This window comes from Abramis brama (genome assembly GCF_963993115.1).
Source record: "Abramis brama genome assembly, chromosome: 3".
Lineage (NCBI taxonomy): Eukaryota > Metazoa > Chordata > Actinopteri > Cypriniformes > Leuciscidae > Abramis > Abramis brama.
This window is the reverse complement of record NC_139965.1, coordinates 57893472-57965560: the sequence shown is the minus strand read 5'-3', so window position 1 is coordinate 57965560 and position 72089 is coordinate 57893472. Positions and strand designations below refer to the sequence as shown.

The 72089-nt window shown below is 38.6% G+C and overlaps 1 protein-coding gene across 1 annotated transcript; it reads right to left on the bottom strand.

Annotated features, from left to right (window-relative positions):
* Positions 1-23500: 23500 nt before the first annotated feature.
* On the bottom strand, positions 23501-58042 carry mmp15b (matrix metallopeptidase 15b). The gene is made up of 10 exons (XM_084108910.1): positions 57196-58042; positions 47898-48046; positions 45612-45734; positions 45218-45525; positions 40728-40889; positions 38515-38741; positions 34202-34340; positions 30461-30611; positions 29051-29169; positions 23501-27853 (listed from the first exon to the last, which is right to left on the bottom strand). Exons 1-10 carry the CDS (start codon positions 57322-57324, stop codon positions 27372-27374), a joined length of 1989 nt encoding a protein of 662 aa, XP_083965036.1. The 5' UTR covers positions 57325-58042; the 3' UTR covers positions 23501-27371.
* Between the last annotated feature and the right edge of the window lie 14047 nt (positions 58043-72089).

The window sequence follows — 72089 nt, the reverse complement described above, 5'->3', positions numbered from 1 at the left end:
AGAAAATCCAGCTTCAGTGTCAGTGTGCATGACAAGCGTGCATTAGTGGGCTGAAGAGAATAAACAGGCCAATAAATTACACCAAACGCCCGTCGCAGACCGAGGAGAGGCGTCTCAGCCCCTTGGGATGCGTTTATGTGCTGTAAGAGATGTGTTTTGTGTATCCGTCAACAAAAAGTTGGCAAACATGTGAAAACTAATGTGAGTCAGCAAAAAAAAAAAAACTCATTATTATGCCGTCTAACAAGCATTTTCTCTCTTAATTTTACATGCTTTCCTGGACTACAGCAGGATAAGATATAAAGCAACAGCAGCAATGTGGGTTCAGACACAATGATGAGTTCATTACAAGGGGAAAAGTAGTTCTATGTCCTAACTAAGAACACTGTGATTGTTACGAGTTTAGAGATTATGCATACAGTGGCTGTGATCCAGAAACACATCCCACTTGATAAAGATCTTTTGTTGGCCCTGGATTAACATTCTTAGTCCTAACCCTTTCCCTGAAGTCTAATACCCTGACATTAACTACAGAACACTTAAAAATTACAGAGTAATGATGGGTTGCTAAGAATGTTGTTCAAGCCAAATTGACAAAGAACTAGCGACGATGAAAGCCGACTGTGTTGTTGCCTGCGTCTTGGTCAAAAAGTTGCGCTTGAATAAACAGCAAAGACTACAGCCGCTTATTTGTCAGCCGGCAGTAGTCTGTATTTGTCATTCAAAAATGGAAACCGAAAATAGGACTCAAGATATACAAACCATAAAGCAGCAATTGCTTATCTTTTTGATTATGACTCATGTTGATCAGTTAGTTGGTATTCACGTTCTTCATTTCAGATAGCCATGTCGTTATTAAAATTCAAGTTTAGTTGTCGCATGGTAGAGCTTCTGTGTTGTGTTGATCAATGATTATATGTGAATAAAGCCTAAATTTACTTTGGATTAAACCACTCGATTTCATATGGATTACTTTGTGATGCATGAACGTTTTGGCTGCATGAACTTTTAATGGTTGGACAAGAATGGTGAAAGAATATTAAAAATACCTCCCTTTTTTGTTCCAAAGATGAACGGACATCACATGTATGCATTTGGCAGACGCTTTTATCCAAAGCGACTTACATTGCATTTCAATGTATACATGTACATTCTTATCAGTTCTTGCTTTCCCTGGGAATCAAACCCATGACCTTGGTGTTGCAAGCACCAATGCTCTACTGTTTAAGCTACAGGAAAGTGGTTGGTTAATAACCACACCCACAGTGAAATCTCACTGGTCCAAAATTGTGCTCCACATGGCTTTATAAATAGATAAGCTGTGTATCTGATGCTATGTGCAGGATTTTCACTTTCAATGAGGCTATAAAAGGGAGAAATTAAGTGATTAAGGTATAAGTTCTTATTTCAGGTTTCCTCAAAAAATAAATGAATAAGGAAGTGATCATTTCACCAGCTGACCACATAGAACAAATCACTAGGTGGGTTCGACTTGATCGGTGTATGACGTTGAAGTACCGTGAGAGCGATTAAAGAGCAGACGGCTCTATATGCTTCTGAATCGCTCTTTGATGTCATGCACTGATTGGTCTGCGCAGGGCCACTTCAAGTCGAACACACCTAATGTATTCGCGTCTGCAACTCCCACACACTGATATTTGAACGGACAGCTCGACCAGCATATCTATGCCCCATCCTCTAATGGTCCACTGCTCTTCTCTCTGTTTATCATCAGCTGACTAAGGGGTTAAAGAGAGCTGGAGGATGTGGTCTTATCGCTTCCTAAAACCCTTTCATCTCACTCCCTTCCCTCCTCGGACTCTGTTTGAAGGACATTTGTTTTGTAGGGAAAGAGCCTTTTGAGGGAAAGAGCTGTTAACCCTCACATAGACTTGAACTCTACCTTAGGGACTTTAAAAAGCCTACTTGCCCTTTTCGTGTTGCACAAATAGAGATCAGGATGGTGCATATATCAAAGAAAAATGTGTGAATCTGTTCTGCATCATTGGCTTCTTTCGGTTTAAATCACATAAGAAGTCAACCAAGATTATACTGGACTAAAAGGATTTGGAAAGGCAAAGACAGAGACTGTGGCTTTGACTCCATGCCTCTTAAAGCTTTATTTTATTATTTTTTATAAAAAATAACTTGGGGAGGACTTGAATTAAGTCCTTGAATAAAGTGGTACACTTATAATTGTAGTCAATATGTAGTTTTAAATGATCATTTTGCACACTCTCTCTGACCCCAAAAATTAAACAGAGATTTTTTTTGTCTTCTATGTAAACTCTCTTATTACAAAACATGAAATTAGAAATAATTCTCTCCTGTGCTTATGTACATGGGCGGCAAGTTTGCTGTCGAGTCAAAAATTGTTGTCATCTGTCGTATATCAAGATGGGAAGGAAACATTTTTGTACCTTAGTTTCAATAAAGGGACATTTTGGACCAGGAGGAAGTTTTGAGTCATGAAAGTTACATTATTTTTACATAGTACTTTCACAATTTGATTTCTCATGATATGATCCTTAGCAAAATTTTAAAGCCACGTATTTTTACGCCCTAAAAATACCCTGGTTGTTTCAAGTGAAATCATTTCACCATGATTTTATCTGTCAAAATGATGTTTCCTTCAGGCTATGGCAGAGTCAAGTGAATCACAATAGCACACACACACACACACACACGGAGAAAGGAATGTGTGCAGTGTGCTGGTGTGAGAGCATCTCATCACCTGCATGAAAGCCCTATTCATTTAAAAGCAACACCAACAAAAGAGATGATCTAGTGTCTCACCCAAAGACACTAGATTTTCACATTTTCTCAGAAACATTCACTGTGCAAAATTAGAGTGTTGTGGGTGGTTGTCATGGCATTGCTGTGCAGTTTCTAGGGTGGTTGCTAGGTGGTTACTTACTGGATCAAGTCAATAGATCCCACCATCAACTCTATGATAGCCTGGTCCCAATATGTTTCAGGTGTCTCCTTCGTCTTATGGATTTTTCATCTGTTTTATAATCAACCAGACGAACATTAAAAGTCTAATCACTTAATAGTGATGTATGCATTAGCAAACACCATTAATAATGCAATATCATAGTCCCTCTGTCCTATTATATTGTTTTAGACTGGGCAGAAAGCATTATTGAAATAACATCTCTGGCCTGACTAAGAAATTATGTCCAGTGAAAAGTGCATTACATTAAATAGTATAAGGTCAAAAGACACATTTCATACCAAGGTACGCTTGAGTAATGAATAACAATAATAAAAAAAATAATAATAAAAATGATGAATGACATATTTCACATTTGGCTCCTGAAAACACTTTTTCTTGAATCTTGATATATCTCAACTCTTAAACTGTATATGTATCATACAGCATATGTACCATAAATACCAAATTACATCACTGTTTTAGGGTCACAGTTTCGGTACAGTTCAGTATGTGCAATGTTCAAGGGAAAAAGTACTACTGTCAAATAAAAATGAAGAAAATAAGAACAAATAGTCAAACTACCAGCTCAAATACATGCAAAAGATACAAATAAAATAAACAGAGCTTTTCATATTTTTCAGGTATCCAACAGTGCATATAATCTCAAAAAATCCAGCTTCAGCGTCAGTGTGCATGACAAGCGTGCATTAGTGGGCTGAAGAGAATAAACAGGCCGATAAATTACACCGAACGCCCGTCGCAGACCGAGGAGAGGCGTCTCAGCCCCTTGGGATGCGTTTATGTGCTGTAAGAGATGTGTTTTGTGTATTCGTCAACAAAAAGTGGGCAAACATGTGAAAACTAATGTGAGTCAGCAAAAAAAAAAAAAAACTCTATTAAAAACTCTATAATTATTATGCCGTCTAACAAGCATTTTCTCTCTTAATTTTACATGCTTTCCTGGACTACAGCAGGATAAGATATAAAGCAACAGCAGCAATGTGGGTTCAGACACAATGATGAGTTCATTACAAGGGGAAAAGTAGTTCTATGTCCTAACTAAGAACACTGTGATTATTATGAGTTTAGAGATTATGCATACAGTGGCTGTGATCCAGAAACACATCCCACTTGATAAAGATCTTTTGTTGGCCCTGGATCAACATTCTTAGTCCTAACCCTTTCCCTGAAGTCTAATACCCTGACATTAACTACAGAACACTTAAAAATTACAGAGTAATGATGGGTTGCTAAGAATGTTGTTCAAGCCAAATTGACAAAGAACTAGCGACGATGAAAGCCGACTGTGTTGTTGCCTGCGTCTTGGTCAAAAAGTTGCGCTTGAATAAACAGCAAAGACTACAGCCGCTTATTTGTCAGCCGACAGTAGTCTGTATTTGTCATTCAAAAATGGAAACCGAAAATAGGACTCAAGATATACAAACCATAAAGCAGCAATTGCTTATCTTTTTGATTATGACTCATGTTGATCAGTTAGTTGGTATTCACGTTCTTCATTTCAGATAGCCATGTCGTTATTAAAATTCAAGTTTAGTTGTCGCATGGTAGAGCTTCTGTGTTGTGTTGTTCAATGATTATATGTGAATAAAGCCTAAATTTACTTTGGATTAAACCACTCGATTTCATATGGATTACTTTGTGATGCATGAACGTTTTGGCTGCATGAACTTTTAATGGTTGGACAAGAATGGTGAAAGAATATTAAAAATACCTCCCTTTTTTGTTCCAAAGATGAACGGACATCACATGTATGCATTTGGCAGACGCTTTTATCCAAAGTGACTTACATTGCATTTCAATGTATACATGTACATTCTTATCAGTTCTTGCTTTCCCTGGGAATCAAACCCATGACCTTGGTGTTGCAAGCAAAATCAAAATATCAAAATTCTCAAGAATATAAATTTTTAACGTTAGTCGTTGTCTAGGACATCTCTCCTCTAGCTAACTTCCCTCTTCATGCTTCTCTCTCCTCCACTCCCCCCTTCATGTGCATGCGCACTAACCACTCAACCCCCACCCCTAAATCATTCTTGTCTGTTATTGGCTGGAACACTGTTTGTTATGTTTCGTGGTCCAGGCTGGGCCAGTTTGTTTTTCTTGCCTTTTGTGGAGCCTGGGCTGTCTACAGAGACCGCGTTTTTTTTTACAGTGTGTTCACGGGACAGGCAGCTAGCGGATAGTGAGGAGATGTTTGCTGTATGTGACAAAAAATGTTTTGGCCTAAAAAACGTGTGACATCGCTTAGAGCGCCTTTAAGATAAAATGCACGGATCCAGTACACTGATACTGTTGACATGCATTGTCTTTCTCGGCTGTTTACGTTCACTTAAGACATAACCTACTATGTTTGCTATACTTGCCAAGACAGGCATGTTGATATAATTTGTGTATGAATTTGGCGTAAATGACTGGTGATATTAGAGCATACAGCACTCGCATTGAACAAAGTTTTTGGAAGCTAGAATCCGTATCCATCGACAGAAACATACATTAGCCTAACTCTGTCTGTTATGTGTTGTTATTTTCAACAAACCATATATGTGACCCTGGATCACAAAACCAGTCACAAGTCGCACGCGTATATTTGTGGCAATAGCCAACAATACATTGTATGGGTCAAAATTATTGATTTTTCTTTTATACCAAAAATCATTAGGATATTAAGTAAAGATCATGATCGATGAAGATATTTTGTAAATTTCCTACCTTAAATATATCAAAAATGTATTTTTGTGAGTGGATGCAACACAATCTCGAACATAAATGGAAAAATTTAAAGCCAATTTTCTCAATATTTCGATTTTTTTGCACCCTCAGATTCCAGATTTTCAAATAGTTGTATCTCAGCCAAATATTGTCCTATCCTAACAAACCATACATAAATGGAAAGCTTATTTATTCAGCTTTCATATGATGTATACATCTCAATTTAAAAAAAAATACCCATAAGACCATGTTTTGTGGTCCAGGGTCACATATTATAGATGCGTATGCAGATTTGAGATGAACCACGGTGCAAGTACGGGAACGGTACGGCTTGATTTTTTTTTTGTTACAGAGAACTGTTACACTTCTAATATATAGGTATTTATACTTTATACATTAGTATTTATACCAAAACATAAATATGAATTAACAGATAGAAGTCAAAACTTAAGATAAAGTGTTTTCAGCAGCCAAATGTGAAAAACTAAACTACATGATGAAAAACAAAAGGAAAGGAGAATAATAGCACCTATGAGAATAACTTGTCTTTGTGCTGATCATCTCAGAACTTGAATTAAGTCCTGACTCTCAACTCTATTTCCCTAATTAACATGCCACGGAAGAAGAGGAAGTGTCTTTCCCCCGGGTCTCCATCTCTCTAGTGTTTCAGGTGTTTATGTGAGTGATCTTATCTGGGTGACAAGCCAATAAGAACCAGCATGATGATGGATGGAGTGCTGCAGTGAGCGAGCGGATGAGTGCAGCACAATGAAGCCCCGGCACAGAACAAGGGAAGTAGGGGAAGGAGGAATGACCTTTCATGATGGTCATCTAAGGAAAACGCATCTTTTTCTCTCTGTTTTGGCCTTCCGTCCACACTGAGACGGCACACTGAAAACGCTGTCCAAAGTGGCTAGATTTGAAAACGCTGTTTTTGTGTTGTAGTGTGGACTGTGAAAATGGAGGTATTGACGTAAGTTTAGTCATGTGACGCAAATAGTACCAATGTTTATACTGGTATTGTGCCTTTTATGTGCTATTCACTTTCACACTGTTGCTAAAATATGTTACTTTGCTAACTCTTCATATCACAGTCCTGCAAATATGATAAAAAATGTACTCACATTTGCTTTCCTGCAGCAATACATGAGAACAGTTGTGTTTTAGACCAACAACATTCGACCTGGACGCGTATCAGTGATGGCGAGATATTTTGCTAAATAAAATGATCCTGCCTGAAGAATTGCGTGATAACTTTATAATTTATTTTTTTCGTCTGTATCATCTCAGTGAGCTTTTGTGATGTTTCACGCATGCGCAGTAAGGTGAATTTAGTGTTTTCAGGCGTTTTTCAAAAGTTTCTCACACTGAAACATCAGGAAAACTCCTAAAAAAACGCTAGTGTGGACGGAGAGTTTTTAAACGAAAAGGCCGTTTTCAAATGTATCCAGATTAATGTAGATGTAGCCTAAAGCCCTATTCAGACGGGATTAACTTTACAAGGGTAGATGGAGTAATGTAATTTTACCACAGGACGTCTATTAATGGCCAATTCGCACGGGATAAGATATCCCAGTAAAACTAGCGGAAGTGGGAGGGGTAACTCGATTTGCGCATCGCCGTCTCCCTCCTGTCGTCATGTGTGTATTACGCTGCTTCCTGATATCACGTGCACAAACACATATAACCTATATTTATAAAACAGTTATGTCCGGTCGAACGATGTATTAATTAACTTCAGATTGGATTGTGTTGGTAATAGGCACTTACCTAACTCTAAAAGATGTTTCGTGCCTCTAACAAGTGCTTCGATCTTCTTTCTGATCTGAATGGTGTGTGGAAAACACTTGAGTTTTGCCACAGACTCGTCCCAGCGTCTAGAACACAACTTAATGCTTTTTCAAGCGTCTCCATACTTGAAAAACAGCGGAAAACTACTTTTAAACAGGAAATTACACAATATTTACGTACATGTTTACAGCGGGTCTATTCGCACGGGATTAGTGTTACCTGAGGTAATTTTTCCGGACCTTTTTACTGAAGGTAAAAGTCGCCGTAATCTTTACTGACATTGTCCGTGATGATTACTGAGATGGCACATTCGGACGGGACTAAAATCACAGAGAAGCTCTGGTAATAATTACTCTACCCCACCTCTCCATGTTAAACTAGTCCCGTCCGACTAGGGCTTAAGTGGGGTGTATCTAGAGTTTTGGAGAGTAGACAATCGGTCAAATCCTTCTATTCTCTGAGCTCAGATCGAATTCTGTGTCCCTGATTCCCCATCTCTAATATCCATTTGGAATCGAGGAGGAAATTTGATGGACTCCATATCCAGTAAGTCTTCCCAGGACTCATTTGGCTGCCTGACCCTTGAACACACCCTGAAATGATGGTATGGAGTCCAGATGCTGAGCCCCCTGGTGGGGTCTCCACTGCACAGCTGCCGGACCAGCCGACATCATGGGCCGGGAATGTCTGACTAATCGGAGAACAGGACCACGAGCAGATGTGCTGAGTCTACTAAGTAATCTAACATACGTTTGCACACTTATACAAGTGCACTCCTCCCAACACACATTTTAATAATATATCAGAACGATTTTTATCAGTCTGACGTTGCACAAAAGAGTGTAAATGTCTTAAGAGAAAAATCAGATTGATGCTCTGGTCTTACTTTCTCCTCCCTGCTGAAAGGTCTAGCTCAGGGATGTCAAACTGAGTCCACTGTCCTGCACAGTTTAGCAGTTTAACACACCTAAACCAGCTAATCAATGTTTTCAGGATTACTAGAAGCTTCCAGGCAGGTGTTTTGGAGCGACACTGTGCAGGACAGTGACCCTCCAGGAATTAAGCTTGACACCCATGGTCTAGCTTATGCTGGTCCTTAAAGTGGAAAGCTGAAGTGCATATAGGATGGAAACACATTTAACAAATACATTCCTGGATGCTCAACAAAAATCTCACGTGACTTTTCCTCAAAAGAGGATGTGATTGGATAACTGGACTAACCAGTGGACCAATCTCATTACACAGCATCTAAAATATTTCTGAAACGCCCAAAGTCTGTCATCAAAGTGGTTCAGTATTACCTCCCAGAACTGTCTATCTGTTCCCAAACATCAGGCATCCACCTCTGAACACAACAGCTGAGGCATTATTGTGTTAATGTAGGAAAAATTTAGTTTTAATTATGTAGGTTTGAATTGCAACTTTGTACAGAAACATTGTGGTGATGATTTACCTTGGATACGAGCAAGAGTGAGTGTAAAGTGTAAGGGCCAGTTCACACAAAACACATAAAAAATGCAAGAAGCAGGTCAGTGGAACGCAAAAAGCACAAGGTCTAGAGACACGTTTTTAAAAAGCTGAAGTTCTTTTAACTTGAGTGCATTGTTTTTAGAACACCGTCGCATGAGAGACGCTGCAAAACTGTCTTTTACCTTATTGTGAAGTTAATTTCCAGGTCATGGTTGACATTTACCGACAAGATTTTATCCACATTTTGGCCTGTTTTTTCCCAAGCCCTTCTAATGATTTTAGCATCAGCGTCTGTCTGATGTTGTTCAATCTATCCAGCAGGGAAGGCAGAAAGACACCTGTGCTGTTTACAGGCGGCTAGACGCCCTGCAGAGAGGTAAACAAAGCATTTACTTACAATGGGTAGAGTACTCACAGATGTGAACACCCAAGGCAAGGCAAGTATAATTATCACTATTCCCAATATTTAGGATTAGAGGGAGAGAGAAGTCTTAAAGAGATAGTTCACAAAAAAAAAGAAAATTCAGTCATAAATTACTTACCCTCATGTCGTTTTCAAACCCTTAAGACTTTCATTCATCTTCGGCACACAAATTAATATATTTTAATGCCCCGCCATTGAAAGTCTGCTATCCCAAAACTGTTCAAAATGTTCTTAAAGAGATTGTAAAATAAATCCATATGAATCGAGCGGTTTAACCCAATTCTTCTGAAGAGACACAATCGCTTTATATGACGAACAGATTTAATTTAGGCTTTTATACACTTATAAACACTGATCCACAAACATATAGATAACTCAAATATGGTTAAAGCTCAGTTGTACTTGCTTGATGCGCAAGAACAAATCTCATTGGTTCTTGCAGAAGCTCAAACATCACTGGTTCTTGCAAGTCTGAAACTCAAGCATGCTTGAGTTTCCGTTTACTAAATTTGAGTGCTCAATTTACGTTCAATGCACCAGACTTACAATTTACGCATGGTAAATAATAATAAAAGCTGAATAATTCCATAGACTTACATTGAAAAAAAATGTCATGCAAAACCACATTTTAGTTGGTATTTGTTTGCAAGTTATTAGGCCAGTTTTCTATGTTTCTTAGCACGTTTTATATTTTTAATAGCATGCATAGTGAGATGTACTAGAGTACACGGAGATTGTGGTGTTTTATAGTGTGGAGTCAGCATGACTGAACAGACACTGCAGGTATCCTGTCTGATTTGGCAATACGACAACTTTTGGTTCTTAAACACATGTCTTTTGATTCACACAATATGGCCTTTTGCTGATCTGATTCTATAAAGGATAAGAGCAGTCTATTAAAGTTTTTTCTTCTGAAAATGCAGACCGATCAAAAGGTTCTGTCTCTCAGGGCTATCTAGCTCCACGCTATAGTCATAAAGAGCGATCATATAAATCAAGACCATTTGTGAATATAATCTCTGAGTGCTTTGCATCTGCATCAATGGAGATGGAAATTCTATAAGCCCCAATGCACATGAAAATGTATGTGTGTGTTTGCAATGAAACATGCTTACTAGCATACTATTTAGTCAAGTCACATAGTGCGTTATACAATACAGTAATAAACTAACAGTAAAACAACAGTATTAATGGTGCAAAGTTCTTCAATTATGAAATTTCAGCTGTAAAGCAGCTCTAAAAAGACAATAGTGTCATTGTGCAGCTCAATTTAGTTCAATGTTGATTCAATTTATTCAATAACAGTGTCAATTTTGCAGTTCATCATGAAGTGAGCATAATCAGCCATAAGAAGCTCTAAAGGAGGAGATATTGTTGTTATTCAGCTCAAGTCAGTTCAGTGTCGATGTTGCAGAGTTCATCAATTTTGAATTATTATTATTGTGAAATGCCGTCCATATTACTTGCCCAGAGAGTTTACCACCGTGCTTATTGTCGCGGTGTACATTCCACCCGGCGCTAACATTAAAGAAGCGCTAAGTGAACTCTATGGGGCTATTAGTAACCTACAGACAACGCACCCTGATGGATTTTTCATTGTCGCCGGATATTTTAATCATGCAAATCTGAAATCACTGCTTCCAAAGTTTCATCAGCATGTCGATTTCGCAACCCGAGGGAAAAACATTTTGGACCTTGTTTACACCAATATTCGCGGTTCTTACAAGGCTGCACCCCACCCCCACATCGGCAGTTTGGATCACATTTCTGTTATGCTTTACCCAGCATATAGACCACTTCTGAAACATGCCAAACCAGTTCTGAAACAGGTGAGAACCTGGTCTGAGGGAGCCATCTCAGCACTTCAGGACTGCTTTGAGCACACAGACTGGAATATGTTTAGAGAGGCTGCTACATATCACAACATCACAGACTTGGAGGAATACACAGCATCGGTGACTGGCTATATTAGCAAATGCATAGACGATGTGACTTCCTTCAAGACCATCATCACACGCGCAAACCAGAAACCGTGGATGACGACTGAAGTGCGAAAACTAGAGATTCTGCCTTCAGGTCTGATGACAAGTTGGCCCTCCATACAGCAAGGGCCAATCTGTCCCGGGCCATTAGAGAAGCAAAGCGCAATTACGCAGAAAGTATCCACAGTCACTTCACAAACATCAAGGACACAAGGCGTATGTGGCAAGGCCATTATTCAGGCCATTACGGACTACAAAGCTAAACCACCTGTCTGTGTTGACGACATTTCACTCCCAGATACCCTGAATGATTTCTATGCACGATTTGAAGCACAAAACAACATTCCAGCAAGGAAGACCACTCCAACTTCTACCGATCACCCATTGCATCTATCTGTAGTAGACGTTAGGAATTCACTATCCCGAGTTAACCCACGGAAATCTGCAGGTCCTGACAACATACCTGGCAGGGTGCTCAGAGAATGTGCTGATCAGCTTGCAGATGTCCTCACGGACATCTTCAGTATTTCCCTGAGCCAGACAGTTATTCCTGTGGGCTTCAAGACAGCTACCATCATCCCTGTGCCAAAGAAATCATCTGTGTCCTGTTTGAATGACTACCGGCCTGTTGCACTTACACCTATCATCATGAAGTGCTTCGAGAGGCTAGTCATGAAACACATAAAGAACAATCTTCCCACCACACTGGACCCATTTCAGTACGCATATCGTCCCAACCGTTCAACAGAGGACGCCATATCTGCTACCATACATCTGGCTCTGACTCATCTACTGTAGATAAAAGAGGTAATTATGTAAGGATGCTGTTCATAGATTTTAGTTCAGCATTCAACACAATCATTCCACAACAACTGACAACAAAGCTGAGCCTTTTGGGCTTAAACACCTCCCTCTGCAACTGGATCCTGGACTTTTTGACCGGGAGACCCCAGTCTGTAAAGATCGGCAACTCTACTACAGTTCCAGATACTACAGTTGTGGGTCTCATCAGCAATAACGATGAGTCAGCGTATAGGGGAGGTGTACCAACTCGCAGTATGGTGTAGGGACAATAATTTATCTCTTAATGTTGATAAGACTAAAGAGATGATTGTTGACTTCAGGAGAACCCAAGCGGATCACTCACCACTGCACATCAATGGAACAAGCGTGGAAAGAGTCAAAAGCTCCAAGTTTCTTGGTGTGCACATGTCAGAGGACCTCTCCTGGACTCTTAACACCACATGCCTAGTCAAGAAGGCCCAGCAGCGTGTTCACTTTCTGCGGAGGCTGAGGAGAGCCAGACTTCCTCCTCCCATTCTCACCTCCTTCTATAGAGGGACAATAGAGAGCGTCCTGACCAGCTGTCTTACTGTGTGGTACGGGAACTGCACAGCCTCTGCCGCAAAACTCCACAGCGGATTGTGAGGACAGCGGAAAAGATCATTGGGACCTCTTTACCTACTATAGATGCTTTATTCAACAACCGTTGCATCCGCAAAGCCATTCGTATTGCGAACGACCCCTCTCACCCCTTTCATGGATTGTTCACCCTTCTGCCATCGGGCAGAAGGTATAGGAGCATCTATGCCACCACCAGCAGACTTCGCAAGTTTTTTCCCTGAGGCAGTCAGATTACTCAACACCCGGCTGTCTCTCAATACTCATTTGGGTTAGTTGAACACCTAACCCAATAAGACTCATACCACCATCCAGTAGGGTTCATAACTGGGTTAATATAATAATATAACTGATATTAAGTGTCTTGACAGTATGTACTGTATATTGCATACTATTTTAACCATATATGTGATATCCTGCAGTGCAACTATAAACATCTCACACAGTCGTAAGCTACACTGCCGTCACATGACCTCAAAAAACCCTGTAAACAGGTCCAAAGAAAACCCAATGTGTTCAAAAGAGACACTGCCTCCCCCTGAAACTTTAGTGTGTGTTCACACCATGTCGTAAGTATTCAAGATTTCAACTTGTAAAAAGTGTTCACATCCTCATATATAGAGCTTGTAATTACAACTAGTAGGCTGGGAATTTTCTGAGAGCTCCTACTCACAATAATATACTAAAATACATACTTCAGTCCGAGTTGAATGTAATGTTTTAAGACACTTAAGTGCATTTTATTTGCAATTAAATAAAAAAGTGCCTTTTAAGTAGGATTTAAGTACATCTTTATATGAATTTCATAATTACTTCTATTGTTCTTGAAATATTGTTAACATGTACAGCTGGATATACTGAGAAGTATTTATGCTAAGCTAAAATTTTATGTAATTTCTTTTGAAACTTGTATGTTATGTATTTAAATATATTGGCAATTACACATTTGTACATATGAAGTTGCTATATAATACATAACAGTTAAAAATTTAAATAAGTACTTTACTTTAGGCAACAAAATAAGTGCTTCTTTAAAACAAGATTAACTATTTAAAACATACTTTAAAGTAAAATTGACATTGAAAATGTCAAAACAATTAAGTGGATTTTTATTTCAATAATATTATACAGTATATGTAAGTACAGTTTTTTTTTAAATATACGTTTAAGATCTGAAGTGAATATTCAATACAATTAAAGGAGAACTCCGGTCAATTTTAACATTGAGCTCATTTTTTTGTACATTTGGAGTGCTGTCAATACAGAAAACAACGACAAAAATCGGTGTTGCCTACACCGTGTTATCCTCTTTTTAAAATTTTCACCCTGTTGACTTCAATGGGGCATGTTTTAAACCTGCTTTTAGCCTCTTAACATCCTTGATGTGTCATTACAAGTGAACGCGGGTCAATCTGACTGCAGTAGATGTGAAAGATATGAATAAAAATGATGTTATTTAAGCCAGCGCAAATACCTGTATTTACATCCTGTTTTCGGTCGAAGTCCATAGTAATCGATGGTCGAGTTCACGCGCATTGGTTTAGTACCTATGATCACGCGCGTGAACTCGACAATCGATTACTATGGACTTCGACCGAAAACAGGATGTAAATACAGGTATTTGCGCTGGCTTAAATAACATCATTTTTATTCATATCTTTCACATCTACTGCAGTCAGATTGACCCGCGTTCACTCCGAAGGAATCACTCACATTGGCTGTGCACTTGTAATGACACATCAAGGATGTTAAGAGGCTAAAAGCAGGTTCAAAACATGCCCCATTGAAGTCAACAGGGTGCAAATTTTAAAAAGAGGATAACACGGTGTAGGCAACACCGATTTTTGTCGTTGTTCTCTGTATTGACAGCACTCCAAATGTACAAAAAAATGAGCTCAATGTTAAAATTGACCGGAGTTCTCCTTTAAGCAAGATCTTTGAGATCCATGTGAACATGTCATGTGAGTATATGAACTGGTGTGTATGTGTGTGTATGTGTGCGTGTGTGTGTGTGTGTGTGTGTCTCCAGGGTTCTGCTGCCTGAAATGTCAGAGACACAGGGAGGTTATGGGAACTTAAGAGTAGAATGAGCAAAGACTCCGACTACTTGATCAAGACTTTCTCTCAGGACACAGAGTGACCCACACAGACCATCTGACCCTGTCAAGCCACTTCCTCTGACAGCACTCAATATGAGGTGATGTAATCCATCCCATGATTCTCTTCTTCAGGTCAAACCTCCAGACGAAATAACACAAAATGTATTTTCTCAGGTGGAAAAATGCTTTCAAAATAACAGACAGGAGAGTTATTTTTAAAGTCATGGCACTACTACAACAGTCAGTCAAATAGTTGGAATTTAATATAAAAATTACCCTTAAAATTCACTCCAATACATATCAAAGAAAGTGTGCTTAATTGTATTGAATCTTAAATGTATATTTAAAAAAAAAAGTACAGGCAGATAATATAATATTAATGATTTTAAAAGGTTAAATTAATCATGACCATTTTACTTTACACACTTAAGTGCACCGTTAAAAAGTGTAATGTTTCAAAGTTTTATTTTAGAATTAATAAAATACATTTTAAATGATTTTGTTTTAATAATATTTTGTCGTGATTTAAAGTACACTTTTTTGATGTTTTGACTAACCATAGTCAACTATAGTCGACTATATTTATCATTTTTATGATTACAATATTAACTGTAGTGTGTTATTTGATATTAAATTTACACACATTAATATAAATTAAACAGTGTTGAGGAAAGTTACTTGTAAAAGTAATGCTTTACAATATTGCATTACTCCCTAAAAAAGTAACTAATTGTGTTACTTAGTTACTTTTATTGAAATAATGCATTACATTACTTTTTCTGGCTGAGCTGGACTTGCTTGTTTGGTTGGTTCATAAAATGAGATTAAATACATAAAGTATATTTGTGTAATTTAACATATTTAATTATTGCATGTTTGCGTAATATTCTGAGTTTGCATTTCAATGGGACAAAGAGCTGTCAGTTAATGAATGGGAAAACAAAGTAACTTGCGTTACTCATTTGAAAAAAAAAGTAACTGTTAATTTTACTTTACTGTAAATTTAAAAGTAATGCAATACTAGTTACTTGAAAAAAGTAATCTGATTACCTACCTCACATTACTTGTAATGCGTTACCCCAATACTGATCTTAAAGGGATACTCTACCGTTTTTTCATATTAAACTATGTTATTCCCTTGTCTAAGACGAGTTGATACACACCTCTCTCATCTCAGTGCGTGCACTTAATCGCTCTAGCGCGCGGTGACACTTTGAAAGCACTTAGCTTACCCCAGTATATTCAATGGTATCTAGCAGCAATGAATTTAGAAGTGACCAAACACATCAACGTTTTCCCTATTTAAAAACAGTTACACGAGTAGTTATACGACCAAGTATGGTGACACAAAATAAAATGTGGCGCTTTTCTAAGCGGGTTAAAAAGGATAACTATAATGTATGGCGTAATAGCACTTTTGGAAGTACTTCGACTCTGCGCAGTAAAAAGTCACGCCTGATCCTCTTCCTCTCACTTCTGTCAATAGTGGAAAGAGGATCAGGCGTGACTTTTTACTGCGCCAGTCGAAGTACTCCCCAAAGTGCTATTACGCCATACATTATAGTTATCCTTTTTAACCTGCTTAGAAAAGTGCCACGTTTCATTTTGTGTCATCACTGAGATGAGAGAGGTATGTATCAACTCGTCTTAGTTAAGGGAATAACATAGTTTAATATGAAAAAACGGTAGAGTATCCCTTTAAATGAACTAAATTGCAAATTCATCATAATAAATGTGTAGTTAAGAATATATTTAAATAGATGAAATACAAGTTTCAAGAAAAAAAATACATTTAAGTATATTTTGTTTAGCATAAATGCTTGTCAGTACATTTGGCAGTACACTTTAAACATACATATAAAGATGTACTTAAGTGAGTCAATAAAGCTAATTAAACAATTATAGACAATTAAACTAATGCTAGTTGCATTAACTATAATACATTTTTATTTAGTTGCAATTAAAATTCAGTTAAATGTCCAAAAAAATCACATTCAGTTCGCACTTAAGTAATATTAGTTATGATAAAAAGTATGCATGTAAAGAGTAAAATAAAAATATTTTCCCTATATCCTTTTCTTGCTGATGCTTTACGTCATATGGCATTTAACTGATGCTTTGTCAGACAAACATCCTTTTACTGGCAGTTCTGAAAGCTTCTCTGCATTACAGCTCAACCGGAAGGTCATTACAAGCTAGAATCTCATTATGATCATCACAATGATAATTTTTCCACTAATGTGTAACATATGGATGACTTCAGCAGCCATTACACGACCAGGCCATTAACCAGCGGCTAAATGACCTCAAATGCTTTTTCAAGACTCAAAACTCGTGTAAATACTTGATTGCTTCTCTGAATTGTTTAATGTGAGTTTACTTGCATAAGCCACTTTTCATGAGAAGTCATGCTCAGTAATTTTCTAATCTGCTGTCAAAGAAAAGTTTAAACTTTTGTTTCAAGTTTAAAGTTGAATTGATAGATCTCTTCTGTGCGTGCAATAATAATTAATAAATCAGTGATTTGCATTTCCACTTTACATTAAGGTGCACTTTCACAGGTTATTCATGTTTATAACTAATGAATTAATGTTTTGCATGTGTCCACCCTACATTAAGGTTCACACGGGTAACTAATATTGGAATTAATTTGTTCATATTTAAAATCTCATAAAGTTATGGTTGTGCTATTATATATTTTTTGATACTTTCATTTTAGAAATTAGTTGATAAACATTGCTGTGGATAGGCATCATGAGAAGCAACATAGTAGGAAAAGTGACACAAGTCATGAGATATTAATAAGAAAACCACAAATACGACACCCTAGTATAATAGTTTTTGCTGCATCATGAAATAAATATATTTATTAAGCATTTATAACATGTAAGTTAAAAAGGGCTCACTATTTGGAAGGTATTGCGTTAAAGTCACCCTTTTTATAATGCAGTTATAACTGCTTATCAATGATTTATGCAATTGTAAATTAGTTATTACTCTTTAATGAACACCCTTATTGTCAGGGTTACGTTTGTTTTTGATCTGTTTCCCTGTTTTGTTCATGTCTGAGTTTCACATGTTCCTTTGTTCAGTTTCCCGCCCTTTGTTCAGTTTCCATGGTTACCGTCATTATTAGTTCACTGGTTTCAGCTGTGTGTCATTTATTAGCTCGTTTCAGTTTGTTTTTTAAGCCTCACCCTTGCCTTCACTCTTTGTCCAGTCTCTGTTATGTTGAGATGTGTTTGCATTGCCTGTTTGCTTGCTTTTTTGAGTAAGAATTAAACTTATTAGTGTTTTGTGAGAACCTGAGTCTTCTGTCTTCAGCTTCCCTGCATGCATCGTTACACTTATAAACCCTCTACAAATGTAAAGTGTCAACTTATTTCATTATATTGGCAAGTAGTTGTTTAAAAAAATATACGTTTGAGATTTGAAGTAGGCCTATACATGTCGACATTTAATAGAATGAAATGTTTTCCCTTAGATTCCATAATAATCTTGGATTTCCTTTTCCCGTATGATTTTTTTTTTTTTTTTTTTGCGATAGTGCTAATGCATTCAATATGACCTGCACTAAGTGGACTTTGTTGACAACTTCACTGATCAGGAAATAGTTTAAAGACCCTTGGAGTAATAAAGTTTCCACAACATCATAATAGCCACCTTTGTGCTCAGCCATTGTGTCACAGTTTCTTTAACCCATTGTGTACCTTCAGTCTTCAGAGCTGCCAATCAATCTTTCGGCTGGCCTCGGGCTGAGAAGCTGACCAAGCATTGAGCGCCTGCTTCTTCTAGGGTTACAAGTGTGTGGTCAAAAGTGTGTCAGGTTAGAAAAACAGGCATGCCCTTGGAGGATTCGTTTAGAGAAAACGCCTCAGAGCTGCAGGTGTTCATCGTGTGTTATGAAATGGTTTCCTCTCGACATTCACAGATGAAGTAAACCCATGGCTCACATTAGACGTGCGCAATTAAAAGGTGCGTTAGGTTGTTTTGGTCTGTTTACAAGTTTAGTGGAGGAAAACTTGAAATTGTTGGTGAAGGAAACCATATTAATCCGAAGAAAGAATGTGCTTGCTGGATCGTGTTAGAGTCGTAGGGTTTTTATGGAGAGATCTTATGGTGTGCGATCGCTGCCCAGCCTAATTCTTCCACAAATAAACACTCTAAACCACATGCTTTCTGCTGAAAAACACTGACCTCATTTCCCAGCAGGGACGAAGACGTGAAGAGTGGGGGATGCTGTCAAAATTTAACTAAGTATGTAGCGACAAGACCACCTGTTTTCTTCAAGACGATCTGTTAGGAAATAGCAGGTGCCTCAGGGAGGAGTGTGTGTTAAGTGTGTTTCTTTAACAAACCCCAGGTGGGGATCTGAAAGTAATTACCTCAGAATTAAGCAGAATCATATGACAAAAATAGTAAGAACAGCAGGCTAGCATGCTATTTTGAATTCAGCCAGTCCGAATATATATAGCGTAGGCTACTGCTAACTTTTGGTTCTGCCTGCTTGTTTTAACTCTTTCCATTGCATTCAGCGAGTGGTTTTTCCGTTTCAGTTATTGTTTTGGAAATACAATTGTTATTTTGCATGTGTGATACAATTTTTCGGTTTAAAATGGTCCCTATGACTATGAGTCTCAAGAAAAAGCTCAGGGCTGATTCTGGTTCATTACACTGGAAATATTAAGTCAAGACAAATTTACCTAACACAGTAAACTCATAGCATTAGTATTAATACTATTTTTTGCAATACATGCCTCTGTTTATACAGCACCTTTAGACAAATGTACAGTAGGCCTAAACTAGTACCATTATGGGTCAATAAGATTTTTTTTTACGTTTTACTAAGAAATCTGTTACTTGCATATTTTTTAAATAAAAAATACTGTAATATTATTGAATATTCTTACAATTAAAAGTAACTGTTTTCTATTTAATATATTGTAAAATGTAATTTATTCCTGTGATGCGAAGCTGAATTTTCAGCATCTTATCATCTTCAGTGTCACATGATCCTTCAGAAATCATTCTGAAATGCTGATTTGCTGCTCAAGAAACATTTCTGATTATAGAACACAGTTGTGCTGCTTAATATTTATGTGGATTCTTTGATAAATAGAAAGCTCATAAGAACAGAATTGATTTGAAACAGAATTTTTGTAACAAAGTATTTGCTGTAATACATTTTAGTGTATCCTTCCTGAATAAAAATATAAATTTCTTTAAAAAAAACAACAACAACTTTTGAACAGTTGTGTAGGTCATCCACGCATTCAGAAAATTAGGAAACTGCGGAAAGAGGATGATAGTGTTATTCCGGACATAAAGGGGATGGGAGTTTAGCAAACTTGTTATTTCTATGTTATCAACACAGATATTGAGATGGAAAAGGACATAAACAGAGAGAAGAGGAGGAAACATTAGCTGAGTTTTGTTGATGTAGGTCAGGGGTGTCCAGTCCTGTTTCTGGAGATCTACCTTCCTGCAAAGTTCAGCTCCAGCCCTGATCAAACAACTGGCACAGATAATTAAGATCTTCATTAGCACTTGATAATTACAGACAGGTGTGTTGGATCTAGATCTGCAGGAACAGGATTGGACACCTGATATAGGCAGTCCACAACCATGGTGGTTTAGAGAGCATGAAACTGATCCATAAAGCTGATGACAATTAAAATGGGTGTGTAAATCAACAGCACACTCTGGATTTGTGTCTGCTTTGATTCCTACAGTGGCACCTGCTCTTTATGCTTCTCATCTTTTTTCTTTGCATTGCAGCAACTATAAATATCGCGGCCCGGCTCTTTCCTGAGGGAGAGGAAGCTCAGGATTCAATGACCAGATCTTTCTCCTGGGAGAGAGGAGAGCCCAGCGATGGGGTTTGGGAAGGACGAGGCTTGTTTACACTGGAGATCCCTGGAGGTCTGCACTGTACAAAACACTGGCAACCATGAAAGGCAACCTCAACAATGAACATTAGACAGTGAATCAATGCTTTTTTTATGCATACTCAAAAGGTTTATTTACAGACTTTAAAAGGTCAACATGATATTGCATTTGCAACTTATTTTACTTAAGTAATGCGATGCACTGTTGAATGTTCACAAGACCACAAATGTGTGTAAAGTAAGTACATTTCAACTTAAGTTACATTAAACTGATTCAAAAATCTTGTATAACAAAGTTGAAAATTGCTTAACTTATTTTGATGAGTTAATGTAAAAACATATGTTGTCAACTTACTGATCATTTAATTTTTTACAGTGTAAATTAGGTCGATTTTGATTTCATGCTTACTTTGAGAAGACATGTTTGAGAAGTAACTGTAACTTCAACAGAAAACGGAGACTTGATTCTTTAACATCTTTTTTTCTTTTATTACTGTTTACATGTCCAGCATGGATCGTTAAACACACTCAGAAGATGTGAACAAACACGAATGTATAAAATCCTCAGTTTCTACATAAGAAAAAAATCAAAAACACAAATCGGAATGTTATTAACAAGGTAAAAACCTATTAAAAACAAAAACACAAAAGAAAAATATTGAAAAGGCACTATTTACAATTTTAAAAATGACCAAATTTAAGGTAATATTAAGAAAAAATATTAACTGAAAATGACCATCTAAATTTAATTTTATCATTATTAATAAAGACGATGAGGTGTTTGAGAAAACACTGCAGCACAACGTTGTGCACATTAACAGCATTGCTTTAAATGTTAGTGATTTGCTACTACTGCATATTTTGTCTGAAATGCTCCGTCTAGTTTTAAACAGCATGTTTTTGTAAGGCTCATTACGTAAAGTGAGATTCCCTTCAAGACAGTGTGCATGCCTAGACGCATTGTCACACAACAGGGTTGATTTGATATTGAATCTACCCTTGACAGAGAATAATGCAGGCAAGAGCACACACACCGTCTCATTCTGCTCAGCTGATTCCACAAAGGTGAAGACAACATATTGTCTCAACATTTTTTGGCTATTTATTCACTAACCTAACAATGATTGCAGTCTAATAACTGCAGCTGGTTAATAAATGGTGTGGACGGATGTTCTTAGAGGCACCTCTGATCAGAGCTCAAGTTTATATCAGGAGAATATACATACACACAGAGAGAGAAGTCGCACGGCATATGTTGCGTCACTGTACTGCCCGTTTGGGTAGTCAAACTCCACTTAAAGGGTAACTCTCGCCAAAATGCAACCTAGGGTCCTTTTGTTAATCTACTCGAGGCAAACTTTCGTTTAAAAGCATAATTAGAATGGAAACGCCACTTTTAAGTTTGACCGTATTTTCGTTTTAGGTTAAATGCCTTGTGAATTGGAGTGAATGGGGCACTTTTATGATAGCATCAAAAATCGCTATTTTTTAAACACTAAGAAGGTTCGACACAACATGAAACTTGGCTCGAAGTATCACCACGGGCTCTACACATGAACTCGAGCATTGAGAACATTGTTTGTGTACATACACAGAGTTTACTAAAAAGAAAGATTTTGAACAACTCACTGTGTTTCCGTCCGTCGGCATTTTGTCGGTCAAAAATAGTCGATCTCCGTAACAGGGAGGAGAGTAAAGATGGAAAGCTCCTAAAGCTTTGTTCAATATAAATTCACGGATAATTTGTTGTTTTCTCGTTAGCGAAAATCAATATTGACCTTGTATTTGAAAAAGGATCCTCATATAAGAAACAATACTAAAATTCAGAGTCAGTTCATTCGCATTCGGAAATCGACTATTTTTGACTGTTAAAATGCCGGCGGACACAGCTACTGTGAGTTGTTCAAAATCTTTCTTTTTAGTAAACTCTGTGTACACAAACAATGTTCTCAATGCCGGAGTTCATGTGTAGAGCCCGTGGTGATACTTCGAGCAAAGTTTCATGTTGTGTCGAGCCTTCTTAGTGTTTTAAAAATAGTGATTTTTGATGCTATCATAAAAGTGCCCCATTCACTCCCATTCACAAGGCATTTTAACCTAAAACGAAAATACGGTCAAACTTAGAATGTTTCCATTCTAATTATGCTTTTAAACGAAAGTTTGCCTCGGGTAGATTAACAAAAAGAGCCTAGGTTGCATTTTGGCGAGAGTTACCCTTTAACTGTGATGAAAAACCCATCATTGCGTAACATAGCAGTGGTCCTGAGCTGCGTTTATGGGAACGGTGTGACCAAAACGGTCAACGTCCATGATTCATACTCAAAGCCTTCTGAACAGAGGCTGTTGTTAGTATGCAATGCTAGTGTGAGGACTGGTGGGAGGAAGCTTTGTGGCCCTGGCCGAGGGCCCAGTCTATCTTCCTGTTGGCCAGAAGCAATGTGCAGGACAATAATGCAGCAAGAGAGAGGGGCCATTGTTATAAGAGCCAGTCCTAAACTTGGCCAAGAGTTGATTTGAGATGACGGTGAAAATATTAGACCTTAAAATCTACACTATCACATACTAATAAACAGACTGTTTTGATTATTCATCAGTCATTGTCTACCACAATCTTGTTTAGTCACCCTTATCATCTCTGGAAAAAAACACAAACAGACAAAAACAGTGTAGAAACAAACTTACTTAGTTATACAGTTTTATGCATACTACTTTACTTAAGGTCCTTGCACACTGAGTCTGAAATTTCCGCATGCTTTTTTTCATATTCTTCATTTGTTGGCTCTGAAATGTTTGAAAAACCCGATCAAAATTTTTTTACGAGGGACGAAGGTTTCGGAGGCAGTGTGTAAATGTGATTGACACAACGTGAGGTCGTATTTATTTTTTAACGTGCGAAAATTTCGGACTCAGTGTGCAAAGACCTTTCTTTAGATGGTACCATGGTACAGTGAATGTATCAGATATATATAACATCTGGGCTGGATTATGGACCAAACCAGTGGTGCCAGTTCCCAGGGGCCTCCAAAGCCTACAGCCGTGTCAAAGACTGCCAAAAGGACTGGCAAAGGGGACTCATCCCAAGGGTCCTTGGTGTATAGCTGAAGCTGATCACTAGGGCCCTGGGCCTCTGGGCACATATAATGAGACATGACCACTAGGGCCCCGGGCCCCTGGGCACATATAATGAGACATGACCACTAGGGCCCCGGGCCTCTGGGCACATATAATGAGACATGACCACTAAGCCCCCAGGCTCATACAGTGGGACATGACCAGTAGGGCCCCGGGCCCCTTCTGACAAATAGGGCCCCTCAGCTAATACAGAGCAAATGGACCACTAGCACCTCTTAGTGAATACAGCCCAGACTGACCATTAGGGCCCTGCTCACCTCAGCGAATACAACATTTGCTGACCTTTTGGGTCCCCTAGGATCCCTACAGCAACCAAAGTGGCAATTCTACCAAAACATGTTTTCCCTAATTGTTTTGCTTAATGCACAATAAGTTACATATATATAGAAATTGGAGGGATGGGGCTCCAAAGAGGTGGGCCCAAGGACCTCAAAGAACCATGACTTGGCCCTAAATACCATACTCTAAATGATGACCCTATTGATGTAGATGATTTGACTCCAAGAATACCATTGCATAACCATCATGGTTGTGTCCAAAAAGAATGGTATTTCCATGGTACTAGAGTATGTCCAAAAGACCATGACAATATCATGGTACTTTAAAAAAAATAAAAAAAATAACGTGGCAGATTATGGAAAAGGGCCATAAAGGAGTATTAGAATGGGCTGTATAGTGGGAACAAGATGGGAATAAGGCCTGAGTGAGACCCTGAGAGTGAGCGTTTCAGATATCCTTCAAGCCTGTTTATGTATTCCTCATTGATCTGGGCGAGTGGAGGAGAAGGTAAAGGGCATCGGGGGAGGGACGGAAGAGCTTTTATGTCTGATTAACTCTCCTCCAAATCTCCTCGGCCGACAGGAGCACTGTGAGGAGGGGCGGATCGCCTGGCAACGGTATTCGGTGGGATTCATCAGTGACAGCATCCCGAACATGACTGTCCTGTGTCTCCTCTACTCTCCCAATAATATATATCAAAGTGCTTTCTGCTCTACCTTGTCTGACAGGGCTATATTTATAATGCCACTCACTTTCGTTCTCTCCTCTACCTCCCTTTTTGTAGTGGAAGATGTAGATGTACTCTCTCGCTGATTGCGAAGGGTAAATGACAGAGGTTTTGTCTGAGGCACTTTAAAAAATGGCGGCGGTTTGTTTTTTCAATGCTTTCCGTGTCCTAGTATACTAGCTGTGTTTATGTAGGTTAGACACAAGACTAAGCAAACACCACAGAAAGCAAACACAGACCTACCTGACAGCAGTTATATCTTACAATGTTAGGAAACTTGCCTAATTTGTCTACTTTGCCTAGTAGATCACATCAGCATGAATAAGTCGTGAATGAAACAGGGATCCTGTTTCCTCTGCTGGTCAAGGAATGCGCTCCAAAAATAACTGGCAGTGGACCCTGGACCAATGTGTGCCAACACGCTCTCATATAGGGATGGCATTGCTACACACACTATCTACCAAGCGGCTCAAGCTGAGGCCAAAAATATACTCTAAGCAAGTATGCTAACGCAGATGTGAATGCGAGGCCAATGCACGTCAAGTGTACGGTCTCGTCGGATACACTAACGTGCATTCGTATTCAAACCTCAGGGTGAGGCAATGGAGTTACCTTCAAATGTCAAGAATAATTAAACGTTTTATTCAGGTAGCTAGCTAGAAACATGTCTACAGTTTAACCAAAACTTGCTCAGCAAGATTCCCAAACTGTTGCTTCCAGACAGTGATTGAATATCTGGCCATAGAAGAACGTTTACACTAATGTCTGATATAGCACCCCTTGAGGCAATTCTGAGAATGCAACACATACAATTGAGACAACTAAATCATATATGATCACATACTTGTGTACAAGTATGTTTCAGCCTTGGAGAGGGAGCTTGCAATGGGTTTACCCCACTCCTGACTGTTTGTTTATTACACCCCCACCCCTAAAATATCCCCATCACTGTAATATAATCCAGTTCAAACTCTACAAAAACACTATAAGCCCTTTCGCAAAGACTTCAGATATAAGGTTTCTGCATCTGAACCCTTTCCTTCTGAACTCACGGTTGTCCCTGCTTCTTTCCCTCGTCTCACCCCACCTTTGTCAATGACGATTGACGAGTGACATTTCTTTGGTAGGGAGAGCTTAGGGTTTGGGAAAGAGGAGCTTACCAATGGTTTTCACCCCCTGCTGTTTTTGAAATTAGACTATTACCTAACATTCCCTATAACAGTGAGCCCCTACTAAGGCTTTTATTTATAATTGGGCCCCTATAAGCTTTTTTCGCTTTTTAAATTGGTGTACGCTAGTGGTATGTATTTTATAGTTCTATTTTTCATATTTTCATTTGATTGAACAATGTAAAGCTATTATATAAATATACACTCTCTCTCAATGCCTCAAGCTTTTTCAACCCCCCGTAAATGAAACTAACCTAATCATTATACTGCTCAGACAATAAAAATTATAATCGCCACGGGATCACCCACTGTTGGAGATTAAAAACACACCAGCTTGCAAGAAAAAAGTCAAGAGGGCTCTACAAATATGGACGGAACCACATAAAACATGTTAAAACAAGGGGCAATAAAATGCACTAGGTAAGCAAAACGTAGAGAAAAGTCCCTATTTTGACACCAAAAGAAATAGCAGGTAAAATTCAATCAAACACAATTGGACTTAGTTACTGGTTGAATAACCAAGTCCAGTTGCTTGTGAACAGACTCCAAAAAGAAAGGTCTAAAAGTCGGAGACCACTAGTTGAGAATGTTTCATTTTTTTAATGCAATGAATGTTTTCTACATTAAAAATGTTATTAGAATGACAGTTTGAACTTAAATTAGCATGAATTTCTTTGCTTTGACAGCAACACTCAAGCTGCATGAACAAAACTAATAAAAAATGTGTTGCTTTTTTAAAAATCCTGAAATTTTCAGGTTTAAATTAGTCTCTCAATCCCAGACTTTCCTTGTGGTCTCAGACGTTTGGACCCCACTGTATATCAACATATAGCGGCCACAGTCCGTATAGTCTTTATGATGATGGATTATGACTTGCCCGGTAAGTTGGAAAACCACAGCTGAGAGTCCTGAGAAAAGGTGAATGGATGCAGAAATGTTCCTAAGCGAGATATTCCTTTCTCCGCTTTCCTTTCCCTCACTTTTTGCTCTGCAAGATGATTGTGACATCTTGAAAACAGAAATTAAGAAAACCCCAAAAACAACTGATTCAAAAGAAAAGAAAATATTATGAAAAGGAAAACCCACCAACAAAATCAATGTGCAAACTTTCTGATATAAATAGACTAGACGACATGTTAGGAAAGCACCATGGGAAAGGAAAAGAAGGGTGAACATGAAAGTGTGTGAGTGTCAGTGTGAGTGTGTGTGTCAGTATCTGTGTGTATGTGTGTGTGTGTGTGTGTGAGTTTAAGCATGTTTATGTTGTTGTTTTGTGTGTGCAAAGTTTTAGGGCATGTGAAATGGAAGGGCAGAACAGGGATCGGAGATCATTCTGAGAGGTTAAACCCAGTCCTGCATTGAACGTCTGCAGTACACTAAATACTTGGGTGCTCCTTTCCTCTGTAGTGTGTTAATAATAGCGTAGATCAATCCCAAGATGCACAGCACCAGGACCAGGGGTACCGTCACCATGATGATGTTCATGGTACGCTGCGTTTCATCAATCTTCAGAACCACATCCACCTCATTCGTTTTCTCTTCCGTCTCTTCTTTAGAGTCCACGTCATTGGTGTTGTCTCTCTCCTTGTCTTTGTCCTTGTCTTTGTCTTTGTCCTTGTCTTTGTCTCGGCCAGCATCTGGGTTGAAGGGTGGCCGATCAGGCAACTTGCGTCCCGGGTCCACGTCCGTGTCTATGTCAGGATCGAGGTCCACATTACAGCCCATGAAGTCTCTAAGAATGGACTTTGGGTAGCCCGGCTCGCTCGTCATTCTGTGGTTGTCAAATTTCCAGTACTTTGAGCCCTTGTAGAAGTAAGTATGAGCTGTGTGAAAGACAAAGTTGGAGAGTGAAAATTGTGTATCACCGCATACAAACTAAATTTAGATTATCTGGTCATTACTTTATTCACTGACTGATTGGGGGGAAAAAAATTATGCACATAATACACATTTCAGTTCCACCTCCAAGCACACACAAAATTAATTAAATTCAGTTCAGTTCAGTTCAATTCAATTCTGTTTGTATAGCACTTTTCACAATACATATTGCTTCAAAGCAGCTTTACAGAAAATGCTTGTTTCAATTATCCATTGTCCACCAACCAATGGTTTAGTTACAAACAGTCTACAAAATATCACATAATATGACATAAAAATAAATAATAAACATAATAAAATAATAAACAATTTACAAGCAAAGGTAAATACAATAGATACAAATTAAATAAACAGTGCTTTATGTTTTTCAGGTTAGCCTAACAATATTCAGGTACGGAAATGTAATAATCAAATGTAAAATAACAAATAGTCTTAACTGTATAAATTAAATATAATTAATCTTTGTCAAAGCTACAAAAGTGATTTTATATTTGTATTTTATAGTATGATCAACATTAATGACAGCAGCAGGAATATTAGGCTGCTGTCACTTTAAGATCGAATGCACAGATCCAATAATGATATGCATTTGTTTTCTTTCTCATCCGTTTACATTCACGTAAGCCATGACTGTTTATGGGGATTCTCGCCAAGACGAGCATGTTGACATCAATCATGGTGCCTGGTCCGTAACTAGGGATCAACTACGATCCCTATACTTGAAATCGCACATCCTGCGATGTGGCTATCATGGATGCGCACATCGCGATATCGATGCTAAAACAATATATCGTGCAGCCCTAGTTCCACAGAATAAAGAAAGTCACAGGTTTGAAACTACATGGGCATGAGTAAATTAAGACCATTTTAACTATTCCTTTAAATCAAAATTAATATCTATGGTGATCGATATCATGCCACAGATCCTGTTAATTCAGTTTGACTCGCAGGAAAATTCCTTAAAATGGGAAAGAGCTTTCAGTGATGTAAGTGTTTCCCGATTATATTGCATTACTTTCTGAAATCACATTTCATGCATTACTCTCTCTCTCAATTTCTTTGTTTCACCGTCTGATTGATCCCCATCCATCTAGTACATTAGGTGACAGGCTCTAGATGACCCCTCAACCCCACACACTCACCTCCGTCATCGCTGAGGAAAGCCCCCTTGGGAGAAGACGGCACAGAAGTGCCCCACACACTGATTGGTTTAGGGTAGTCCTGGTCCGCGGCTCTGGAGTGCTCATTAAAGCGCCAGTACCTGTAGTTTATCAAACACAGTTCAATGCATTTCATTCTGACTTTCCTTGATGCGACCGTTTCAGCAACAGCACAGTGACCTCATTTGCATGTGAAATTAACATCCACAGCAGGTGATCTGATCATAAGTGCACACCACTTTCAAGGTGCTCACTTTGCATAATGCAAAACAAACACTGAAGGATGTTACCTTTGTCCCAAATCAAGGGCTTTAAACTTTGCCAGCTTTGTATGACTTTAGTCCCGTCCGAATGTGCCATCTCAGTAATCTTCACGGACAATGTCAGTAAAGTTTACGGCGACTTTTACCCTCAGTAAAAAGGTCCAGAACAATTACCTCAGGTAATACTAATCCCGTGCGAATAGAACCGTTGTAAACGTGTATGTAAATATTCCGTCATTTCCTTTCCGTGAATTTGATGTATTTTTGATGCAGTGTCATTGACCCGTTTATTGGAAAATGGTTATATGTAGTCAAAAAATAGTCAACCTCTCCTCTATGAAATCCAATCTGAAGTGGTCACTGAAGAAGCATGTGAGACATGTTAATACCAGGAGTAAACATCAATCTCTCTCAGCGGACCACTTTTGATCGGACCACCCGAGACCGATGTAAAGACCAGGCCCAGAACAGGCCGTGACACACCAAGCCGACATTAAAAAAGCTGCGCTTGATCACATCAGAAAGACTACAGGTGACTGTTAACTAGCATGTGCGTGCAAGGAAATAACTGTCTATATCAGCAGGTATCAATACTCAATACTCGTCATAAACCGAAATTAGCACTGCAGATATACAAACCCTAATCAAAGCAGTGCTTGCTTACCATTTTGATTATCATTCATGCTGATCACTTTCTTAATTCCAGGCGGCTCATGTTGTTATGAACTTATTCACGCATTCAAATGCTCAAGTAAGATGACGTAAAATTAGAACAGGCTTCTGTCTGTGCCATCTTGACTTCATTGCTTTCATCACTTTCATTTTTTTTTTTTGTGTGTGCACTGACTCATTTGCTAAGCTAAACATCCAATCAGAGTTCTCTCTCTCTCTCCCTGACAGAACGATTCAACATGCTCAATCGGCCAAAATACCCCTGATGTCCAACTGATGCAGAACACATCGGAAAAACTGGGCTGGACGATGCTCAACAACGGCACAACGATGGCTTAGTGTGTCAGGGCCAAAATTCATCGCAAGGAGGATTTTACAAAACAGCTCAAGGGGACGATTAGACAAACGTTAGAGGCAGAATTCTGTGTGGAACAAAAATATAAGACTATTCCCTCACCAGTCTCCTTTGAAGAAGTAAGTGAAGCCTGAAGGTTCCCACCAGATGGCCGTCTCTATCTTGTCATATGGGATGTCTCTGCCATAATCCATCAGTTCTTGAGGGTAGCCGGGCTCCAGGTTGGCTTCCCTGAACAACCAGTATTGGCTTCCTACAGGTGGATGGTCACAAAGAGAGAGGACAGTTATGACTTTTGTGTGAATTTAGTTTAAAAAAAATCTCATTTGGCATCATATGAGGTTTATATATCCGCCACCCATTGAAAAACCCATATCGGCACAGCCAATTTGCAGGTGTGACGTACAGTACCCCTTTTTGCCAGGGTCGATATTGTCCCCACCACTTTGTGAAACATCTTGCGGAACGGATTTACCTTATACAAATGAAACATCTCTAGTTGACTAGCAGAGTTTTCATTTCGTTCGTTTGTTAAATAAGAGGCGATCTAGTGCTGGAATGTATTCGTTGCCGCTCTTTGCAGTGTCGGAAGGCAAAAATGTTCACAGTCTCTACACAGACGAACACTTCAATCTACCGCTTTTTGTAAAGAAAATTACGTTTATGTCTAAGATTTTATGTTTGTTTTTTTTCTTAGAGTTTTTTACTTCATCGGAATGGTACGAAACTTGTTAAAGGTTTTGGCACTTACTGTATGAAAAAAAAAAAAAAAAAAAATCATGTACATGATTTGAAAAGGTTATATGGTTCTATAAAAAGAAAAGTCACTTGTATTGTACATGGTCAAAAATGAGCACATTTGAAATGAATAGGAGACGAATTTCATCTATTGGAAACGTTTGGTACAGCACACAAACAATTCTTACTGAAAGCTAATTTATTTTAGATATAAACCTCAAATTTGGAACACAACTTATTTAGATTCATGGCTTTGATTTTCTCACAGTTCTAGAGTAAAACGTGTTTTAGGAAATATTTATTTCATATAAAAAGTTTTCATAACAATAAATGTAAAGTTTTATACCCCTTTTCGAGTTCACTTTAAGCTTTTTTCACTTCAGCAATAATCTGCCAAGTGTCTTCTTAAAAAGAGACCGAACTTAAGTCTGTGCTCCAAAGCATTCAAGATTATGCCAGTTTAAGTTGGAAATTTCACTTTCAGGTCCATGCTCAAAAAGTGAATAAATAAATTATAACTACTGCAGAAATATAATTTAGTGCCATAAATCCCCTTAAAATGCAAAACATTACATAAAAAAAAAACATTATTGAACTGAAATATAGTACAATCATTTCATTGAAAAAAAAAAGATTCAGTCATTTTTGACCATCACACAAACAGTACCAGAGGATAAAACAAAAAATGTTACCATTTTTTACATTATATTACAGTAGATGTAAGGATGAAACTATCAAATATGAGTTATGTCAATAAATTTAACTTCCCGGGACTTCCCTGCATATCGGCTAACTAGCCTACTAGAAAAGCTAGAAAACTGTTTAAAAAATAAAACTCTTGAAAGTTCAAAAATAAGAGAACAGAGGTTGAAAACAATAGTGAGGAAGTAGAAAAGACAAGAAGGGGGGAGGCAGCAACACTCAATGCGTAACAGGATTTCATGGAGCATGTACAGGGACTTTCCAACCTTTGACACAGTCTCCAGATTGGTGTTTACTCTCTATTACAACACATATAACTGCATGACAACACTCAAAAAGATGCACCAACAATGTGGTTTTGATTCGAATACTAGCGGTTAAAGTGACGACAGAGAGCATCGCATGGAGCCGTTACAGAAACATTGGGATAAGCTTCAGTTTTTATTATTTTACAGTATGGCAGACACCGAGGCACCATCCTCATGGACCCGTTTGATTCAACGGGCCCTTATCCAAGGCCAACCGTTGCTGTCAGCATCTGGTAGAACCGCTATAGCTGACGCAATGGCCTCGCCTCACCAAGAACAGATGTTGCTCCCCAAGATGTTTGGTCTCCCGATTTTCTCGGATGGCAGAAATCCAAATTTAAAAGGGCCTTGCCAATGACATCACTTGCCCTACAGAGTTTCCTTATAGGAGCCAGCTTTCCTCAAATACAGCACATACACATTCATCAACACAGAAATCTTCAGTAGGAAGTCATTAGATGTCTGTTTCAGGGGTGCTGGGTGTTGATATGTAGAACTAATGTGGGAAACCTCACTGTGGTCTGAGCCGTTTTTGATTTCAATCTGTTGACAGGACTTGATAATGATGAGTTTATGGCCAGTTGACTTTGCACCAGAGATTTTCATTGATTTTATGACTTGCAAATATTAACATTTGGTTTCCAGTTATGAATTCAGATGATTAAAATATTATCTAGCAGGATATTAGCATGGATGTTGTTGGACTAGAGTAGTGCAGGGATTACATTTATTGTGAGCCAATTTAGCATTTTAGCACTGAAGTCAATGGGTTTTTTGAATGGGTTTTTGTTTAAAAGCTTGAAATAAAGTCTGTGGTGATAACAAGATGGACATACGTCCGAAGCTTAATGATGGTGAAGTATTTACGCTTCAAAATTCATAAAAGTTGTGTCCACTTTTGAAAATTACCATGATGAACAAAACGTGTTAGAATTATAAGCTTTTGTTGATCACAGACTTTGTTTTCTGCAATAATCAAAAAGTCAATAGAAAAATCATATTGGTTTTTGTCGAAGTAACCAGTGTAACGATAATTTCCAGGTTGGTCTACAAAAATACATTACTGTAGCACTCTATTGCAAATATGAATTGCAATGGTTGTGAAAGCCACAGTAAGAGTGGATTAAAAAAATTACTAACAAATCAGTAATGTTTTCACCATTTGACATTAGAAAAAACTGGGCAAACAGCAAAGTATGTTTATGAATTTATTGGTGTAATGGAGTTACATTATTATGGTTTAATTTCTAGCTATTATTAAAAATTGAGTAATATTTGTTTTCAATGTAGTTAGGAAACCTTTTAATAATTTTTTTTTGTATAAATCTGACTTATACAAAAACTTTAAATTCTGAAGAAAATTATTTTGGTAGTAGGACAGTCAACTAATGTTAACTTTTTCACAAAACCTTAAAATTATGTAAAAAATATATTTTCAAAAATCAGACAATACTAAAAATACAATATTTTTGGTGGTGGGTACAATACTTTTTTACTGGCTTTGCTATTTAAAAAAAATGTGTAATTTTCAAATCATGCAAAATGCCAAAAATATACTTTTATATATGCCAGAAAAAAAGTATATCATTTTCATTATAAGGGTTTCTTGTTACTAATGTAACATTAAATGTAATTTTCAGCTGTAACTAATAATAATAAAAGCAAAAAATTCTTATTGTTGAGTCCTGATTGAAGTGAAGCTATTGCGAGTTCAAGCATTCACAGTATTTTGCTTCCTTTGCAAAATTAATGGTCAATCTCCAGAATTATGCAGCTTCTAAATTAAATTTTGGCCGTTCACCTTAAACCCATAAACCCATATATAAAACAAAAAGCCATGTCTCTGAAACTCTACCTGTAAAATCCATCAGACTAACACATGAGAGGCTGAGGGAAATCAAGGACGCTTCCTGGACTAAATGACAAACGTCAAAATCAATGGCTTGTTCTAATGTAAAAAGCACTTCAATGTGATGTAATTCTGCCAGCCTGGGTAATAATTTCTCTCACGAATATAAAATTTTTATGGTCTATATTAACTTTTAACAGCATAGAGCTATATCAGTTTTCAAGTGCAGTTAGAAAGGGAAAATACCTTTGAAAAACACAAATCGGCCGTCATGCCTTTCATATGCGGCGTCGATGTCTCCCGGCAGACCCCTCCAGAAGTGTCCGATCGGCATCGGGTAGTTATCCAGCACTCGATTCCTCCTCACTCTCCAGAACCAGCGACCCTGGGGAAGAAACGAGATTCAGAATCAACGACCAGATGATGATGGTTGTGTATTCTGTACTAATGGTAGTCTAGTTTATTTGCAGCCCCCTTTTGTCCACTTTCTGTCCTGATTTCTTCGAGGGGAGGGTCTATGGGCGGGTAAATGTATGCGTTTATTCAGATCTTTAGATCTAATGGACAAAATAAGCTCACGTGAGTGTGTGTTAGAAATCAGGAATGGTCGGAGAACATTGTGCTTGGTACATTTTTCATCTTCAAACCAAATTTGGGTCTTCAGCCGACAAAGTTTAAATCCCGTCTGGCTAGCGCACTTCCATAATGTTGATAATACTAGGTGGGTGTGGCTCTGAGGCTCCGCCTTCCCTTACTTCTTCTGTTCAGTCCGTCGAGGTCAGACGTCCGTGAGTAAAAACATGAACGCAGCTGCTGCTTTAAAGCTACACTGTGTCATTTTTTAAGTTGATTCTTAGCAAAAAACACTGTTCTTTCAAAATGATATGTGCTCATTAATGTGTAATTACTTCTACCAACTAATCAAGTATTCTCGTAAGCGTAGAATCTGCCATTTAGAATACATACGAGCGAGCCGCTCGAATGGCGGCAGCCATGTTGCGCCTCCATCTTAAAAATACATTAGCCAAAGAGGGACATACCTGGAAATTCAAGATTCGCCTTTCGCGTTTTGACACTCAGTGGCATCGTGACGAATGCGAGGGGGAGATTACTCACGACTTCTGGCAGATTTGAAATAATACGGCCACCGTAGGAGTTAAAGCGCCCTTGGAATGGGAGGGGCAAGAAAGTAATATTCAGTTGGTAGTCATATACAATTTCACCGCTAGATGGGAGAAAATCTTACACAGTGTAGCTTTAAAGCAATCTACTGTATAAAGAGCTATATAAATAAACTTGACTTTACTAGTGTCGAATTGCAGAGCTGGTGCAAACATCCACATCGCTACGATCAGATGCTTTCTGAACTGCTGTTTTCTCACCGTTGTCATTTTACCTGTGTGTTTGTTCTGTTATTAGGAGGAAAGTGCATAGCACATATTAACATATTCATCTAAACATCGCTCACAGCAGTGATGTTAGCTAACAGTATACCACTGCAAAGGTATTTCTTTTTACCCCTAAAGCCCTATTCGGGCGGGACTAGTTTAACATGGAGAGGTGGGATAAAGTAATAATTACCAGAGCTTCTCAGTGATTTTAGTCCCGTCCGAATGTGAATCTCAGTAATCATTACAGACAATGTCAGTAAAGATTACGGCGACTTTTACCTTCAGTAAAAAGGTCCGGAAAAATTACCTCAGGTAACACTAATCCCGTGCGAACAGACCCGCTGTAAACATGTACGTAAATATTTTGTCATTTCCTGTTTAAAAGTAGTTTTCCGCTGTTTTTCCAAGTATGGAGACGCTTGAAAAAGCATTCAGTTGTGATCTAGACGCTGGGACGAGTCTGTGGCAAAATTCAAGTGTTTTCCACACACCATTCAAATCAAAAAGAAGGTTGAACGCACTTTTTAGAGGCACGAAACTTCTTTTAGCGTTAGATAAGTGCCTATTACCAACATACAATCTGAATTTATTTAATACATCTGACCGAACCTAACTGTTTTACATATACAAAGGTTATATATATGTGTTTGCACACATGATGATGATCAGGAAGCAACGTAATACACACATGATGACAGGAGGGAGACGACGGTGCGTAAATCGAGTTAGCCCTCCCACTTCTTCTGTTCAACAGTTCACTGTCTTCTAGTAGCTGTGCCAAGAGAAATCTGAATCATTCCCTTCCGAAACTTGCAGAGACGGAGAGTGTGAGTAGGAGGTGTCCATGAGCTATAGGAGCAGGAGCAACTTTTGCTAAGTATTCTGATGAATTATTTTGTCATTTTGCCTCCACGTCCCCCCGATTTCCCGCGAGCTTTTCCTCCTGTCCATACGGTAATCTCTCTACTAGAGTCGCTAGCCTATCGTTAGCCTATTTTTACAAAAACTGCATCTACGGGGGCCATAACGTAAGCTACAAGGTAATGGAGCCTTTTAAACATTTTCGTGTTTCTTTAGAAATAAATAATGGAGTCTTTAAACGCCTCAGATGTAAAGTTATTCGCTGTCAAAGTGATGCCAAAATGAATGGGAGTCAATGGAATGCTAACAGCAGGTGAGGGTCTGCTAATCAATGGCGGCGCCCGGGGAAGCTTCAGTTTTTTCTGAAAGATTACCCCCTTGGATATCTTATCCCGTGCGAACTGGCCATTATTATCACAGACGTCCTGTAGTAAAATGACATTACCCCACCTCTCCATGTTAAACCAGTCCCGTCCGAATAGGGCTTAAGAGAAGAACGAAAAACTATTTCGCTGTGAGTTTATCGGGGCCTTTAGTGTGAGCTGCAGTGACAGTGATCATGTACATAAACTCAGTGTATCCGTTACACTGACTCTGGCTCTCCACCAGGACCGTCAGAGTGTTCCAACTTCCAAACCAAGCCCAAATTAAAACCAGAGCCTGTTCTGCGGCCAACATGCTCTAAATTTATCCTGCTTTCTCCCTACATGCTCCTCAACCCCAACACCTCATCTTAACAGACACACGTGCACCTTGTTTTTGCATGGAGGAACACAGTCTTGCATGAGTTAACTTGTAGTATTGTGTTACATGAGGAACGGCCTCATTTCAGGAACCTGCCTTTGAGAAAAGCAGATTATAGGGAGTGGTTCTTCACTCAAGGGCATCTGATTGTTGTCTAATGGATAACCTGACTACTGCGACCAGTTAAACAGTAACACCTGAAGAAGAAACACATCAATATATTTTATCAATATATCCAACAAATTGTGCTATGGGTGTAACATGCCCAGTAAAGCTCCCCACATCTAGAAATAAAATGTAAAAAAAAAAAAAATGTATATATATTTTAAATTATGTTTAAAAAATTAAATATAGTAGTAGTAGCATTAGTAACATTATTTATAATAATAATTAATAATAAATTAATTAAAATAAATAACAAAATATAATATTAAAGTATTTTTTGCTTACCACATCTATAAATAAAATGAATATCTAAAAAAATATATACATTAACACTTTACAATAAGGTGCCATTTATTAATCAAATATTCAGGATATTTTGGTCAATTGATATTTATTTGTAAAAAGGTTAACCAGGAGGACACGAACATAATTGCTAAATTACATCATTAGGATTTTTCTAATAACCTAGCTATTTCCATGTATAATTATCCCTTCGTTCTTTCATATACTGTACATTTCTTCTAACTTCTCCAACAGCAAGACTAAAGCAAAATGATGTGCTTCTTCATCTAATGGGAGAAAGTGAAAGATCATATGATGTGGTCTCGTTTTTTTTTTGTGTGTTTTTTTTCAGAGGAATTAAAGATCCTCTGCCACAGAGAGCACTTCTTTCATGCAAGAGAAAATCACATGACGTGACCACAAAACCGCAACTCCAGCAAAAGGGGCAGAGCAGATGCAGTCTGATGTATCTCCTGATCAACTCCAGACTCCAAATACATGTTTCCTTTCCTCTTTATGGAGCTCTGCCCCGTAACAAAGACCAGCACAAGGGTTTTTACGGCCCATTGCCTAACAAAGCCTGATTGAGAGCAGGCCGACCTCAGCAGGACTCGACCTGTGTCTCAGGTCTTTCACCTGGAACTGTGACTGTTATTGTTTCACTGCTTGAGTGAATCTTACGAAGCCTGTCAAAAACATGTTTGTGACATATAATTCTCATTACTATAAAAAGCTTGGTTACACTTAATTTTAAGGTGTCATTGTTACAGTGTAATTATATATTTAAGTACTGAGTAATATTAAGCAACTACATGTGCTTACTATAGGGTTAGGGTAGGATTAGGATTTGGTTGAGGGTTAGTTGCATGTAATTATGCATAATTTACTCTTATTACTATGGTAAGTACATGTAACATGTAACAAGGACATTGTAAAATAACGTGTTATTAATTTATAACATGTACTTACTATAAGGTTAGGGTAGGATAAGGATTTGGTTGAGGGTTAGTTGCATGTAATTATGCATAATTTACTGTATATGTAACATATGAAACAAGGACACTGTAAAATAGCGTGTTACCAAAAGCTTTAATATAGCTAGGGTCTTTAGCTCACCTTAAAGACAAACATCTCTCCCCTGAGCATGGTGACGGTGTCGAAGTTGCCCTCGCAGATGTTGGGGCCGTAGTGATCGGGGCGGTCGGTGGTGCGAGGCCCCGGCGGCCGGCGAGGGGGCGCTCCGGGGGGGTTTTTAGGAGGCTGAGGGGCCCTGGGGTCTGGATGGGCCGGGCGTCGAGGGGTCACAGTGGGGAGAGCCTGAGTGGGAGAACTGTTAGGGGGTCCTACAAGGAAGAGTGGAACAAACAAACACAAATTACTTCAGAATTTGTACCAATAATAACTCTTTGTGGCAACCTCTTAGTTCAGTCTATAATAAACATAAAATGGAGAGATAAAAGCTAATATATACTTTATTAGGTACAACAGGTCAACTGCTCATTAATGCAAATATCTAATCAGCCAATCACATGGCAGCAACTCAATGCATTTAGGCATGTAGACATGGTCAAGACAACTGAGCATCACAATGGGGAAGAAAGGTGGTTTAAGTGACTTTGAATGTGGAATAGTTGTTGGTGCCAGACGGGCTGGTCTGAGTATTTCAGAAACTGTTGATCTGCTGGGATTTTCATGCAGAACCATCTCTAGGATTTACAGAGATTGGACCGAAAACTGAAAATATCCAGTGAGCGGAAGTTCTGCGGGTGTAAATGCCTTGATGATATCAGAGGTCAGAGAATGACCAGACTGATTCCAGCTGATAGAAAGACAACAGTAACTGAAATAGGCACTTGTTACAACCGAGGTCTGCAGAAGAGCATCTCTGAACACAAAACACGTCCAACCTTGAAGCAGACAAGCTACAGCAGAAGAAGACACACCGGTACCACTCCTGTCAGCTAAGAACAGCAAACTGAGGCTATACTCACAGTACAAAAGCTGTCACTGGGGCGGTACCTTTACAAAAGGTACACTTTTGTTCCTTTTAGCTACTAATATGTGCACTTTAGGTACTAATATGTACCTTTAAGGTACCAATATGCAGCCTTTAGTTACAAAAGTGTACCTTTTGAAAAGGTACCACCACAGTGACAACTTTTGTACCTTTTTTTTTTCTCTCTCTCTCTCTGAGAGTGTACAATCCACACAGACTCAACAAAACTGGACAATAGAAGATTGAAAAACGTTGCCGATGGTAGGGTCAGAATTTGGCATAAAAAACATGAAAACATGGATCTATCCTATGTGGATATGATGTTTGTGAATTTTACAAAGCATCAAGATATTGTCCAGGTCATATTTAATCTCCAAAAATAAGATCATATATTTTGATTAAAGTAAATGAAGCCTTTTGTATTGATTTTGCATTGTGACACTTTCCTTTAAACTTTCTCATTATGGTCATCTGAACAAAAAATAGATATTTTAATTGTAATATTTATTTATAAACTTTTTAGACAACATGGTAGTATTTTTTGAACTGTCTTCAATTAATGCAGCAAAAATATTATAGTATTACAGTAATTTATTTATGCAATGAGTAATGATAATATAGAGAGAGACCAGTGAGAATTAATGGACCCTGAACACATTACGAAATCCTAATGGTTCTAAAACTAGGCTTCATTTTCTGTATGCAAAAAAATAAATAAAAAAAAGTCGGGTATAATAAATTATCCTTTTTAAGTATGAACAATAATAGTGATGCTTGCCTTCACAAACACCAATAATGTGTAAAATGATTAACAAATTCACCATGACATGAGCACAAGTTCTTTCTTCTAAACTGGGAAGGATGCCTACAAGTCTCCCTCACAGCTGAAACTCGCTCATGCAAAACTTAAATAAATATTACTTAAGTCCACAAAGACCAGAGTATTTCAAAAGGAACATGGCCTGGGGTCAAGAGCAACGTAAATCCAATCTACCACAAAAACAAACATTATAAACTTTACAGCAAAAGCTTGAATACCACTAAAACTGCTTACTGTAAACGAACAAAAACAAAAACACTTTTACAACAACACATGTATATAATAACTCTGGTCCTGACCGAACCAGGAAACTAAATGTAATCTAAAGCTGTAAATCTATATTGTCTATAAACACTTTCTGCCAGATGATAAGGAGAACAGCAGAGAACGGGATCCGGAAATTAAATGCGCCAGACCAGAACAAATGTTGCACAACCACTACGCCAACACTTGTTATTGTTCTAAACTGCCCACTTGATCAGAGATAATATACAGTAAAATGCGCCAGGTTACCGTAAATCTGCTGGACCCCACGGAGATCATCCTCAGGAAGCTCAAAGTTGTCCGTGTCCATCCACTGGTAGAAAGGAGCCATGATCGCCAAAGGATTATTGGAGTGTTCCAGTCCTAGGGCATGTCCCAGCTCATGTACGGCTACCAGGAACAGATCATTACCTGGAGGAGACACATATTAAATATCACAGGCTGAGGTATAAGAGACAGCTAACGGTCAGCAATGAGGAGGAGAAGAGCTGATTTACTGAGGTCTGATGTCTGATACAACAGCATTCGTTCTGGGAGATCACAGCTGCACTTTATGAGCACTCTGAGGGCACATGATATAATGCATATCAACTGCATATTACTTTTGCTGTAGTTAAAGGATTAGTTCACTTTCAAAAAAAATTTTGCGGTTAATTTACTCACCCCGATGTCATCCAAGATATCCATGTCTTTCTTTCTTCAGTCGAAAAGAAATTAAGGTTTTTGAGGAAAACATTGCAGGATTTTTCTACACAGAATGGACTTCAATGGCAACCAACTATACCAATGTTCAAAGAAGGTTCAAATGTCCGTCTCAATGCAGCTTCAAAGTCTCGACACGACCCCAGTCGAGAAATAAGGGTCTTATCTAACGAAACTATCAGTCATTTAAAAATATATAATATAATATAATATAATATAATATAATATAATATAATATATATATATATATATATATATATATATATATATATATATATATATATACACTTTTTAACCACAAATGCCCGTCTTGTACCATCTCTGAGATGCGCCACGTAATATTACGTCATCACGTTGGAAAGGTCACGAAAAAAATAAAAATAATAATAATAATAATAATAATAAATTAAAACAAAGATGTCGGACGATTTTGAAGTTGGAGGAGAAAATGAGATGGAATAGAGAATAGTTTTTCGCCCTTCCCTACCTTTTTGAACCGGAGTACACAGACAAATAACTTAGATAGATGACGTGACGCGTGACCTTTCCAACGTGATGACGCAATGCGTGGCGCATCTCAGAGATGGTACACGATGGGCATTTGTGGTTAAAAAGTATATATATATATATATATATATATATATATATATATATATATATATATATATATATATTATTATTTTTTTTTTATTTTTTTTTTTTATTATTATTATTATTATTTTTTTAAATGACCGATCGTTTCATTAGATAAGACCCTAATTTCTCGACTGGGATCGTGTAGAGACTTTGAAGCTGCATTGAGACGGACATTTGAACCTTCTTTGAAAATTGGTATAGTTGGTTGCCATTGAAGTCCATTCTGTGTAGAAAAATCCTGGAATGTTTTCCTCAAAAACCTCAATTTCTTTTCGACTGAAGAAAGAAAGACATGGATATCTTGGATGACATCGGGGTGAGTAAATTATCAGCAAAAATCTTTTTGAAAGTGAACTAATACTTTAAGTGTGCACATTACACAAAATCGCCACTGGTCTTGCAGTAGATAAGGAAGAGAAGCTATATTTAGTTGGCTGGGTGAATTGGACATAAGCCGCTTTTCCACCATTGGGCCAAACCGTTCTCGTTGCTATTCCATGCCGATCCGACACAGCTGGTACGGATGTGGTTTAATTTTCCACTGTGGGGATGATAACAGAGCTCTTTGGAATGTAATACAAATGCACAATATGAGATGTAAATAGTGACCATGTTATGAGGGATGGAAAGATATTTTTAAACTAGTCTACTTCGCTCAAACACCATGCTTGGCCAACTACAGAGAACCTGGTGGCCAGTGACCAATCCCTTACAGCACTGATAAGAAATGCGGGCCGAGAACGGTTTGTAATCGTGCCGTGCCGGACAAGCAGAAATGGAAATATAACTGTAAACGTTCCTTACCGTTCTAGGATCCGTTCGGCCGGATGGTGGAAAGGAGGCTAAACACTCTTAAAAATTAAAGGTTCTTTACTAGCATTTGTTTGTGTTATTACCCTTGTGAAAAAGAAGTACACTTTGGCATACTTTATAGAGTACTTACTATAGAGATAATAATTTTAAAACAATATACTTTTACTTTTTGGACATTTAATTGAATGTTAATGCAATAAATGAAAATGTACAATGGTTTCAATTTATATTAGCCTAAATGCAATTAGCTGAACTTTAGAGTGTTTTTTATTTTTACTTAAGCAGGACGTAAGTAAACATGTATATGTAATTTCATAATTACTTTTATTTTCTTTGAAATATGTGACCCTGGATCACAAAACCAGTCACATATCGCACGGGTATATTTGTGGCAATAGCCAACAATACATTGTATGGGTCAAAATTATCGATTCTTCTTTTATGCCAAAAATCATTAGGATATTAAGTAAAGATCATGTTCCATGAAGATATTTTGTAAATTTCCTACCGTACATTTATTTTTGTGAGTGAATGCAGCACAATCGTGAACATAAATGGACAATTTTAAAGGAGATTTTCTCAATGTTTCGATGTTTTTTGCACCCTCAGATTCCAGATATTCATATAGTTGTATCTCAGCCAAATATTGTCCTATCCTAACAAACAATACATCAACAGAAAGCTTATTTATTCAGCCTTAAGGTGATTTATAAATCTCAATTTCGAAAAATTGACCCATGTGACTGGTTTTGTGATCCAGGGTCACATATTAAATCAAATCAAATCAAATCAAGTATATTTGTATAGCGCTTTTCACAATACAGATTGTATCAAAGCAGCTTCACAGTATTAAAATAAAATAATACAACAAAGTTTGTTTCTAGTGGAATTTATTGATTGATAGAATAAAATTAAATATCCCCAAAATATCCCCAACTGAGCAAGCCAAAGGCAACTGTGCTGCCGAATGTACTGACATTTATAATTACACAACTGTAATGAGAAAGCTGTAATTTAGAACATTAATGCAAGAATGATCAAAAAATATTTACTTTAAGTAAAACGTTAAATTTGAGATTATTGCAAAGCGCACTTTTAAGAAACAGTAATGAACATGCACTCTCTTTAAGTGCACTTAAGTGGCTTTTATTTTATTTCATTAATGTTATATTATCTGCAAGTACAGTTTTTTAAGAAATACACTTTTAAGATTTGAAGGACACTAAGTGTACATTCAGTAAAATCAAACACACAACTTTTTCACAAGGATAGGCCATTTGCCGATTGAAAATCATCATGTCCTGAATGGCTACAGATTTGTAATACATAGTAAGTGTTCTTCTCACTCAGACTTATCAGTTCATCTGAAAGGAGTTCGTGAATCAGAGCAGAAAATTAGCATTTATCTGCACACGATTAATGGAAACACTTGCAATGACAGTGCACTCAGTCTGTGACTGATTTTAATCATATTCTGTCTCCATTTTCCGGCTGTCACAGTGATCTGTGACTCTGCGGGTGTAAATGGCTCTATGTGATTCTTAAATCCTGATTTCGGGGGGGACAGACAATGATTGACTGCTTCCCTTTAATACTGACTGTATCCATTATTAGCCAGTGTTAATGCAGGCTGTATGAAGTCATCGGATAGTAATGTTGCTTCTTCAAGGTTTTTCTCTCTCTCTCAGAGAGGCAACATCATTAAGGCTAATAAGTGTGCAGATAAGAGAAGCACTGAACTGGCTGTCCTGATGCTTTCAGACAGTTCAATCAATGACGGCTTTCACAGACAAATGCACTCGTCATTCAAAGCTGCTCTTGTCTGAGGCTCGCGACTGGTAAAAGATGCAACTTCAAGGCAATAGGAGACATCTCTCCTCACAGCTGTGACATGGTGACCGAGACTTCAACTGTAGCCTAACAATGATGATCCTGTAGCCAGACATTACAAACCAAAAACTGGAAATACGTTCTGGAAAATCCTGGAGATTCCTTTTGAAGTTGCATGATGAGTTCTCTCTCAGTGAACTTACTTACAGTGTGTCAGTGATTAATCAAATGTGTCATGATGGAATGATTCCTTTAAACCGTTTGAAAAACTACATCCAATGATTAACCTTTGGCCCATTTAAAGACAAAGAGGCTTTTCCGAGTTACTTTAGGAAACAGGGACCGTATTATAGCAACTTTCGATCTTAAAGTCAGTCTTGTGACGTATATATCCAAGTGAAACAGCTTCAGGACTTTATTTTGAAGAATGATTTCTGAAGGATCATGTGACACTGAAGACTGGAGTAATGATGCTGAAAATTCAGCTTTGATCACAGGAATAAATTACATTTTACAATATATTGAAGTGGAAAACAGTTATTTTAAATTAAAATAATATTTCACAATATTACCGTTTTACTGTATTTTCTTATCAAATAAATGCAGCCTTGGTGAGCATAAGAGACTTCTTTCAAAAACATAAAAAAACATCTTACCGACCCCAAACCTTTGAACGATAGTGTATGAATCTATAATTTCACAAATATGTATATCACATATTATGCAATCTATAAAGCACACCGGTCCTTCAGACTCACCTTGTGTGTTTTGCGAACCAATGGTCCACGGCTCGTCCGAGTCGAAGTGAGTATCTCCACCCATCCCCGGTCCAGGGAAGTAAGCATGAGCCAGGAATCCTCCCTCTCCGTCAAACGGAGAACTGTCACCATGGAAACCCGATGCGAAGAAGATCATAATATCCGGTTCCTTCCGACGGCCGTATTTGACCTCATGGAAAGGAATCTCATCAAATGTCAGCGGCGTCACTTTCTCCCACACTTTGAAGGCCCTTCGGATGGCCTCGTATGAGTTGTACTCCCCGATCTTAGGCGTGTAGTTCTGAATACTGCATCCACAACAAACGCAGGAAGAACATTGATGCAAGGAACATCAAAATCACTGAAAAGAGTGAAGAGTCAAATTCAAACCCACCTGAAAGTTATGTGGGTCTTGTCCCACTTGTGGCCAGTAAGGGCATAACGTTTCCGTCGTACATTGGTCTTGATTTGACCCCCAAACTTGTCTGGGACGCCACAGCGGGGTCTTTTCATGGCCCTAAAAAGACAGCAACAGATGAGGGCTTAGTGTTGAAAGGTAATCACAAAATAATTCCATGTTAAGAAAGCTGAACACATGGGAACAGGGCTTGACATTAACACCCGCCAACCCGCTAAATGCTGGTGGATTTCAGCAGTGTCACTCCTACTGGCCACTTGAATGTCATAATTTTCAATTGTAGTCTTTTAAAAAGGCATCTGAAATAATAAACTAAGTACAATGTCGTGTTGTCAAAAATATACATTTTTCGATATATATCGATACTGAAATATCTGAAACACTTTGTGGCGAGGTTGCGTGGTTTAGCGAAGTCTGTGACGGGAGAGAGAGCGGGAGGATGAGTGGGATGTAAGTGGGTCAAGAGATAACACCTGTCTCTTGTTTCAGTAATTGTGTGGAAGGACAGCATATAAGCCAGTAGGAAGCAGTGACAGGAGAGAGAGCTGCACACGCTGGGACTCGGAGGGCGCGCAGGCACGCAGAGAGGAACCGCATGACAAAACCGACGACACGAGTTTTATGTTTATTTTGGGTGCGTTAAAAGCCCCGTCCTTTATTTTGTGCTTAGACTGAAGTCAATAAAGAGTCTACTGAGTTCCAGCCAGCCGATTCCTTGTCTTCTTCCTGCCCACAACAATGAACTTTATCACACACTTCCAATGCTCATTTGCCTCAGAATAGATGCACGATACCAGCTGCTCTTTTCTCTCTAACAGCGGGTGACACACAAACCCACCTCTCCTCACTCACTCGTTTCTTTTGCTCCGGATGAACATAGTTGCTGTTACAGGGCTTGAATTTCGGCATAGGATCGCGCGTGTTGTGCATAATTGTACACATTCCCGGAGATTTTGTGCTCACACCCAAAGTGCGCGCACATAAAGCCATCTATCAGTACTAAATTGAGTTATTTTTCACTGCTTAAACAGTCAAATACACACAAAATAATGTCAATTATTGGCGAGTATTCCCGTAAACACAGTCAGTTATGTTTTAAGCAAACGATAAACAGTTGAGAAAGAAAACGCATGTGTAACAGTATAATGGATCTGTGCGTCAGGTCTTAAAGTGACAGCAGGTATATTGTATACCTGCTGCCAAATTATGAGATAATATAACAAATATCTATATGGCAGTTTTTCACCATGGGATGTCAAAATTGTGGCCAGTAAAAATGCTGAGTGGCTTGAGATTTCGGAAAACCACTAGCTATAGTGGCTGTGAATGTTAATGTCAAGCCCTGAATGGGAAGCTCTTTTATGTCTATGCAGCATGGTGGACTTTGATCTTATTAAAGGAATATTTCAGTTTATTTTTAACTAAACATCTATGGAAAACATCTGTGGCATGTTTTCCATTACTATGGTACAATCCTTTTCACCTGATAATACACTTACAAAAGGCAGATAAGCACGCTAGAAAACAGCACAGCTCAATGAACATTTTAAATAGGCAACTATCACAGTTTTAATAACAAAAACACTTTAACATTAATGTGTAAAGGCCCGTTCACACCCAAACCAATAACTAACTAATGATAATAAATATAATATAACTATAATAAGTATTAATAATCGTAATTGTATGAGAATAGGGAAGTTCACTCCACAGCTATATCAATAGCAACACAGAGGAATTATATTGTTTCAGAACTACTTTTTAACGATAAAAACATTGACAGCCAATCACAATCCAACCGAATTTAAAGAGCTCAAGTATTTAAGGCACATGACTGCACACACGCTTATAATAAACTGAACAATATCATTTGTTGATAATAAAGTTATCATTATAGTTATCTTCATAGTTATCAATCTTGATGTGAATGGGCCTTCAGTATTATCTGTTAGCATGAGACTGGTGTAACAGAATCGCTTGTAAACTGTTGTCTATGTAAATTTCTAATCAAACTCATGTTACAACCAGGGCTGTGTTTCCAAAAGCATCAAGTTGATCATGGAGACTATTGCCACCAATGTTCTCTACGATCAACTATGATCAATCAGCTTTTGGGGAAAATGACCCAGCAAAAAAAAAAAAGGTAATGTTAACATTGATAATGCATGACCACAGGATCCTAGAAAAGTAATTCCACAGACTGGTAGTAGCTCAAACAGTACAGCTGATACATTAGATCATGTGATGGACTGAGTCTCTTACTCTATGGTGCCGATGTCCATCTGTCCAGTGATCTCCAGCCCATAAAAGCGCTGCATGTCGCTGATGGCGTTCGACAGGATTTGAGCGGAGCGCATGGTGGACATCTGCCTGCTGGCCTGAGGGAGGTAGCCGTACATCCGCAGCCATGACTAAGAGAAAAACACAGACAGATGGAATTAAAAGGACATATCATGAGAAATCAGATTTTCCTTGACCTTTTATAAATAGGGATAATATATAAGATGTATCTTAATGACATCTGAGAGATTTCTGTCCCTCCATTGACAGTCTACGCAACTACCACTTTGACTCCTCAAAGTTCATAAAGAGATCGTAAAACTAATCCATATGAATTTTGCAGTTTATTCCAAATTTTCTGAAGAGACGTGATCATTATATAATAAACAGATATAATATAGGCTTTTATTCACATTTAAACAATCATCAACTCACACATCAGTTGTGGTGAACAGAAGCTCAATCATGTTTGCTTGACGTTCGAGAACCCATGAGGTTAATTCTCGTGTTACGCAGCACGTTAGAGCTTCAGCAAGAACTAATGAGGTTCATTCTCGTGTAACGTAGCACGTTTGAGCTTCAGCAAGAACTAATGAGGTTCATTCTTGTGTTACGCAGCACGTTTGAGCTTCAGCAAGAACTAATGAGGTTCATTCTTGTGTTACGCAGCACGTTTGAGCTTCAGCAAGAACTAATGAGGTTCATTCTCGTGTTACGCAGCACGTTTGAGCTTCAGCAAGAACCAGTGAGGTTTGTTCTCACGTATCAAACAAGTACGGTTGAGTTTCTCTTTATGCTCGATGATCAATGTTTATATGTGAATAAAAGCCTAAATTCAATCTGTTCATCATATAAAGCAACGGAGTCTCTTCAGAAAATTTTTACTAAGCCGCTAAATTCATATGGATTAGTTTTACAATCTCTTTATTAACTTTTTGAAGCATCAAACTGTCAATGAAGTGACAAATCTCTTAGATTTCATAAAAAATATCTTCATTTGTGTTTCGAAGATGAACAAAAGTCTTATGGGTTGGAAACGACATGAGGTATAAGGGTGAGAGAGAGAGGGGGAAAGGCTATGAAAATACTAAATTGTGGCACAAGTCATAATTATGTGACTCCTTTAAGACCACAGCAGTTCAAAAGAACATAAGTCTGTCACTGCCATAAGAATGAGGGAGAAATAATATATTATCATGGACTTAAAGACCGTCACACCTGTTATACGAGACACCTAATACTGGCCCAGACTGTGTGCGAACACTTGAGGCAGATCTGACCACAGATTGAGGGGTGACGGCACCAGCTGCGGTGGTCAATTTATCAGGCTTTAGAAGCAGAGAGTGGCCACTTTTCCCCTCACTGCTGGGGGACTTTCCTCAGGGCAGAGACATGCATGGACTCCCATCTGGCTCTTGTGTGGGATGCGGTGGGCGATTTTAAAAGGCCAGAGGGTTGATTAAAGGGGGTGAAAGCTGGACATTATGCATTGATGTGCATTAAATGTGGCTACAGCTACTGCTTATCATCATTAGTTAGGTCATTAAGACAAATGATGTAATTAAACTACCCCACTGTTAAGCCCACCCTGTAGCAACACTAATCGGGCAGCCCTACACCAAACAAAACTTCCCATAGGAAGTCAGATTTCTGTAATGTCTCAATTGTTTCTCCTAGACAGCAGTGAGATAAAGTGGAGAACAGATGGGGAGGTATTTTGCTTGTCTCATTGTTCAGAAAGTCTGAACAATGTCACAAATTGTCCTCTGATTTGTAAAGATTCTGCAGTCAAAAGGCAGAGGTTTTAGGTGTATCAGACAGCATTCACACTAATGCGCGGTTTTACATTTTAACATATCAGATGATTTGTCCTGTTCTTAAGACATAACATTACTTCCGCACACAAATCCATTGTGTATATACAGAAAAAAAAACTAAGCTCAGAATCAATGATTAGAGAATTGCGATACAGAGGATCCATTTTTTTCTCCCATTCCCAATTGCTTACAATGAGAAACATAAGAGATAAAATTGGTCCTAAAATGAAGGAACCAAGAACAAATGCAATACTAAAAGCAATTAAGAATCAATTGCTCAACATTGTGTTTGTGACTTTACAGTGCTGTTACTGTTTTTCACCTGGTATTAATAAGCTAATGTGGACGTCCCAATGGGCTCATGTGGTTAAGGGGGTCCATGCTTTAATAATGTCCCCTTCTCTTCCTACTCTGTAACCAGGGCTGTCACACTGTTGCCTGGACCCGATCTTCACTTTCCATGGCCACTGAAAACACAGGCCTTTGTGCCCTTCTGTGTGCTGAGAGGCAGCTGGATAACAGTTGAACAGTTGAATAGCTGGAGCTGTTTTGGCCAAGGGTAATGTGCTACCGCACCAAACCAGCAAAAAAAAAAAAAAAAGTGACTATAACCCAACATGCATCACTATATTGGTAAGGCAAGTGTTATTGAAACCTTGGGTATTAAACTTCTGTATGAAGCTCATTTTGCTATGTTTGTGCTATAGACATGAATAATGCCTCAAATAATGCAGTGATCAGACTTACTATTGTCATCTGATGAATAATAAAAAATGTGAATTCCCCTAGACTAGGGCTGATTCATCGAAATAAAACCAAAAATAGTGATATGGCTGAGTGCAATTACCAAATAGCAAAGGCTGCAATTTTATTGAATAAATATGTGCTGCATGTTTTAAAATGAAGCGCAGCACTGTGTTCTTAATTATACACGAGCAGCTCATCATCCGGATGTGTTTGCAGCGTCTCAAAATGGCTCAGTTCGCACAAGAACTCACCTCACCTCTTTTCTGAGTTTGGATCACTTTAATGTGAATTTGAGAATGAAACACGCAGCTATCTTCTGATACATATAACGAGAAGCATTTATCTATAAAAGAGAAGCTTTAAGGCATTCCTGTCGTTTCCCCAAAAATAAAAGCTTGAACATGTTCATTGAACATGAAGAAATGTTAAAAGAAAAAAGTTACACAGTAAATATAAATTACATAAATTACAAATGCAATCGATTGACAGCACTCGTTTTTTCCCCATTTCCATATCATATGTCAACTACCCTTGTACTTTCACACCTAAACAAACAATACCCAGCTTTTTTCCTCTCCCGGAGCACAATCCTCTTTGTGTCCCCCATAGGGCTGTGAGAGAGGGAAGTGCTAAAGGGCGGTGCAGGGCATGACACACCTTACCCCCACAGATAAGACTGCCGGCTTTCAGTCTCTCAGAGCCCTGGGGCTTTTAGCAGGGCGAGAGGTGGGAGGGTGTGTGAACTCCCACAACAGAAAGACATTACCCTAGTGTTCTGCTTACTGGCTCGTAAAGGAGAACAACGTTCTTGTTTTCATGCTTTATATGCTCTTTTCCTTATGTCAAGGGCACCTGGGATCATTCGTTGCAGGTCATTGGAATGGACGCCAAGCTCTCCAGTGCATGAGATAAACGAAGACCTAAAGTTTTCAGCATCTATTCCACCATCACAACATCATATGTCATGCATACAGAGTAAGGCTTTGCAGAGAACAGAAGCAAGGAGAGCCATCCTTCCCTCCAATCAGCCACTGTTGCCAGCCGTTGGCTCAATGGGACCTTGAGAGCGTCTGCCAACAGCATGTCCTCCAGGAACCTGTGATTCACAGCACGTCGTGAAAAGACTTGGGTTTAGTGTGAGAGAGAGAGTGTGTGTGTGTCCAGAACAATGTCAGCCAAGAATCTAACGACTAGAGAGCGCTATTATTCCTGGGCCTTGGGTGCGTGCCATTTTTTGGTCATTAAGTGAGAGGCAAGGGGGAGCGAGCGAACCAGATCAAGTGAAAAAGATTAAGAGGAAGACAGGAAAACAGAACATGACAGAGGAGGGTGGGAGTAAAATAAGTTAAAGCACGTTGGGTTTTGGGTGTTCCAGACAGGATTCTGGCTTTGATATCTCAGGTAACTGGACTGGGGAATAATCAAACTGGAATGGGGAATAAGACAAATTTCATTTAAACTCCATGTGGTCTTCTCTCTCAGCTCGCCCTGATGTCCTTTCCAGCCTCCAGAAATTGCAATAAATAGATTTTGAAAATGCATTTAGGCTATATCTTTGTTAGGCAATGGCAGGCATTGTGAAACGAGATTCAAAGCAAGGTCAAAGGACCCAGTGCATCAATCAGTTGACAATTTCATTTCCCGCTGTGTAAATCAATTACCTCAATCAATCAAAACAGCATATTAAATTAACTAAAGAACCAAGTGATGAGTTTTCAGAAAGAGATGGAAGAATCACCAAAAGAGATTTAGAAATAGTTATTAACTATGTGTAGCTCTAGTTAGACAGCATTTTAAGCAGGGATACACAGTGTATCTGTAACTTATTGGTGATCTGCCAATATTTGTACAAAATGTATCATAACGGTTAATATTGGATATTGAATCATGGCAACTCTCAAAATATTTTTAGCAAGTTATTGAATGTGGCTGTGTTAATGTTTTTGGTTTTGGCTGCCTAGATCTGCTACACTGCCATAAATCCCATAGCAGATCTAAACAGGTGGAGCTGGGGGAGGTGGAGGGTTTCAGAGGAACGCTGCAGGATTACCCTACAACTAACACTAAACCAGACTATTTAAATGTTGAGCAAGCAATCTCATTGGTTGCAGGATTAGCAGAGACCAATCAGCTTGTGCCATACGGTAATTATGTGATTGCTTGCAGATTGCATCAGTCTCCGCCATCTAGTTTCGTGACTAAACTAGATTTTTAATTAAATACTAAAAGGAATGCATAAAAAAATATTTAAATTAAATGCACTCTCTTACCCAATATGGATGTTGTATGTTTTTTGCTTAGTGCTGAGTATTAGCATTAACTTGGCAAAATGCACCAAACACCACTGGAATCCATTTTCGAATCTCCCACATGCTTCTCATGAGGAGGAGCAATATTTGTGTGGCATACACAGTTCCTGCCTACGAAGAGCGTTCTAAATAAATCATGTATGACGGTCCATTTCTGTGAGCATAAGGCAGCTATGTACAGTAGAGAACGAGGCAGGTTTCAGAACATGCCAAACAAATCTGGCACATTACCCTCATGACCTTGCAGTAATTGCGCTGGTCAATGTGGCCCTGGTTCCTAATAAGAGAGGAAATAGACCTACCGGTCAGTAAAAGCCATTCACTGAGACATGGACACAATTAGCAGTTAATGCATTTCCCCGGTCCAATCACATCTCATTACCCCTCAGAGTCATAGTGAGGTAGCCCAGACCCCACACAAACAGCTGAACATGAGTTTGTGGGAAAACCACAAAGATGCGACGTGCCAGATATTCCACGGATACTCAGGGCGGATAAAAAGCATAAGGGAAAAGTGGGACTCCAGGGGTTAAATGCAGGATAAAGATAAGGTTGCAGGAAGTGATACAGTCAGCTCTCTATGAAGTACAGTCCTCATAACCCCCCTCCGCTCCCTGAGCTCTTCCCGTCTCTCTATCTCCCCGCACCTCTGAACACAGTCAGCTGAACACAAGAAGTCTCATTGTTGCGCCTCAGCTGCCTGAGAGCCCTGCAGTCCTAAACGTCTCTTAACTCTTTCTGTTTGTGGCCTATTTAGAAAACAGCTGTTGCATTCACCGATCACATGCAACATGGAAGAGCAAGCCAACACCTTTTAACCCTCCATCCAGCATCTACTTAAACATTAAATGATATATCCAGAATTGAAAGGACTCTATTTGAATTGCCAAGCAAAATTGAAGGAACCAACAACAACTGAAAGTAACCTTGTTGCCAATCCCAATGTTCAAAAGTTCATCATTCAAGTCCACTTTGTAATATCTTTGTTTGAGAAAGCAAATGCTTTTCTATGAAGTATTGTATTGTAAAGAACTGTATGACAAAAGGCTCTCAGAGCAGCACCCACACACATACTCACAACACTCCCTATCCTCACTCAAGCGGCTACAGTTTTTGTGTTGAGGGTGAGCTGGAACACAAGCTTTGAGTTTGCACTTTTTGTCATTGCAAAGAAATTATACAAACCATAAAGATGGCAAACTTTTTTCTGCATACATACACATATACATACATGTATTATATATTATATATATATATATATAAAATACATATATGTATGTATATGTGTATGTACGCATTAGCACGTGATTAGCACATCTCACATATACACACACACACATATACATATATTAAAATAAAATGTGTGTTATAGCTCACGCTGTGAGGTTCCTCAGATACTGTACATTCTGCAGATATGCATATGTACAGCTTGCTATTAATAGGTCTGCAATCTGGGTATGCATGTTTTATGTAAATGACTAGCCTCTGTCATGTGGTTTCTCATTCGGAATACTCCCATTCGTTAACATTAAAACATGGTTAATCACAAATTCACGTGCGTATGCACGTGTTGTGGGTTAGGCAGACAATTTTCATGACAATTAGCGCATGAGACCCAATGTTTAGAACATTAATGTCCTTAATTGTGAATCTCAAATGCAGGTTGCTCTCTGCAGGCTTCATAAGGTCTTGATGTACACCTGTTGAATTAATGTATGTAGATCCAGCACAATGTGCTCATAAAAACATGGACTTTGTTGTTTTGGTTCATAATAGGCAGATTTGGTTTGATTAAAATGAACTCTGGTGGGATTGCTCTGTTAGTGCGGTTCATTTTAATGAGTGTGAATGCTGCCATCCGAACCCTGGTGCGCAACAATCAAGCAGACCAAGACCCACTGTTCCTTGCAATGAACTCTGGTGTGGTTTGATTGAAATATGAACATAAACAGGATGTGATGACATAAGATTAGACCCTGAAAAGGACAGAATGCTGGAGTGTACCTGTTTTTTCTACGTTGCCCATCACAGTTCGGTTCAGGTGTCAGAACTGCCATCTCTTTGCAGCAGATCTTTATTTGTGTGTGTGACAGAGGAATACCTAGCACTGTTTTGACTCATTTACACATTTTATAAGTTTTTTGTTACTTTTCAGCTGGTCAAAGTACCAACATATGTACACACATACAATGAGCACATTTTGCACAATGCATTGTTTTGGATGTTCAGTAAGTTCTGTCACAAAATATATGTTATAAAAGAGAATGCATGCACACTATACTTCTCTACTAAGGTTTTGGATCGGAATTTGAGCCTTTGTTCCCAGAGTTATCTCACCACACACCCAAATCTGTGGGTCGTACAGCTTTAACACACATAATCCCCCCAAGAATCCATAGACTGCTGTGGCATGTACAGGCCTATCAGCTGTCATTCAACATTTGTGACTGGTAGATTTACTAAGATAAACTGCTTTGTTCTGAAAGGGTTTCGGTCAAACGACTTTCTGTTAAACGATACGCCCAGACCTTGGAGATCAGGGATGCGTTTCCCAAAAGCATTGTGAATCCAAGTTGATCATGCAGACCACTGCCACCAATGTTCAGTGAGTACAGTACTTAAAGGGTTAGTTCACCCCAAAAAAATGTCATCAATTACATCAATTACTCACCCTCATGTCGTTCCGAACACGTAAGACTTTCGTTCATCTTCGAAACACAAATGAAGATCTTTTAAATGAAATCTGAGAGCTTTCTGTCAGTCTATGCAAGCGTTTCTGACAGTCTATGCAACTACCACTTTGACGTTTCAAAAAGTTAATAAAGAGATCGTAAAACTAATCCATATGAATTGAGCGGTTCAGTCCAAATTTTCAAAGTGAAAATCAAAGTGGTAATTGCGTAGACTGTCAATGGAGGGACAGAAATCTCTCAGATTTAATCAAAAAGATCTTCATTTGTGTTACGAAGATTAACAAAAGTCTTAGGGGTTTGGAATGACATGAGCATAAGTAAATAATTAAATAATTTACATTTTTTGGGTGACCTAACACTTTAAACATCCTCAAAAATAATGAAAAGGAGAATGTGTAAAATTCATATTTGAGTTTTCAGTCAAACAATCAAACAATTGTGTGAGAAAAAAAAAAAAAAACTGCACAGAATGAGTGATAAACAGCTGATGTGATAACCAGGTGTGTGGGAACAGCCCTAGCAACATCTCGTTTTGATAGTGTCACAACATCAGAAAGTCCCTTGGCTTTTTTTTCACAAAACCAAATCATCAGGCCACATGTTAAGCATCCCTAATCTGAAGAAACTGCAGGTGCTCAATTTACGATCGATTTTGCTTCCAGTCCAGAGGAGAACTTGTATATTTATAGCTTGTGTTATTCAAGGCTTTTTTTTTTTTTTTGATGAATCTGGGTCAAGGACTGATTTAGGAAGGCAACAGATACCTGAAAGGATCAATATGAGGCTCCCTGCCAGATATCTGAATCAGTCTGGAAGAGTAAAATAATTAACTGCCGGCTCTTCTGTCAGTCTCTTTGCACAGTGCCAGACCACCAACGACTGGGTTTGGACCACTGAGGCACTGCATGCATGAGGTGGCACACCACTAACAACCCTCAAACCACACAGACTACAAGCTGTTCCACCACTTCAAACTAAAACATCCAAAAGTTTGTCTACAAGAACTTAGCTTTCAAAGAGACAAGAAACTTGGCATTTCAAAAAGTTGTTAAAATCTAAATAACTTTCTAATTTGCTCTCTGATATTGCAGCAATTCACATGCTGAGTTACAGTCATTTAGCGGTCCTATAAAAACCAAACCTGAGACTGGAGAAGAAATGCACAGTGCATCAAACCTAAATGAGAAACACACACCAAATATAGGGTTTATACTTGTATCAAGCTTATTCAGCAGATAATGAGCATTAAAATCAACACCAAATATGCAGCTACACTGTACAAATTATTGTTGGTTTAACTTAAAGTTTGAGTTCACTGAAATTAAAAATATAAGTTAATACAATGAAGGAGATTGGTTTAATGAAGATAAACTCTAAATATAATTATTATTAAGTTGATTTGACAAAATAAAAAAGTTGTGATAAATCATGAAAATATATTTTTTAAAGTGTACATACAGAAGAAAAAAAAAAGCATTTTAGCAGGACATCAACAAACCAACAATTCCTGTTCTAGTTCTAACTCTTCAAGCACTGACAATATCTGAATACATTATTTTCTATTTTGTTTGTCGGTGGCCAAACGTAGTGATCAAAACAATTTAAATCTAACACTCGAAGTTCTCACCAACATACTGAATAAAGTACTGAATAAGTCCTACGTGATCAGTTTGTGATACAAAAATGCAGCACATTGATAATTTAAAAGAATCACCTCTCCATTAAAGGTTTCATCTCCAAAGGCGCGCGCTCCACTCATCAACAGCACCAGAAGAGAACACATTAGAGTCCGTCTCCACAGCAACGTGAACGGGTCATCCCATAATACTGCCATCATTCTCATCGGGATCAGTGATGGTGGGTTCCGCAGCTTAAACTCTTTAAAGTGTAACCAAAACTGTCTGTAACTAAAAACACAAAAAGTCCAATGCAATCAGATTAAAAACAATCTCATCGTGGGCTCGCTTCTAGTCGCGTGTCCTTTCTGCAGAAGCGCGGTGTTCTTGAGCGCAACAATCATTCAGTGAGATTCAAACACCAATTCCAGTCAATAAGGTCCGATGCTGTGTCTGAAGTTTCGGAGTGTGTTAGGTATCATATCCCGCGGGTGTGCCCACTTAATGCTCGTTTCATCCCACTCACGTGCTGACTATAAAATTAATTACATCTACAACCTACTTCAAAGCAGGCGCTGTGCAAACTTGCGTTGCAATTTCCTCTTGCGGGATGACTCTGTAAACGAAGCATGAATACCGGCTGGTTTTATTGTGGTGCAAAGATTTGTGACAGAAAGTCGCTCGTGAACGATGCCGTCGGTCGTCGCGCATCAACCACAACACAGGAACCTCAAATTGTTCGCAGATGACGGCAACACTCTCTGACACCTGCCTTGGATCACCGCCCTGCTTGTAAAGATTTAATATGATGGTTTCTTCTCGGTAAAATCCTCGTTTTCTCTCAGTATTCTTGGACGGTTTCCACTTGGTTTCCGCTTATGACGCCCCTCATGTGTGCAGAGAGTGTACTCGGACTTTGTGCCGAATCCTGCGGCGTGTCCCGCTGCCGTGTAGAGCTGGAGGAGGGGCTCAACGCGACGGACATCAGTAAAGTAGCCAGTGCCACCTCCAGTCTGGACATTTATCTTAACACAAAGACATGCACGTGTTCATGCACTTTTTGAGCTATGCATTAAAAAAAAGAAAAGAAAAAAAGTAGGCTATTACTATGCCTTTACAAAAAAAAAAAAAAAATATATATATATAATAATAATAATAGACAACAGTCTATTTAACAGTTACAACAGTTTCCTTGCTATTCTGAGGGGGAACAAATCAGAATAGCAAGATATAAACTTATTATAGATTAGTACAGAGCCCCTTAAGGGACATGGTGATTAAAAAAAATATGAGATGGAGGAAAAATAAATTGTCAATGCTTCTGCGTTCTCTCGCAAATGTTTTGCGTTCCCACTAAGAAACTTTGCATGCACTTGCTTTGGAGCTCTTTGCGAGTGAATGCAAAGTTTCCAGGGGGAACGCAAAACAGTTTGCGAGCAAACGCAAAGTTTCCAGGGATAACGCAAAACAGTTTGCGAGTGAACGCAAAGTTTCCAGGGATAACGCAAAAAAGTTTGCGAGCGAACGAAAAGTTTCTAAGGGGAACGCAAAAAAGTTTGCGAACGAACGCAAAGTTTCCAAGGGGAACGCAAAACAGTTTGCGAGCGAACACAAAGTTTCCAGGGGGAACGCAAAACAGTTTGCGAGTGAACGCAAAGTTTCCAGGGATAACGCAAAAAAGTTTGCGAGCGAACGCAAAGTTTCCAAGGGGAACGCAAAACAGTTTTCAAGAGAATGCAAAGTTTCCAGTTTGCGAGTGAACGCAAAGTTTCCAGGGATAACACAAAAAAGTTTGCGAGCGAACGCAAAGTTTCCAGGGGGAAAGCAAAAAAGTTTGCGAGCGAACGCAAAGTTTCCAAGGGGAACGCAAGACAGTTTGTGAGCGAACGCAAAGTTTCCAAGGGGAACGCAAAACAGTTTTTGAAAGAATGCAAAGTTTCCAGTTTGCGAGTGAATGCAAAGTTTCCAGGGATAACGTAAAACAGTTTGCGAGTGAACGCAAAGTTTCCAGGGATAACGCAAAAAAGTTTGCGAGCGAACGAAAAGTTTCCAAGGGGAACACAAAAAGGTTTGCGAGCGAACGCAAAGTTTCCAAGGGGAACGCAAAACAGTTTTCGAGAGAATGCAAAGTTTCCAGTTTGCGAGTGAACGCAAAGTTTCCAGGGATAACGCAAAAAAGTTTGCGAGCGAACGAAAAGTTTCCAAGGGGAACGCAAAAAAGTTTGCGAGCGAACGCAAAGTTTCCAAGGGGAACGCAAAACAGTTTGCGAGCGAAAGCAAAGTTTCCAGGGGGAACGCAAAACAGTTTGCGAGTGAACGCAAAGTTTCCAGGGATAACGCAAAAAAGTTTGCAAGCGAATGCAAAGTTTCCAGGGGGAAAGCAAAAACGTTTGCGAGCGAACGCAAAGTTTCCAAGGGGAACGCAAAACAGTTTGCGAGCGAACGCAAAGTTTCCAAGGGGAACGCAAAACAGTTTGCGAGCGAACGCAAAGTTTCCAGGGATAACGCAAAAAAGTTTGCGAGCGAACGCAAAGTTTCCAAGGGGAACGCAAAACAGTTTGCGAGCGAACGCAAAGTTTCCAAGGGGAACGCAAAACAGTTTGCGAGCGAACGCAGTTTCCAAGGGGAACGCAAAACAGTTTGCGAGCGAACGCAAAGTTTCCAGGGGGAACGCAAAACAGTTTGCAAGCGAACGCAGTTTCCAAGGGGAACGCAAAACAGTTTGCGAGCGAATGCAAAGTTTCCAGGGGGAACGCAAAACAGTTTGCAAGCGAATGCAAAGTTTCCAGGGGAACGTAAAGGTTTTGCAAGCGAACGCAAAGTTTCTCAGGGAACTCAAGCGTTTTGCTCGCAAACGCAAAACATTTAAAAGAGAACTTTAAAGCATTGACTTATATTTTTCCTCCCATCTCATATTTTTTTCCACCACCATGTCCCTTTAGGGGCCTCATAGAATAGCAATAAACTCGCAATTGTGGGGGATAAAAGTCAGAATTGTAAGGCCATGTATCCACCAAAGCTTTTTTTTCCCCACAGCTAGTAAACTTTTCCAATTGTTTTCAATGGGAGCGCAGCGTTTTTTAAATGCAGGAGTGTAACGAGGCGTCGATCGTCTATTTCACGCTGAAGCGCTGAGCGCTCTGCGTTTTAAGCGTTGAAGAATGTTCAACTGAAGCGCTTCTGAAGTGGCAATTAGGTGTCTTTACACAGACTGTTTAAAGGAACATGCCGACTTTTGGGGACTTTAGCTTATTCACCGTATAAATACCCTTCTCATCTCCGTGCGTGCCGTAACTCTGTCTGACGCACCCACCGCTAGCCTAGCTTAGCACAAACTATACAAATCACAACATGTAAATAGGAAAATGTTATTTTATTATTTTATCATTTATTGGGAGCAGTATGCTAGCTGGAGCCATTTACCTCCAGTCTTTGTGCTAAGCTAGGCTAGCGGTGGGTGCGTCAGACAGAGTTACGGCACGCATGGAGATGAGAAGGCTATGTATGGACTTATCTAACTCTGGGGGATACAGTGAATAAGCTAAAGTCCCAAAAAGTCGGTGTGCTCCTTTAATGCTGCTCAGAGGTGACATAAATGCATTTACACATCAATTTGAACTAGTATTGTTGTACTAAACAATACTAGTTAATACTGGTATACTAACCAGACGCTAGGGGCTGAGGTGGGTAAGAGCAGGCGTTTTTACACTTAATTTTAAGCAGGCACAGAGCAGCCTTTACTCAGCTGTGTAAAGATGCCTTTTAGACATATCAGATGCTTTGGCTGCATTCAAAATTGCATACTTCCCTACTATATAGTTGAAAAACAGTATGTGAGAAAAGATGTATGTATGAAGTGTAGGCAAAAAGTACCCGTATGACTAACTAATTGGCGAGATTATGAAGTGTGCAAGGGCAACGTGGCGAATATAGATTACATTCATACTATATAGAACATACTTTTTATCGTTTGTAAAGTAATTACTTATTTAAAATAAGTCTTTAATAATAATTCTGCAGGACAGCGGCACCCAGGAGCCGGTTTGGGCATCCCTGCTTTAGAGTTTTTGGCTACCAGACATTCAGAATTATGCTCTGGTCAAGGTCAAACAGTTTCACTCTATCAATTTTAGATTGGTTGTTTACACAATGGAAATAAATGAACAGGATGCCAGTAGCATGTGTTGAATTCACTCACATTCAAGAATAGCCCTGTGAGACTAAGAGAATCTCTGTGACAAAATCAGAAAGAGATTGTGTAAATTGATAAACTGTCAGATAATGGGACACAGCACACTCTACAGGACAGATGTTGAGTTGCAAGACTTTAAAGTAGTGCATCCCAGAGGCTTGGAATAAATAATTGCATTATATGTTTGGAAAAAAACACGAGAACCAATGGTGGGCTTCGAATATTAGCCTATATGAGCGCTGAAAACAGAGCGTTATAGACAAGTTCTTTGTTAAAAACTACACGATTAAAAGAAAAAAAACTATCAAAGTATTTAATGAAATTGATTTAATGATGTTCACTGATGGTTCACAAAGAATCCTGAGAACAGACAAAAACATTTTTTAGAGATCTGGTGGCCATAAAAAGAGTGTCATCAGGTAGTTTGTCAGACTCAGCACTCAAGTCTAAAATCAGGGAAATCATGCAGACTTGATATTCTACATGAAATATATTAAATGATAAACAGGTGGCATAACAAAGGTTTGAATATTGGGTTCTTTTTGAGTTCCTGCACATGTAGGTGTGAAAGGAAATGAGGAAGTGGATATATTAGAACAGGGCGTAAACAGGACTCAACATTACACTTCATATAATAGGTAAACACCCAAATAGATTGTGCTTATATCTGTAACCAACCAGAATCTGTCCAACATGTGATAATGGAATTTAATACATATGAAAAGGAAAGAATACCTAAAAGACTCAAAAGGTTGAATCTAAACTTCACATAAAAAAATAATAATAATAATCATCCTTGGAATAGCATTGAGACAAAGATATGCACAGGTATTTGAACATTTTTGAAAGAAACTTGATGGAGAAAATATAGAATGTCTTTGGTTTGGTTTATTTTATTTCATTTATTTATTTATTTCTTCCCTGCCAGTGTCCTGACCTAACTCACTCTCCCGTCCAGTAGGTGGCAGTGATGCACTAGTAATCTGGTTTGCCAACAGCCAATAAACACCAATAAAATGTCACATAATTTACAGAAAAAAAAGTAGCTCTGGTTACGGTGGAGCTTGAATGGTGTGGGAATTGCATGATTAGGTAAAACTGAAAGTTTGTTAGAAAAATACTAAAAGTTGTGTCCCAATTCAGAGGCTGCATTCTTCAAAGGCCAAGCCTTCAAAGTCTACAAAGGTCGAACCAAGCAATGTTGGCCCTGTCCCGACTGGAAGCCTAAGCCCTCACAATCTTCCTCCGAGTCACAGTTTTGTGATATAAAGCCGCTTTGACTGTCTGCTAAACTCTGAGTCCAGACCTTAAACTCATTGAAAGTCTTTGGGATGTGCTGGAGGAGACTTTACAGAGTGCTGGACTCTTGCATTGACAATACAAAATCTTGACCAAAAATTCATGCACCGCCTCATGGAAATAAATGTTGTGATGTTATTTCCATCAAGAGCTGCAACAATACTTACATTGAAAAGTGTAATCCGGCATTTTCCATTAAGTCTTCACTGACGCACAGTGAATCCTGGGATATTCTAGACTGCGAAGGATCTGGCAGGACGCATTTGTTGGCCACATTTGAAGGATCCTTTGAATTGGGACAGCCTTTGAGGGATAAAGCTTCTGAATTGGAACACATAGTGTAGCTTTAATCTGAAAGATTAATGGTCTGGCGTCGACTAATGAAAATCGGCCAGCTCGAGGGGCGGCACCAAGCATGCATTTGAAAATCTCAGTGCACGCAATTGGATAACACTACGACCAATCACAACAAGCCCCATACGCTTAGCTACCAGCGGAGCTAACTGGTAGATTAGACTCTTGCCGTATCCGGTCGGCAAAACAGCAAAAACGGCCTTCTTACAAAGGAACGATTCGAGCGCCGTCTTCAGTTCCTCTTTTAGATAAAAGCCAAGTCTAACTCGTTCATTGTAGCGGCCAAAGCCGTTTCAAACAACTGGTGTTCATCCATAGCCATCTTGCAATGTTTACTAATGACTTCGACGTCACAGCGCTGTCGTCATCTCGCCTCTGGCCCGCCTATATCAGATAACCCGATGTGATTGGTGCAGCTCAGATCGAGGGGCGTATTTAATGAGCATCATTACTCGACGCCAGAGAAACTCGCTGAGCAAATTCAACTTGTGCTCTCGCGAGAACTCTGGATTTCTAGGGTATAGCTTTAAGGTTACTTTCATAACACCTTATATTATCAGGGTTCGTTCCTAATTTGTGTCCATTTCGAGCATTGCACAAACATTTTTATTTATGTACCACTCTAACACACAAAACATACAACTTCCATACCTATAGAATACAGTTAGACAAAACTAATACATTTTTCCTCATGGTTTTAATCGTTGTGATCAAATTACTACAGATTGCTCTATTAAAACCATTTTCATTTCTGACCCTCTTCACATTTTAATGCTGCCAGCTTTATAAAAAACTGTAGAATTAATATTTATAAACTTTGCAGAAGCACAAGAAACTATTTCTGAACCATGCTAATGAAAGGAGACTTAACATCTGAACTGTATGAAATCTTCCAGTAAATTTAACAGCAGTAGTTTGCTCTTAAAGGGTGTTTTTTTAACTTAAATCTGTGAGTCTGCATTCCTGAGACTCGTGTACTTGTCATTACCAGGGCGTCTGTCTTGTTCTCGCTGCTGTCTCTAAAAAGCTCAGTCTGTTTGAACGGTCTTGTGTTTTAGACAGGTGTATTAAAGGACTGCGGTGAATGTCGGAGATAAGAGTATAGTTGGCTGTGTGCTGAGAGCTGATCGTCAAATAGAGGGCTTTCTAACATCTGTCAACACAAACAAATTAAACCCTTTTCAAATACACACAGAAATGGTAGTCAGACCTGCCTAAAGAAGACCTAGAGCACAAACACCTTTCATTCTACACACACACAGAGAAGAGAAAAAACTGTAATGGGACACTGACAAAAACTGGATTAAAACTTGCTTGCAAAATGTATTCATAATCATTTGTGCTCTGGTTGAAAATTGCTTTTTTTAAATACCACACTATTTTTTTGTAACAATATTCATCTCATTTACTTGTTAAACATAATTCATTGCTACAGTTAAATTTTCTAAATATCTTGATTTTGTTAAATGTTTTATATTTAAAATGTTTGTTTGTTAGTTTTCAAAGCTATGATATAATCAAGTTTTCCACAGTTAGTCAAATGACTGCCTTTTCCATCCCTGACCTCATTTATTCAAATCAAGTCTTTAGGAGGAAGTTTTGGTCTTTTTATATTTTTCTAGAGAAATCAAATCTTATTTAGCATGAAATGGTACACCAAGATATCAAGATAATACCATGGAGGTTTTTGTAAGTATAAAGTTTTTGTTTTAACCTACAGTATTTATAATGATGTGAAATAAATGCTAGGAAACTATACGAAAATGAGCACAGTATTACAATATGATGAGAAAGTGGCAGTAAGTTACTGTTCACCCTTAAGAAACAATAGTAGCATGTAGTGCTGAGGATTTGGTCTTAATATCATATGTCACCGAATGCTATTCTTTAAAACAGCCCTTTTTGTGCTGGCATTGCGTTTTGTTTTGTTTTGTTTTTCAATATATATGTACACATGTGTACGGTACATATGTTAATGGTATTGCTGAGAGCTAAATGTGATGACAAGGATGTCATTGTGCTCTGTCATCAGTAGAGCTCACTGAGTTTGACTGAAGCCACAAAATTTGAGTTTTGCTCTTCACTTCTGCAAACTTTCCACAGAGCTGTCACAACCTCAATCTTCAAGACAGGAAAAACAGCAAGGTAAGAGAAGTAGGACTACATCTAAATGTATTTAAACAGACATATTACACAGAAATATTTGTAAATAAAGGATTATGAATGTATCAGGCCTATTTGGCCTACATGTTTACTATTATTGTTATTATTATAGAGTGTATTTTAAACCATGTTAACAACGAGAAGATGAGCCTTTTACATATTTTTATAATGTATTTAATTACATTTTTTGTATGTATGTATCCACAGAGTGTAAGATATGAGACTCATGCTACTTCTGATCATGATCTATGGAGGATCTACCCACAAGAATTCCACCACCAGTAAGTTCCTGAAATCACACTGTATTTCATTATCGTTAGTCTTGCGCTTTAGATCTCAGTATTTAGACAGTAGTGTGACACTGCTTTTTTACATCACCTTCCGAGAAATGTATTAGCATAAAGTCTACATAATTTCACGATCCACTAAAAACAATTTTGTTACAAATGCTCTACTGGTCAAAAAATTTGGAATAATTAAGATTTTGTTTTATGTTTTTGGAAAAAATCCCTTCTGCTCAACAATGCTGCATTTATTTGGTCAAAATAGAGTAAAACTGTAGCCTTATAATGTGAAATATTATAACAATTTAAAAGAAGTTTTCTAACATTTTTGTATTTTAAAATAATGAATTTTCAGCATAATTACCCCAGTCTTCAGTGTCACATGAACCTTCAGAAATCATTCATGTCATTCTACATTCTAATATATTACGGTGTAAGTTGATACAACAAATTAGTTTAGTAAATTTCAAGCTAATCTGTTTTTAGCAATAGAAATAAACATTAAGATTTTAATGTTTAATTTTTAACATTAAACATTTCTTTGTAATTTAATAATTAGTGAATTAAAGGGTCAAACAACACAACAACAACACACACACACAGAGAGAGAGAAAAACATAGAAACTTCAAACAGTGTGGGAAAAAGTGTCTGATTTTTTGTGCCAACTCCAGTACAAACATCTTCTAATCAACTTAGAAGTAGCCCTACGAGTTTAATTGAGCTCCTGGAATCTAAAGCAAAGATGATTTGTTCTAAGATGGCTGAAAAGGATTGCTCACGAAAAAATAGGTAAACACCTGCCAATCTTTTTTTTTAAAAGATCCAAATAATCTTGTGTTGACTTGGTTGTGTTCGTGCTAATGATATAATTTTGCAGAATGGAGAAAGAAGCCATACACAGCATTATAAATATGACAGAAGAACCGCAGACCTACACTTTTAAGGAGCTCGCTTTGACTGTGGTTAACATGAACAAGATGACAAACGGTCTTGTCCCAATCATCGCTCCAAACGTAAGACTCTTCTCCCAAAAGTTTGAAAGACTGTTAATTTATAAATACTTTCTTTAAGATGATGCTGACACTATACACGTTTTTATATCATAGCCTTTGTGTTAATGTTACAGTGAAATGACTTCATTCACTCCTTTTAATTTTAAGGTGTCTAATGAAACTCGAACAGCATACATATTGATCCCAATGGATCCTTTCCAGAATGTCTCCAAGAACCAGCAGAAAGTTGGAGTAGTTACATATGCTTCCGATGATCAGTTTAATGTAAGGTTTACATTTGTTCTTCTGTTTTATAGGACTATTAAACCTGTTGTTAACCCCTTCACTCTTTATCATATAACCTGTCTGTGGTTGTTTTCACAGCTGGATAATGCTATAATGTCCAAAGTCATACGGATTGAAGTTCTTGAACGCAACATTGTGAATTTGACCAATCCACTTATAATAAATTTCCCAGTCAATAATTACACAAATCACACAAACGTAAGCATACCTTTTCAAATTTTCTTAAAATGCCCAAAACATTTTATTAATTTGTTAATTCTGTTTTTGTGTTGATATACATAGACAAGCTACATATATTCCTGTCAATACTATGATGAACAAGGTGAGTGGGAACTAAAGGGAAAATTGTCATCATTTAGTTACATACCCTCGTGTCGTTATTAATCCATGTGTTGTTTTATTTATTTATTTATTTATTTTTTGAAGAATATTCATGCAATTCTTCAAGCTCCAAAAACAACAATAATTCTTTAAAAGTATCATAAATGTGGTCTATATGACTATATTCCAGTCAAACTGACTGGAAGTTATCACTCAATGAAAATTCTGCCGTGTGCTGTTAATTTTTAAATATCATTCATGCCCATATGCATTCAAATATGGCTCCTTTTAAGGCTGGTTCACACCAAGAACTATTACTATAATAATAGCTATTAGCACATGCTGCGGTTACGTCGTCCCCTTGTGAAAAAGTAGCAGCCTACACTTTGGCATAGAGTAAATAATATATTTGAGAAGAATATACTTAAGTGCAAACTGAAAGTAATGCTTATGAAATTTAATTGCTTTTCATTTACAATTAAATGAGTCTTTTTGACCCACTTAAGTAGGACTTAAGTCCATCTTTATACAGTATGTAATTTCATAATTACTTTATGGTTAAATGTTCTGCTGAATATATACAGCACATAAAAGTTGCAATTTAGTGCACTTAAAATATATTAAATGTAAGTGTAATATCAAAGAACACACTGCAGTTAAAATTATATCCAATCACTTCACATGTGATTTAGTTAGTCAACACTTTAAAATAAGTGTATTTCTTTAAAGCATGATAAAAGATTATTAAAACATTATAATTTAAAATGAACTTATTTTGACATCATTGCAAAGTGAACTTTTTACAAGTGTTCATAAGTGTGTTAAGAAACATGACAGTGTACACTTATGTGGCTTTTTGTTGCATTAAAATATGAATGAAAATATTTTTATAATATGCTTTCAAGATTTGAATTATACAGTACAAGGACACTTTTTCCACAAAGGTCTGTGCATTCTTATTGGCTGCCAGTGTTTTAATAGTTAATCAGTTGGTAAAAAGTATCAACTCGTTATCATTATAGCTGTGGTGTGGACTTCCCTATTCCCTTCTTAGACTTCCCTAATTAGAACGATAATGAACATTTGGAACACATGAGCGTGAGCAAATTGTTAGTTTTGGGGTGAACTATCCCTTTAAAATTTGTGCTAAACTGACATATAAGCTTTGTATTCTATTATATACTATTGTACTATATGTATTTTTTTTTTTAATACTAAAATGTATTTACTTCACATGGAATATATAGAAAACAGCACCTGGAGAACAGATGGCTGTAACACCACTCAGCTCAGTGATGATATTGTGGCGTGCTCCTGTAATCACATGACCCCTTTTGCTGTGCTTCTAGTGAGTGCTGAGCCAATAAGAAATCATGCTGTGCTAATATTATTTGAATTTCATTGTTTTCATTAAAATGTTGTCCCTCCTCCACTCTGAATAGGTTGAGGTGAACAATATTGATGAACGCCAGTGGGAAATCCTGTCCTACATCAGCTACATAGGCTGCAGTCTGTCTGCGATCTTTTCTGCTTTGGCTATCTTGTCGTTCATGTTCAACAGGTGCTGTTCTATTTTCATATAAATGCATATATAATCTGTGGTTTGATTCACATTATACTTTACACTGATGTCAAGAGTATGCATATAAACTCATCAAAGCCAAAGATGCATTTACAGTGGGTGCCAAACGTTTGAATATGCAACTTAAAATGCAAACAATACTAGTAAAATCTGATGAAGGACCTGCGCCTGGACGCGACGACAGCGCAGTCCTGAAATGTCAACTAGGCTCTTCCCTGTGAAGGCCTCCCTCCCCTCCCTTTACCTCTCTACAGATAAAGCATGGTCGGGATAATTCCGGTTCGCGTGGCTACGTGGAAGCGATAAAAATTCTGTATTATTAATTTTAAGGCCAGACAAGTAGTATGTTGAGGGTTGATTTGTAGGGAAGAAGGACTACACGCCTGCGCACATATATTCAAACGCGCATACCTATAGACTGAACTCGTAATACGGATGTGCACACCATCGGCGTTCTCACGGGCTTGCGTTTTTGAAGTTTGCGCAGAAAAAACTTACGTTTTCTGTTAAAATGGTGTTGTGTTAGCGGCCCCTAAGTTAATAACTAATGATAGTTGCGACGGAAGTGAATCAGTCAAACTAACTTTCGCTGGACAATAACTTTATTCTAGAGCTGCTATAAAGCCAAAACACTTTATTTTAATATCCTATTATCATTGTAAAGCTGCTTTGGAACAATCTACATTGTTAAAAGCGCTATATAAATGAAGATGACTTGACTTGACTTGACTTGACTTAAAAAGTTTGGCATAATTAAGTTTTTTTATATGTATATTTTTGGGGAAAAAAGTATATTATGCTCACCAAGGCTGCATTTATTTAATGAAAAGTTATAGGGCCCTATTTTAACGATCCGAAACGCAAGTATCAAACACAAAACGCAAGTAACTTTATGGGCGGATCTCGGGCGCTGTTGCTATTATACCGGCGGGATAAATTACTCTTGAGCCCGACGCAAATCTAAAATTGGTCTGAAGTAGCTTCATTACTCATACAGGTAGGTGTGGTTTGGGCGTAACATGAAATAAACCAATCAGAGCTTCATCTCACATTCCCTTTAAGAGCAGGCGTGCTTGTTCCATGGCGGGTTGCTATTATAACGGCAGATTTGCCAGGCGCACACCAGGAGCGGTTCACAGCCGAGGAGACCAACGTTCTCGCCAGGGCCGTAAAAGACAGAGAAGTGATATTGTATGGGGATGGAGAAACACACCCAAATTAGCTTCAGTTAAACAGGCGTATAATAATTTGGGTAAATGTGTAAGCTAGATTTATGCCTATTTTTTCACATCTTCATGGACACCACAATGATTTCCCTCGTGTGGAATATTTTTCCTTGTAATTATGTATGGTTTGCAAAAATGAGAACTGCTGCGTCTGTGTAGATGAGAGAAGCAAAGTGTATGCGCGTTGTGCACACACTACATTATGGCCAAGCATGCGCCCTTAAAATAGCATCTGAATAATCCGCCACTGACTTTAGACTAGGTTTTTCCTGGTCTGTGGCGGAGTTGTTTTCTGGAACTGCAAAATAGCACCAGGGAACGTTTGCGCCGGAACACGCCTCCTATTTCGCCGAGCCGCCCGCGGGAGCGCAAGTTCATTCCCTAATTTACCGACGTGCATCTGTCGAGGGAAAAGTCTGCTGTGCGTTTGGTGCAAAATAGGAATGATACATGCATCACTGTACAAAGTAAATTGCGCTGGGTCCAAGATAGGGCCCTTAGAATTTAAAAGGGCTGAACACAGATATGTGAGGAAACCCAAGACTAAAGATGTGCTTGCGAGCTATCTCTTCTGGCTATCTCTTCACTCCATCCTCCTGGAAGGCTCCGGTCTTGCCATCGAAGCCCTCTCAGACTTCAACTAGGCTCCTTGGCAAGGCATACGTGGCAACGGGCCAGACCAGGCCGGTGGCACTTTGGACACCATGGCGGTGTTGCAAGCCTACCAGGCTGACCTGTTGATGCAGTCCTGGAGCTCCGCCCTACTGCAGATCTTACCCTCCATCTCAAGGAGAAGGGAAAAGCATTTCTCCTTGATGCCCCGGATACTTTCCGGACTTTTTGGTACCGCTGTTGAGAGTTCAGGAAGGAAAAGGTTAAGTCAGCGGAGTTTGAGAAGTACATTTCCTGCTGCAGTCAGGGTCCTTCATCCCCATCTTCTGACCCTGTAGCTGGCCCTAGCTGGAGACAGGGTCAGAAGGCAAGGAGTCGGGGTTCAAGGCGACGACCTCGCAAGAAGCCTAAGAATGATCTTAGGGAGGGGGTTTTGGCCAAAATACAGTACAACATAAGCCAAATCCCTAAGATCTTTCTTCACTCCCATCCTCCCCTTTCAGGCGTTGTGATTGAAGTTGAGTGTTATACTTTCCCTTTCGAAGGAACTCAACGCCACATGGACCCCAGTGTCTGAGGCAGGTTTACCAACTAGCCAATCATGGCCGATTCAGTCATGACGTTGCAGGGTGCTCCCCAGCGTATAAAAAGGCCCCTTGAAAATACATCATAAGTTTCAATGTCTTCAGGAAGCCACTTGTCTGTGTGCTGTGTGAAGATTGCAGTGTGTGAAAAAAAGAAAGATAAGGAAATATGGCGAGTAAACAACGTTTTCCTCCCTTCCCCTCTGAGGAGGGTTCGGGGTTGCAGCGAGCTGCTTTTGAGGAGATTAACAACAACATTTTTTTTGTTTATGAGAAGAATAACTCTCCTCACTCCTCAGAGGAGGAGGGTGTGGGGAACAGAAAGTTGTATAATCTCCTCCCGTTCCCCCAGTTATGGCCATTGGGCGGGCAGTATGCTGTTTTTAGAGGAAGGTTTCAATTCTCCACCCTCCCCCACCGAAGAGGGAGTTGGGGTGCAGAGTGTTGTTACTAGAAAAGAATAAAGATAAGGGTTGGTCCCCTAATAATATATTTGGAAGTAGAGCTTACAGATGTTTGAGATGATCGTCTATGATAGTTATACTCTCTTCTATCACCTTCCTAGGTATCGGGGTATTAAGTGAGGTTACACTCCTTCCCATTGCAACGTTGTGCAGGGTGTTTCCACTCGCTGGCTAAATTTTTTGTTTCAGTGCCTAAGATTCTAGACTGTTTTTTGTCTCCACCAGGCACTCGTAGTTGGTATTGACATCCCCATTGCGTCAGCTGGCGTGGCATTGAGTTCCCTCAAAAGGGAACGTCTCAGGTTACGCATGTAACCATAGTTCCCTGAGAGACGCTGCGTCACATTGCCATGCATCGGGCATGCCAACGCGTCTTCCTACAGACATTTGAAGCTGATGACATGTTTTCAGGTGCCCTTGTTATACACTGGGGAGCACCCTGCAACGTCATCACTGCATCGGCCATGATTGGCTAGTTGGTACACGTGCCTCAGACACCAGGTCATATGGGACACTTCCCCATTGCGTCAGTTGATGCGGTGTCAGTCGTCAGGGAACCATGGTTACATGCATTACCTGAGACGTTCTTTTTTGAAGACAGCAGGCAATACA

Bases quoted from the DNA above. Each gene is read 5' to 3' on its own strand.
- mmp15b (XM_084108910.1), bottom strand. From the start codon at position 57,324: ATGAGAATGATGGCAGTATTATGGGATGACCCGTTCACGTTGCTGTGG. The intron at 38,742-40,727 runs GTAACCTGGCGC...TCTTCCTTGTAG, and splicing joins TGGGGTCCAGCAGATTTACG to GACCCCCTAACAGTTCTCCC. The intron at 30,612-34,201 runs GTATTTTCCCTT...ATCCACCTGTAG, and splicing joins CCGATTTGTGTTTTTCAAAG to GAAGCCAATACTGGTTGTTC.